Source organism: Archocentrus centrarchus, unplaced genomic scaffold (genome assembly GCF_007364275.1).
Source record: "Archocentrus centrarchus isolate MPI-CPG fArcCen1 unplaced genomic scaffold, fArcCen1 scaffold_24_ctg1, whole genome shotgun sequence".
Lineage (NCBI taxonomy): Eukaryota > Metazoa > Chordata > Actinopteri > Cichliformes > Cichlidae > Archocentrus > Archocentrus centrarchus.
Window position 1 is genome coordinate 6881526 of NW_022060254.1, and position 61174 is coordinate 6942699.

Genomic DNA, 61174 nt, shown 5'->3' on the forward strand with positions numbered 1-61174 from the left:
TATATTAGCCAAACATACTTAAAAACTACCAACCTTCTGATTTTTAGATGCACTGTTCTATCCCAAAGTGAAGCTATATTCTAAAAAATTAAATTCCCCCACAGTTTTGTCTGACCTCTAAAGAACTATGACCTTTAGTGACCTTTGACCTTGGTTGCAGGTGTGTGTGTGCTGCTGCTGCTGTCTGCACTGACTGTTTCTGCAGGTGAGTTGATGGAAGTGAAAACAATCAGAGACTCCAACAAGAACACAAACACATTTACTCTGTCTGTCTGTCCTCCAGTCTCTCTGTCTGTCAGCCCAAACCTTCAGCAGTTCTTCAGAGGATCTTCTTCAGTGTCTCTGAGCTGTGTTGATGATGGACAGACAGTTGATGGATGGACAGTGAAGAGGACCAGAGGAGGACTCATTGAGGACTGTGGAGCAGCTGGAGGTTTTGGGACGGTTCATGAATCCTCGTGTGTTCTGGATCTCTCCGTTCACTCTGGTGGAAATTTCTTCTGTAAAAACCTTTCTGGACAGCAGAGCGATGAAGTCTCCATCAGTGTTTCAGGTACAGACAGATGTTTGCAGCTGTCTCTCTGGTGGAACTCTGTCTCTGAATCACTCTGTTTGTGTCTTTGTTGGTCAGATGGTTCTCTGATCCTGGAGATCCCTGCACTTCCTGTGAGGACAGGAAGTGACATCACCCTGCATTGCAAACCAAGTGATGGTGACACAGTCGCAGCTTATTTCCGTTTTAATGGAAGTAATGTTGGATCTGTACCTAAATCAGAGCACACCATCACTAACATCAAGCAGTCTGATGAAGGTCTCTACTCATGTTCCACTGATACATTGGGATCATCTCCTCGAAGCTTTCTGAGGGTCAGAGGTCAGCACACTGAGATCACCTCCTGTTTAAAGACCAGCACTAATCTGCTGACCTGATAATAAACTGACTGAACCATCTTCATCATCTCTCCTACAGCTCTTCCTCCTCATGTACAGAGCACCACAGCCTGCACCTCTCCTGGTATTTCTGCTCCTCCCTCTTCTCCTCCCTCCTCTCCCACAGCCCTCCCTCCTCCTCGTACTTCCTCCTCCATCATTCCAGTTGTAGCAGGTCTGGTTTCTGTGCTTCTTCTGGTTCTGGTTGGAGTTCTGATCTTCTGCAGGAAACTAAAAGGTATGAAGTCTGTCAGACTCAACAGTTCAGTGTGGATTGTGTGTTCACTCGTACAAACATATAAAGCATACAAAAATCAAACAGTGTCACATGCAGGATCACATTTCTAAAGCCTCCTCTGAAAGGCTCTTGGAAGCAGTTTCAGCAGTGGAGGACAAACAGCTTCAGCAGCTTCAGATGCTGAATCAGTAAAAAGAAACAGCTGTTTCCTTTGTGCCATTTCACATTGGTGCATTTGGTTCCTGGCAGAGTGACAGCGGTGTAAGACAGGAGGAAATGACACAGCCAAGGGAAGAACTCTGTAGTTTGGCTGCTGAACTGAAATGCAGGCTGAGAGCAACTGCTTCTTAATATTTCAGATTTTACTAATTAGCTAGTTTAGATTTTAGAGTTCTTTATTTTAACTTACTCTGTGTGTTTTACAGTGTATTCAAGTATTAACTGGTTAACTCATTCGTCTTTAGCTGAGTTCCAGTGTCACGTTCACTCTGGGGTTAATTTCTATTTCACATGAAGGCTTTTTTATCTACAGTGAAGTTTAAACAAACCTGTGAGGTTTCACTTTAAACATGTACGTTTCTTAAATTAGTTTATAATGTGAAGTGAAACTTTCTGCACTCTCTGTCAACAGAAAGCAGACAGATGATGTGTAGAGGTCACATCCTGCAGTCACAGCATGCTGTGATCATTATACCTTACCAACTGTGCAGATGGTGAGGTGACAGCAAATACTTTTATGCTGTTACTTTGTTTGTTTATTAAGTTTGACCCATTGTTATTTCTGGTCACCTCTAGTGTTCCACTACAGGACATAAGGTTATAGTTCTCCCCCCACCTGTCAAAAATCTTTCAAACATTCCTCTAAGTATTCAGAATCAGAATCAGAAGGTTTTTATTGCCATATGGGTGAACAGGTTCACAGCATTAGGAAATTGCTGCGGTACTTCGTGCTTACAGAAAAAAAAAACAAATAAGTATAAAAACTATAAGACAATATACAAGTATACAAATTGCAAATATACAGAGATATTAGAGCTATAACTATAGCACAATATTACAAAATTACAAAATATACAGTGCAGAGACTAATTAAAAGATAAAAAAATGTAGACTATATTCCACTAATATGTACATCAGTGCAGTCAGACAGGTGCATAGACATAGGGTCATCAGCGTTTGTGGAGGGTGGTGGTAACAGTCTTAGGGTAATTGTTCATGAGTCCAACAGCAGAGGGGAAGAAACTGTTCTTATGGCGGGAGGTTCTGGTCCGTATGGACCGTAGCCTCCTGCCTGAGGGGAGAGGGTCAAAAAGTCTGTGCCCAGGGTGAGAGTGGTCGGCTGTGATCCGACCTGCACGCCCCAGTGTCCTGGAGGAGTACAGGTCCTGGAGAGATGGGAGGTTACAGCCAATCACCTTCTCAGCAGAGTGCACAACGCGCTGTAGTCTCTGTTTGTCCCTAGTGGTGGCTCCAGCGTACCACACAGTGATGGAGGAGGTGAGGATGGACTCAATGATGGCAGTATAGAACTGCACCATGGTCCTTGCTGGCAAGTTGAATTTCTTCAACTGCCGCAGGAAGTACATCCTCTGCTGGGCCTTTTTGATGACAGAGGTGATGGTGGGCTCCCACTTGAGGTCCTGGGTGATGGTAGTTCCCAGGAAGCGAAAAGAGTCCACTGTGGTGATGAGGGTGTCAGTCAGGATGATGGAGGGTAGAGGGGCTGTGTGCTTCCTAAAGTCCACTATAATCTCCACTGTCTTCTGGGTGTTCAGTACCAGGTTATTGTGGCTGCACCAGGACACCAGACGTTTGACCTCCATCCTGTAGGCCGACTCGTCCCCGTCTGAGATGAGTCCAATGAGAGTCATGTCATCTGCAAACTTAATAAGCTTGACAGACTGGTGGTCAGAGGTGCAGCAGTTGGTATACAGGGAGAAGAGCAGAGGAGAGAGGACACAGCCCTGAGGAGTGCCGGTGCTGATGGTCCGGGAGTCCGAGACATTCTTCCCCAGCCTCACGTGCTGCTTCCTGTTCATCAGGAAGTCAATGATCCACCTGCAGACGGGATCTGGCACGTTCATCTGGGACAGCTTGTCTTGGAGGAGATCAGGGATGATGGTGTTGAAGGCAGAGCTGAAGTCCACAAACAGGATCCTGGCGTAGGTTCCCTGGGAGTCCAGATGCTGTAGGATGAAGTGCAGAGTCAGGTTGATGGCGTCGTCCACAGACCTGTTGGCTCTGTAGGCAAACTGCAGGGGGTCCAGAAGGGGGGCTGTGAGGGACTTGAGGTGGGACAGCACCAGACGCTCAAATGACTTCATGACCACAGAAGTCAGTGCCACAGGTCTGTAGTCATTTAGTCCAGTGATCCTTGGCTTCTTGGGGACAGGAACAATGGTAGCGGTTTTAAAGCAGACAGGCACGTGGCAAGCCTCCAGTGAGGAGTTGAAGATGTTCGTGAACAATGGGGCAAGCTCGTTAGCACAGTGTCTCAGTGTGGCAGGTGAGACACCATCTGGACCTGGAGCTTTGCGAGCTTTGACACTCCTGAACTGCTTTAGCACCTGGTCCTCCTGAATACAAAAGACTGTGGGGGTGGGGGAGGAGGGGGACTCTGGGGTGGGAGTCCTTGATGATGTGGGCTTCTCTGAGGTGTGGGGAGTGGGGGAGGTTGGGGGGTGAATATTTGTGTTGGCTGTATTGTAGTTGGGACTGGTGGAGGTGTGAAGGCTGCTGAACTGATCATCAAAATGACAATAGAACTCGTTCAGTCTATTTGCAGTTTGTAGGTCGTCTGTGGAGTGGGGGGTTTTAGGCTTGTAGTTGGTAATCTGCCTAAAGCTTTTCCATACAGAGGCCGCGTCGTTCTCTGAGATCTGCTGCTGTATATTCTCAGAGTGATGTGATCTAGCAGTGGCCACTTCCTTGCTAAACCTGTACTTGGCCTCTTTGTAGCAGTCTTTGTCCCCACTTTTAAAAGCCTCCCTCTTCTCTATCCACAGCTGCTTCAGTTTGGGAGTAAACCAGGGTTTGTCACTGTTATAACTCACCCTGGTGCGTGATGGCACAATGCTGTCCTCGCAGAAGTGGATATACGAGGTTACAGTGTCCGTGTAGTCATCCAGACTGTCACAGGCAGCCCTCATTGAGTCCCAGTCTGTAGTTTTGAAGCATGTGCGGAGCTCCTCCACAGCCTCACGGGTCCACTGCTTTGTTGTCCTCACCACAGGTTTTGAGAGCTTCAGCCTCTGTCTGTACGCGGGGATCAGGTGGATCATGTCGTGGTCAGAGAGGCCGAGTGCAGCGCGGGGCACTGCGTGATAAGCCCCGCTTATCGTGCTGTAGCAGTGGTCTAGTGTCTTCTCCTCTCTGGTCGGACATGTGATATATTGTTTATATTTGGGAAGTTCCTGTCTCAGGCTGGCTTTATTAAAGTCACCAAGTACGATGATAAGAGAGTCCGGGTATGTCCGCTCCATGCACAGAATCTGCTCTGTGAGCGCGCACTGGGCCTCGTGCACGTCCGCGTCCGGCGGGATGTAAACAGCAGCCAGTATGAATGAAGCGAACTCCCGCGGAGAGTAGAACGGTTTACAGTGAATGAAAAGATATTCCAGTGAGGGAGAGCAGTGCTTAGCAATCTCTGTCACATCCGTACACCAGCCACTGTTTATGTAGAAGCAGACTCCTCCACCTGTAGCCTTGCCGGAAAGCGCAGCTTGCCGGTCTGCGCGGAGGAGATGAAATCCCTCCAACTGGAGCGCGCAGTCCGGTATCTCCTCACACAGCCATGACTCCGTGAAGCATAACACACAGGATATGGAAAAGTCTCTATTCATGCTCCTCATCAGTGTCAGTTCGTCCATTTTGTTCCTAAGTGAACGCACGTTGGAGAGGAAAATCCCAGGTAAGGCTGTGCGTAATCCACATCTCCTTAGCCTCACAAGCACGCCAGCGCGCTTCCCTCTCTTTCGGCGTCTCACTTTCTGGGCCAGAGTGTGTAATAAATCCGCCGCAGATGCGACAAAAACAGGAAATAAATCCGGAGGTGTTGTGGACCTAATGTTGAAAAGCTCTTCTCTGGTGTAAGAATACCCAGAAGAGTGTCCAGACACAGAAATAACGCACAAAAACAAACAAAACAGAGCGCACCGAAGTACCAGGGCATCCATTCGCGGCGCCATCTTGGATTTGACCTATATTAGAATTAAGGTTAACCATCATCCTACCAACATTTTTACTGCATATGTATTACAGACTGAGGTCTCTGGGGACTCCAAAAATCATGTTTTTACAAAAAAGAAAAAAATATTAGTATTATTCTTGTAAAATTAATATTATTTTAAAACTTTTGTAAGCTTGTCTTTAATGCAACTTGAAACTTTTGTCCAAAATACAGTGCAACAGTGGTGTTGATGACTTTTACAGAAAGTTAGACAGAAACATATTTTTATCAAATTTTCAAACCATTCCAAACAATAAAACACCATGAAAACACCCAAAACTGTGTTAGCAGATTATGTAGATTAGATTCAAGTCATTGTCACTGTGCGCACAAGGCACACAACAAAATGATCGTTCCAGATCACTCATCCAGAGACGAGCATCTGCGATCATGTAGCCAGAGATCGGCGCTACTGTTAGGCAATGTGTTTTAAGTGTCTTGCCCAAGGACACAACGCAGCGCAGGGACAGGGGCTTGAACCAGCAACCCTCCGGCTGCAAGGCGAACACCTACCCACTGCCATCCCCACTGCTGTTCTGCATAGGCCTGAATACCCTCAGCCATGTCATCAAGAAGACTGGCTACAGATTCTGACTACGGAATGGAGCAAGCATCAGCCACCTTCTCTACATGGATGACATCAAGCTGTGTGCTGAGAATGAACGAGATATCGATTCACTGATGCAAACCACCAGGTTCTATACCAATGATATTGGAATGTCATTTGGACTGGAGAAGTGTAGTCGGATGGTAACAAAGAGAGGAAAAGTAGTCAGAACTACGCTACCAGAAGGTTACCTGATGGTTGCTCCATCTTGTAGTCTCCATAGCCAGTCTTGTCAGTGATCTGGTTGAAGGGATTAAGGCCAGTGCAGAACAGCAGTGAGGAGAGAGCATCTCCTTGGTAAATCCCACACTTGATGTTGACTTGTGCAACTGGCTTGAAGTTGTTCTCCACATTTCCATTGATGCTCTTGATGAAGGCCGTTTTATATATATTCATTGCAGACATTGAGGACAGCTACAAGTACCTTGGAAACATTTCTATTTTTGTCACATTACAACCACAAACATAAATATATTTCACTGGAATTTAATGTGAAAGACCAACACAAAGTGGTATACAGTTGTGAAGTGGAAAGAAAATTATACGTCATCCAAAACATTTTTTGCAAATAAAAAACTGAAAAGTGCGGTGTGCAAAAGTATTGAGCCCCCTTTTCTCTGAGTGCAAGCAATTGCATTCAGAAGTTGCCTGATGACTGCTAATGACTACAAAGAGTCCACCTGTGTGTAATCTAATCTCAGTACAAATACAGCTGCTCCGTGACAGCCTCAGAGGTTGGTTAAGAGAATATTGGCGAGTAAACAGCATCATGAAGTCCAAAGAACACAGCAGCAGGTCAGGAATAAGGTTGTGGAGAAGTTTAAAGCAGGCTTAGGCTATAAAAAGATTTCCCAAGCGTTGAACATCTCACGGCGCACTGTTCAATCCATTATCCGGAAATGGAAAGAGTATGGCACAACTGTGAACCTACCAAGACAAGGCCGTCCACCTAAATTTACAGGCCCAACAAGGAGAGCACTGATCAGAGATGCAGCCAAGAGGCCCATGGTGACTCTGGACCAAATGCAGAGATCCACAGCTCAGGTGGGGGAATCTGTCCACAGGACAACTATTCGTTGTGCACTGCACAAATGTTGTCTTTATGGAAGAGTGGCAAGAAGATGTTAAAAGAAAACCATAAAAAGTCCCGTTTGCAGTTTTCCAGAAGCCATGTTGGAGACACAGCAAACATGTGGAGGGTGATCTCACACGTTGGAACAGTTTACCTATATCACTCATGGGGAGAGTTGCTGCCATTAAAATGATGGTTTTACCAAAAATTAATTATTTATTTTCATTGATCCCTAATAAACCTACTCTTCCTTGGTTTAAGTCACTAGATTCAAACATCTCAAAATTTTTATGGAAAAACAAACCATCAAGAATAAGCTTAAAAACTTTACAAAAGCCAAAGCACAGTGGAGGTCTAGAATTACCAAACTTTTATTACTATTTCTTAAGCAGTAGATTGAAATACACTGCAAAGTGGATCAAATCCAATTCATTAGACAACCCATGGCTGGATCTAGAACAGGCGTTTTGTGGAAAAATAAAAATCTCAGATCTACCTTTCATTAGTTCCAGTATTAAACATCATAACTGCTATAAAGTCCTTAGTATAAATACCTCTCTGACAGCCTGGTGGGAATTTTTAAAAATAACTAAGTCTTCACTCATCCCCTGTAAACTAACACCCATTTGGAACAATCCAGATATTTGTCAGAAAAAGAAAATGCTGAATTTTCCGTTATGGCGTGATAAGGGTATAAATAACTTAGAACATATTATCCAAGATGGAAATCTTATCACGTTCCAAGAACTTATATCAAAATATAGAATTGGCAACAGTAGATTTCTGGAATATCAACAAGTTAAGTCCGTCCTACAGGGAAGATTTAACCTTAATCAATTGAATCTAGAAATGCCTACTTGGGTAACAGAATTTCTTAACCTCTGTACCCCAAAATTGTTATCAAAATTATATAAATTATTAATAAAAACTGATGATTCAGTTTCCCTCCCAATTGCAAAATGGGAGCGTGATCTTTCTGTCAACCTGGATCAAAATTTATGGACAGAAATATGTTTAAATATCTTCAAAATGACTAAAAGACCCCAAATACAACTTGTACAATATAAGATTCTCCATAGAACATACTACACTGGACAAAGGATGTTCCAAATGGGCCTTACACACTCAAACATATGCACCCACTGTACAAGCAATTCAGAGGATAATCATCTACACGCTCTGTGGTCTTGTGTACCAGTTCAGAGATTTTGGCAGAGGATTTGTGAAGATCTATCCACATGGTTTAGCTGTCGTATCCCAACTTCCCCCAGACTATGCATCTTAGGTGATGTCAGTGAATTAATTATGGAGTTAAATATATCACACATAGTTCTTACTGCCTTGTGCATCGCTAAGAAGATGATCCTCATGAACTGGAAGACAAAAAATAAACTATGTATTACTCAGTACAGAAATTTATTAGTAGATCATGTTAGTTTAGAGAGAATGTCTGCTTCTTCTAAAAACAAATTGGAGGAATTTGACTCTCTTTGGTTCCCACTGATCAGCTCCATTACTTAGTGGGGGTGGTGGGCTGCGGGCTCTGCTCCTAATGTGCTTTGTAGGAGGGTGGGTGAGGACTCCGGATGCCTATGTAGCTGGTATGTCTGTGTAGATTCTCAGTCATCCAGGTCATAGCAGTCTCTGGAGCTTGAAAAAGGTGACTGGACTTCTTTTTGTTTCTTGAAGACGTTTCACCTCTCATCCGAAAGGCTTCTTCAGTTCTCAACCAAATGGTGGAGAGACCCAGGTATTTAAACCCCTGTGGGTGTAGTCCCCTGGAGGTGGTTATGACCCTCTATTGATCATGTGCGTGAACACATGTGCCCAGGTGTGAAGGGGGCGTGGGTCATATTTAATCAGTGGTTTCAGTTGAAACCAATTTAGGACTCCGCTCCATTGTTTCCTGTGGCCTATTGAGGTCACTGGAACAAAGGTGTGAATGGGGGTTGAGACGTCTGGGAAGGGAGCTCAGGACAGCACTGTAAGCGGGGGAAAGTTGGTGACGTAATCCACCTCCTCTGTTCAATGATGGTTGTTCACAGTGGACATAGATGGCTTCTTTCACTCCTCTTTCAAACCATCTGTTTTCCCTGTCCAAAATGTGAACATTGGCATCCTCAAAAGAGTGCCCTTTTTCCTTCAGATGCAGATGTACTGCTGAATCTTGTCCTGTCGAGGTGGCTCTTCTATGTTGTGCCATTCGTTTGTGAAGAGGCTGTTTGGTTTCACCAATGTAGAGGTCCGAGCACTCTTCACTGCACTGAACAGCATACACTACATCGCTGATCTTGTGTTTGGCGGGTTTGTCCTTGGGATGAACCAGTTTTTGTCTTAGGGTGTGACTTGGTTTGAAGTATACTGAGATGTCATGCTTGGAGAAAATTCTTCTGAGTTTCTCTGACAAGCCTGACACATATGGGATGACAATGTTGTTCCTCTTGTCCTTCCTATTCTCTGTACACACACAAACTACAGAGAATAGGAAGGAAGCCATCTATGTCCACTGTGAACAACCATCATTGAACAGAGGAGGTGGATCGGTTGGCTGGTCTTCCCTGTATGGCTTGGGGGCTGGGGTCTGGGGCCCCGACACTGGGGCCGCGCCGGCTCCCGGTGGGTCCCCCCTGGCGCGGGGGGGGGCCTCTGCTGTCCCGGCCGCGCCACCGGGTGGGGTGGGTTGGCCTGGCATCAGGATGTCCGGTCTACGCTTTTGGGGCCCTGGGGTGCCTGCATTGCAGGGGGGTGGGGTGGGGGATGGGGCCACGGTGGGGTGGTTGGGGGGGACTGGGCACTGTATTTCCAAGCCCAGGCCAGTATGTCCTGTCGCTTGTTTGTGTCTATTGTTGAGTGAATGGGCATCTAGGGGGAGCGGGCCACCCTCTGCAGTGGGGGCGAGGGCGCCAACCTCGGGTGCTGCAGTGCTCCGGGATGCTGTCACCACGGCCCCGGGCTCACCTCCCCCTGCCCTGTGCTGGGGTGTGGGAGGTCGGGGTGCCTATTGAGCCAGCGGACAGCTGGCTCTCTTCTTCCAGGATTCTTCCTGGTCATATGCCCCCCCCCCTCCCCCTCCCCATACACAAACACACACACACACACACACAGAATACACATCACTCACAGATGTAGGATGGAGAGGCCACGTGGAGAGCTGCACCACCACTTGCCTCTCCGTTTTAATTGCACTTTAGTCATTATAACTCACAACACATACACACTTACAACCTGATACACATAGGACCTTTGGGGCAGGCATGTTACTCAGAGGTTGATGAGGTGGGGCCGCTGAGGTGGCCCCACTCGGATCCTCGTCACTGTTTGTCCCCAAATTTTATTTGCACTTTAGACATGGAGGGTTTTGGGGGGGCAGTGTGGGCAAGCACTGATGACCAACAGTTGGTGCTTGTGGCATAACTGTCCCCTCAATTTTAACTGCACCCTATACACCTCATTCACTCACAAACATTAACACATAGACCTACAAGTTGGGGAGGATTTCTTACACCTCGCCCAGGGTAGGGGTCGGGTGGTTCCTTGGGGACCGGGCTGGTGGCGTCCTGGGGTCGCTGTTGGCCCTGGGGTGGTTTCCACTTGCCCCGCCTTCAGAGGGTGGGTAGCTATGGATGAATGTGTGTCTTTGTGTATTTGTCACCGTCTCCGTGAGTATGGGTGGGTGAGTGAATGTGTATGTATGGCATATCTGTGTGTGGGTAAGTATGTATGAGCATGTATGAGTATCTGTGCATAAATGTGTACACGGATGTGTGGGTGTGTTTGTATGTATGGCTGGACCTGGGTCTGGGCCTTGTGCCTTGCCTCCTGGCCGCTCCTTGCTGGTTGCCTCCTCCCCCCTACCCCCCTGGGATGGGGGTGCCTCAGGGTTCCTGGGTGGGGCTGGATGTTCTGGCGTGGGTGCTGGCCTGCCCCCCTTGGGGGTGCGGTGCAGGGCTGCGTTGGCTTCTTCGGCGTGGGGGGGGGCTCTGTGGAGGGTCGGGCGGTCCTTGGGTGCCGTGGGCCCGGGGGCCCTGCCGCCGGCCAGTGCAGGGGGCTGGCCGCTGGGGGGGGGGCTGGCTTCTCATCGCCTTGGGTTCCCTGGAGCCCTCGCTCCTCGACTGGGGGGGCTCCGTCTGAGACCACCCTCTCCCGTCTGCTGGGGTAGGTGTGCGGTTGTCTTTGGACTGAGTGGCCGGGGGTCTTCCTGGCTCTTGGTGGGCTGCTGGTGGCCTGGGGTTCCGGGGGCTTTCCGTACCTGCCTCTGGCTTCTGATGGGTGGAGCTGCAGCGTTTTGCCCTCATTGGTAAGTACGTTCCATGACACAGACACAAACATGACACAGACACAAACGCCCACTCAATCACAACTCAACAAAATTGTTGGTGTGCGTAACATGCTTTGTTAATTTTGTTTTTCACACACAAATTTATTTTTGCAAGTATTGATAGTATTTTTTTATATGTTAAAGTGATGAACTATCTGATTAATAGACTTGTGCTCTTTCCCCTTTTTTTTTTGCTCCCTTTCTCTCTCCCTTTTTCTTTTCTTTATTTTCCTCTTCTTCAGCCTGTCAGCTCTGGCTGTTAAATTGTATGTGAAAAAATAACTCAGATAAATAAAATAAAGGGTTAAAACATCAACAAGAAGAGCCTATTGAGAACCTATAGAACTCATCTTGAAATAGCAAATATGTTTGGCACAACAACGCATTCAGATCACAGTTCTGCTTGCAAGATCTACCAGACATGACAGGCTTTAAAAAAAAAAAAAAAAAAAAAAAAAAAACATGTGGAACAAGGTGCTTTGGTCAGATGAGTCCAAAATGGAACTTTTTGGCCAAAATGCAAAACGCTATGTGTGGCAGAGAATTAACACTGCACATCACTCTGAACACACCATCCCCACTGTCAAATATGGTGGTGGCAGCATCATGCTCTGGGGCTGCTTCTCTTCAGCAGGGACAGAGAAGTTGGTCAGAGTTGATGGGAAGATGGATGGAGCCAAATACAGGACAATCTTGGAGGAAAACCTGTTGGAGTCTGCAAAAGACTTGAGACTGGGGCGGAGGTTCAGCTTCCAGCAGGACAACGACCCCAAACTTAAAGCCAGGGCTACAATGGAATGGTTTCAAACCAAACACATTCATGTGTTAGAACGGCCCAGTCAAAGTCCAGACCTAAACCCAATCGAGAATTTGTGGCAAGATCTGAAAACTGCTGTTCACAAACACTCTCCATCTAATCTGACTGAGTTTGAGCTGTTTTGCAAAGAAGAATGGGCAAAAATTTCAGTCACTAGATGTGCAAAGCTGGTGGAGACATACCCTAAAAGACTTGCAGCTGTAACTGCAGCAAAAGGTGGTTCCACAAAGTATTGACTCAGGGGGGCTGAATACTTTTGCACACCACACTTTTCAGTTTTTTATTTGTAAAAAATGTTTTGGATGATGTATAATTTTCTTTCCACTTCACAATTGTATACCACTTTGTGTTGGTCTTTCACATTAAATTCCAGTGAAATATATTTATGTTTGTGGTTGTAATGTGACAAAATATAGAAAAGTTCAAGGGGTATGAATACTTACAGTAAAATACTTTTACTGTATATATATATATATATATATATATATATATATATATTAGGGCTGCATAAAAGGATTATTTTAGTAATCGAGTATTCTATCGATTATTCCATCAATTAATCGAGTAATCGGATAAGAAATACTTTTTTTATTAACAGTTTATCTGCATATTTTAACTTCCGTACTGCAGTTTTTCGCCGTGTGAACAAACAGCGGTGGATGGAGCAGCTACAAAGTTCTCTTTTCTTCACCTTAACACTTGCTGATCAGGTGCTTGATGAAGGACCTCCAGCTGTTTCCCAGTTAAGATTTTAATGGTGGTTACTAAAAGAAAAAGCTGCGGTTTTGGACGCTGGAAAAATGTTTCCTTTTGCACTACTTGAGCTCACCGTCTCTTTGCGCAGTTAAAACCGCTGCCTGCTATGAGTGTTTTGAAAAACTAGTGGCTGTGGGAGCCATGGTGCATGTGTGAGTAATGTTGTAATGCTTTGTATTCACAAGCATTCTCAAAAATACGTTTCTACTGCAGGTCTATATTTAGTCACTAATAAGGGATTAAAAAAAAAAAATTTTGATGGAGCCTCCCGGTCTTGGGGGGCGGGCCTTCCGGTACCGAACCATCACTAGTGCTAATGGCCCGCGCTCTAGCAAACCAGTTGTGCTAGCTACAGCTGAAGTAAAGACAAAAATAACAGCTGAAATTGTCAGCGAGCACAACACACACAGACACACAGAGAGCAGTGGAGGCGTGGAAATGCATGTCAGCGACAGTTGCCACCCGTCCGGTAAAGTACGGAACACGGCATGTTACGGAGCCGTATTCCACGGAGTCCCGTAACATACGGGGTTCTGTATTTTACGAGACAGGTGGCAACTCTAGCGATGATCCACTCTGTGTTAAAGGAAATCCATCGCAGCGACGGAGAGCTTTTTAGAATCTGTGTGTGTGTGCGCGTGATTCACACTCCAGTCCAGTAGGTGGCGGTAATGCAGTTCTATGTTGGTTTGCCAGCCACCAATAAACCCACAAAAAGACGACGGAGCACTAATGCTAGTGAGGAGCGCCGCTTACACCGAGACAGCTGAGCGCTGCAGAGTTTAAACGAAGCATCGACACAGTAAATTTGTGTCGATAATTTTTTAGAATCGATTTAATCAAGTTAATCGATGAATCGTTGCAGCCCTAATATATATATATATATATATATATATCACATATACACACACTGCTGCTCAAAAAAATAAATGGAACACTTAAACAACACAATATAACTCCAAGTAAATCAAACTTCTGTGAAATCAAACTGTCCACTTAGGAAGCAACACTGATTGACAATCAATTTCACATGCTGTTGTGCAAATGGAATAGACAACAGGTGGAAATTATTTGCAACTAGCAAGACACTCAATAAAGGAGTGGTTCTGCAGGTGGGGACCACAGACCACTTCTCAGTACCTATGCTTTCTGGCTGATGTTTTGGTCACTTTTGAATGTTGGTGGTGCTTTCACACTCGTGGTAGCATGAGATGGACTCTACAACCCACACAAGTGGCTCAGGTAGTGCAGCTCATCCAGGATGGCACATCAATGCGAGCTGTGGCAAGAAGGTTTGCTGTGTCTGTCAGCGTAGTGTCCAGAGGCTGGAGGTGCTACCAGGAGACAGGCCAGTACACCAGGAGACGTGGAGGAGGCCATAGGAGGGCAACAACCCAGCAGCAGGACCACTACCTCCGCCTTTGTGTATGGAGGAACAGGAGCCCAGAGCCAGAGCCCTGCAAAATGACCTCCAGCAGGCCACAAATGTGCATGTGTCTGCACAAACAGTTAGAAACTGACTCCATGAGGATGCTATGAGGACCTGACATCCACAGATGGGGGTTGTGCTCACAGCCCAACACCGTGCAGGATGCTTGGCATTTGCCAGAGAACACCAGGATTGGCAAATTCGCCACTGGTGCCCTGTGCTCTTCACAGATGAAAGCAGGTTCACACTGAGCACATGTGACAGACGTGACAGAGTCTGGAGACGCCGTGGAGAGCGATCTGCTGCCTGCAACATCCTTCAGCATGACCGGTTTGGCAGTGGGTCAGTAATGGTGTGGGGTGGCATTTCTTCCGAGGGCCGTACAGCCCTCCATGTGCTCGCCAGAAGTAGCATGACTGCCATTAGGTACCGAGATGAGATCCTCAGACCCCTTGTGAGACCATATGCTGGTGCGGTTGGCCCTGGGTTCCTCCTAATGCAGGACAATGCTAGACCTCATGTGGCTGGAGTGTGTCAGCAGTTCCTGCAGGATGAAGGCATTGAAGCTATGGACTGACCCACCCGTTCCCCAGACCTGAACCCGATTGAGCACATCTGGGACATCATGTCTCGCTCCATCCACCAACGTTACGTTGCACCACAGACTGTCCAGGAGCTGGCGGATGCTTTAGTCCACACACAATACTGAGCCTCATTTTGACTTGTTTTAAGGACATTACATCAAAGTTGGATCAGCCTGTAGTGTGTTTTTCCACTTTAATTTTGTGTGTGACTCCAAATCCAGGCCTCCATTGGTTAATACATTTGATTTCCATTGATGATTTTTGTGTGATTTTGTTGTCAGCACATTTAACTTTGTACAGAACAAAGTATTCAATGAGAATATTTCATTAATTCAGATCTAGGATGTGTTATTTGAGTGTTCCCTTTATTTTTTTTGAGCAGTGTATTAATGTGCTTCTTTGTTTCCTCCATTTTTCAGGACGGAGTGACTCCTCTCCTCCTCTAGATGTGACTTATGCTGAAGTCACCACCACACAGAGAGGTAGACTGTAAGAGTGTTTCACCAAAATACCCCCCTACACACAATTTTTTTTTTTTTTTTTTATATTCAATCAACACATAGTTAGATGGAATACACGGAGTTTGAGACCCCTGATTAAAGCAGTGGTGTTTCACACAGACACACACAGTTTAATGCTTTATACTCTGTGTGTTACAGAGCAGTCGACTAATGGGGAAGTTGTGTATTCTTCATTGAGAGCAGGTAACCTTTACATACATGTGTTTGTGTGCGTGTGTGCTTTTTTTATCCTGCTGATACACATGATGTTTGCTCTGATGTGAGAATTCGCACTGCAGTTACAAATTAAGAGAAATTATGATGATGATGATGGCGATGGTGGTGGTGGTGATGATGATGATTATGATGATGGTGCTGCTTTGTTTCATAATCTCACAAAGATTCATGAAAACTCCTCAGAGCTTCATCATGACTTGATACCATCCTCTCTGAATCTAACCAGGAAACAAAGAGCACCAAATTTGATGAGTTAGCAGACAATTCACCCCCCACCATGTTCAGTCTGATTACCTTCACCTGAGGTTTGATTAGAACAAAACTGCACCTGGAGAAGGTTCATCTCTAGTTCTAGTTTATCCACTTCATTCATGTTTCTCATCTGCACTTTCCTTTAAAATACCTTTTTTACCTTTCCCAGCACAGAAAATTTGCTCCAGCCTCTGACGGGGACGGTCGCATTCTATCTCTCTCCCTGCCCTCCCTATCTTTCCTGCTTGCTGCTTGCTGTGAGAGCGTCTCTTGCACACTGTTCGAATAAGAATAAGATTGAGAGCAATATGGATTTGGCAAACTGGGCCTTCAAGACCATTGACTGAATTTTTTCCACTATGAGATCTGGGAAAGGGGAGCCTGCGTGTCCGAGTGGAACAGACCCGGTTGGATACGTCATCGACTCTTGGAGCTCGTGGAGACCTGTGTGCTTCTCGGCCCTCGAGGTGGAAGACGTGGAAGACGCTTACATATTTGGCTATCTGGTAGCGGTATCTTTTCTGTTTGGGCTTGGAGGATACCTGATTTACCGTGAAATCAAGAAAACCTGGACGGCAGTTCGACATCTGCAGAGGCTGCCGACCCAGGTGGATGGGCTGACCAGAATGGTACAGACTCAGACTCAAAGCCTGATGAACCTGAGCCGTAGACTTGGGGAGTAGCAGGTGAGAGGGGTTCGATCTGGAGATAAGGTACGGTTCTGCACAGTGAGGACGGTAACTAACGAATTTGGATTATTGGATTTATTGAATGGTTTCCCAGTGAGACTGAAGGCTGTTGAAAAAACAAGCAGCCTGTTCCAAAACAACACCTGCATTATCAGAATTCGGCTCCCTAGCCGGCCTTGGCTGGCAATCATATCTCTCCAGAACTATGTGTGAAGGCCGCTATCCCCCTCAGCCCTCTCTGTGATTTGTGAAGCTGGATCTGGTGTACCAAGGCTGCTGATGAACTTCCATCACTATCAGCAAACTGTTTGCCTGGGAGCTGGCATCTGGGCTCCACAATGCCCCCACCCTCTCGTCTCCGTCTGCGTCCCCTCCTGACCCTGACCCTACCCACCATACTGCTATCCCGGCTTTATATGTGCAATATGCTTTTTGCTGAGGTGTTTTTTGGAACCTCGTAAGGTGTTCTTTATGAACACAGTATGAGATGATTTTTTTGAACCTAACTATCCCAATGTATCTCTTTCTGTCTCTCTGCTAAAGGTAGCGCCGTTGTGAAACGGTTGCATGACCTCAGACATCTGTCCCCCCCCTGTCTGTGTTATGTTTTTGTTTTGGATGGATGTTCTGTTAACTGCAATTTCCCCATTTGTGGGACTAATAAAGGCATTCTTGATTCTTGATTCTTGAAAAACATTTATGTTAATAATAATGTTAAAAAATGTTCTTTTGGGGTTAATATTTAGAGCAAGGCTTGTGGTCATCACTATCAGTGACTCAGGGGGAGGTGGGGGCCCTTTGTGTATGTGGAAATGAATCTCTTCATATTCAGGTAAATGATCAAAGGATCAAATTCACATTTTGTGTATCTTTCACAAACTGCTGCTGAGGCTCAGATGGAGAAACAGGTGATGATGAAACTCTGAGAGTCCTAATCTGACCAATCAGAGAGTCAGAGCTGAAGCTGCAGGTACTTAATTCATATTTCTGTCTTCAGGTCCTGCTGAGGTCACCTATGGTCAGGTGGTCTTCAACAATAAGAAGGAAGCTGGCAGGAGGACAGGTAACCATGACAACCACTCATGGAAAGTATTCATCACCGAATTCAAAATAATTTCAACAACTTCCTGTTATAGTTCCTCCATGAGCCTGTAGGGGGAGCTAGAGACATGACTGAACTCACAAAGACTAAAACCAGGGGTCTCAAACTCCAGGCCTCGAGGTCCGGTGTCCTGCAGGTTTTAAATGTGTCTCTGCTTCAACTCAAATCTAGAAGTCATTAGCAGGACTCTGGAGAACTTGACTGCATACTGAGGAGGTAATTCAGCCATTTGATTCAGGTGTGTTGGATCAGGGACACATCTAAAACCTGCAGGACACCGGACCTCGAGGCCTGGAGTTTGAGACCCCTGATTAAAACAGTGGTGTTTCACACAGACAGACACAGTCTAATGCTTTATACTCTGTGTGTTACAGAGCAGTCGACTGATGGGGAAGTTGTGTATTCTTCATTGAGAGCAGGTAACATTTACACGTGTGTGTGTGTGTGTGTGTGTGTGTGCGTGTGTGTGTGTGAAGGTCAGAGGTGAACAGCAGGAATCAGTGATGTTTGTCTCTGACAGGAAACTGAGGACACACTCAGCCTGATGGAGGAGCTTCACACCACCACGCTGATCCACGCTCCTCCTAAACTCTGATGGATGTCTTATTGCAGTTGATTGGTCAGTGTTCTGTCCCTCACACTTTCAGCAAGATTTGTTTGTTTTAATCCCAGTTGGTCAACATTTAAAATCTCTTTTCTGACACAAGAGGTCAGCCTTGCTAGATTTGTTGTTTTTCCACTTTTGATTATGAATAATAGCGCCATCTAATGGCTAATGGCCCTAAGCAGCAAGGAGGTTAGGGAAACAGCCACGTCATGCTCAAGCTTTCGAGGAGAAAACCAATCTTAATATTGTGTGTGAGCCTCGGTAATTCATAATGTGTAAGTGTAGAACCACACAATAGTTTGTCTTATGTTAGGCAGCTTTTTGTCTGTTTGATTGTAGTTTTTTATCATTCTGCTTATAGACCTCTTTCCTAGTTTAAGTGAGAATAAGCTAATGCTACTAGCCTTTAGTTCTGTCTTCGTAGTTTAGGCTAAAGGGCATGTGAATGTTTATTTGTGTAATGACTTGTGACAGTAGGTTTATGGAAATGAGTTTGCTTTATGATAAACCACTTATGTACATCCTCAATTATCCTTTTTGTTACAGTTTTACAGTAAAAAATGGGTCTCAGTAAAAAACAGAAGATAACGTCACAGCGTCTCGTCATTGCTGAATCCATTAATGTTTAGCTCACTGTCTACGTTAATTACATAACAGTTAACTGAGGGCAGAAAAGTCAGCAAGTGTGAGCACCTCTATGAAAGCAGAGATGATGTTTCTGTGACAGGCTGCTGGTAACAAAGAGCCTAAAGAGCCCATTTAACACTGCTTCTTTGCTCAGCTGTCTGTGATAGAAAGACACAACACTGGTTCATCACTTGGGTTAGACGCTTCTTTATGTTTCAGTGATTCATAAATCAATGTGGAGTAGCTCAAACCAAAAAAAAACAATCCCTCTGAGAATGGTCAGGATGAAGGACTGAAATGAAAAAGAGTGAACATGCAGCCAATGTCCAAAGAAGGACTTTGAAGGACCTTCAGAAAGTCCGGAAAACTATTGCTGAAGACCACTTTAAAAATTAAAAGAAGGTCCTGGAAGCAAAATATAAAGAAATGAGGGGTGGCTCATGACTTTTGCACAGTACTTTCTGGCTCCATCAACTGGGAACCACTGAGTTCATTTCTGTGGAGGTGGAAATAGAAGAACTCTGTGGTGTTTTTCTCTCTGTCTCTCTCACATATGCAGCTCTGCTGTTCTGCTCTTCATTAGAGGCAACACAAGTTTTATTTATTATTTTTATTGGGAAAAAGTTGAAATGTGCTCATCAGCACCTGACGAAGTACAATAGATCTGTGTCAGTCCGTCAGCATGAACGGCTCATTGAGGCTCCATGTGTGAGTTACATGTAGATATGGGTTCTAAGAACTGGGATGAAGCTGCTGTTATATTTTGCAGTAAGCTTTGCAGAACTATGGTAAAAGGACTGGTTCTTATATGGTACTTTTCTACTCTACTTGCTCTAAGTATTTACTCAGTCACTTCACACTCCCCTGATTAAAAGTAGCACCTAATGACCATGGGGCATGCTGGGGAATATTTTCCTTGTGCTTCCTGACCCTGCTCTCCATCACTAATGAATGATGAGCGTGAATCGGTTTACATCAACATCAGCTGTCAGTGTGGAGTCAGTGTGATGTTGTTGTTGTTGTGTGTTTGAGCCTTTTAGTGTCCATGAAGGTCTCTGATGCCGTAGATCCTCTGAACTGTGACAGAGGTCTCACTCTGGAGGAAACTCTCAGCAATTTCCATCAGGAAGAGGAGTGCAAATTAATCACATGATCAGAGGGGCGTGGCCTCCAGTGGTCCTAACATGCCATTGTAGTAAAACACTCCACATGTTCCACTTTGAATGCTCATCTCCAACAAAGCAAACCTGTGTTCAGTTTATGCTAAATGCTAAAATCATAATAAATACAAACCACTGAGTATACTGTTACTTTCCTGAGCCGTCTCAACTCTGTCACCCTGATCTCCCTCAGAGCTTCAAGTCTCTAATTTTTAATATTTAGTTATATTAATATGATTAATTTATGCATTTGTTGTTGTTTTAATCCATAACTCAGACTGTTGTTTCTAAATGAAGCCAAGACAAAGTGGCAGGTATAAAATGATTAATTTATTCTGTTCCATCAAAATACAACAATTCATTTTAAGCTGTGACTGATTTTGATTGACAGACAATCTTAAAAGAATAAAACATGAAAATCAGCAGCATGCTGATGATGACGAGCTTCAAATACATCAAGAAAGGCGGTAATGCTGCAGCTAACACTGATCCTTCAGTATTTCACTGATGAACAAACATACAAACTACATACAATGACTGTGGTATCAACACTGTTGGAGATCAAAGCATTTATTGATTAGTAATCATTCAAAAATCAGAGCTGTGTCTCTCTGTATTCACACATTCCAGCTGCCAGTTCAGGAACTATCAGGAACTTTCTGAAGTCTGCATGAACCACGTGAAGGTCCTGCTCATCAAACTCTTACTCAGTAACTCTGCCTAAACCTAACCAGGTACTCAGAAGTCATGCTCAGTGGTGACATCTGCAGTGATGTCATCATACTCGTCACCCAATTCCTGACTTTCTCCACCTTGCTGGGTCATCTCCATGGAGATGGCTGATCTGTTTGGGGTCTTCCTGCTGCAGAAGATGGACAGCAGCAGACCAGTAGAGATGCAGTATGGACAGAAGGCCACCAGATGGCAGAATAACCTGAGCACAGACACACAGGGAGGAGGAGGAGGACGAGCACCTGCAGGAGGAGCAAACACAGAGGAGGAGGAGTCAGGAGGAGAACTCTGTGTTCCTGATCTCTTTCAGTGTGTTCTGCAGCTGTTCTGACTGGATGCAGCTGAACATCCTGGTGTTTCTGACATACTGTGTTGGACAGAATGAAGATTTCTCTGACTGAGTCAGTACTATGGTGGCATGACGGATGAACCTGCAGCACTGACCTTTGACCTTCAGCAGGATATCTTTGCGGCTCATATCCTGTCCATGGCTGTGGCCAGTGCAGGTGTAAGTTCCACTGTCAGAGCCTGTAGGGTTCCTCAGAGTGAGGCTGAGGTCTCCAGTCTGCAGAGCGTCAGCTCTCATTGATGTTCGGTTGGTGTAACGCTGGCTTTGGTTTCTAAGATCATCGCCGCTCTGCAGACGCACGTGGACTGTTGAGGGCTTCGAGTCACTGTGGTCCCACACCACTGCTGAATCAGAGAACACTGGAACCTGACAGAGCAGCAGGACAGACTCCTCCCCTTCATACACCTCCACCACTGAGGCATGCTGGGAAACTGAGGGGAGAAACCAGCTCATCAATGAAGAAACTTTATGATACAATAATATGAATTAATGAGAACTGTGTCAGAAACCATGAACCACTGGTGGAGTGGTGGGTCAGGACAGGTGGGGACACGAATGACCTGAGAGAAAAGTCACGTGGAACAAATGTTGAACATTGGATCAATTCTCACAGTGGAACAAGGAAGTTAGCACGTTAGCAGGTACGTTAGCTTAGCGACTAGGGAAATTCTCCACCATCATTAGGGTTGCCACCCGTATTTTCCATCCCGTGCAACCCTAACCCTCACCATCTTCTGTAACTCTGGTTCTTCACACCTTGCTTTGCTATCATCATATTAACTCATGATGTACCAGATGAATGATGTTCCTCCAGCATTGCTCTCTGGTTGTAGTTGCGATTATCTGCTATATTTCTTATCTCAGATCTCTAATCTGATTATATCTCTGATTGGAGTAGGCAGCACTCAGTTGGTCATTTTGTGTTGGGAGAAAGGAGGAGGAGCTGAAACAAGATTGGAGAGCAATGAAGAGCCAACAGTGATGTGAATAACCAGCCAGTGACCAGCTGCTTTACTTCACTTGTAGTTTAAAGTGACCATCCTTTAAACTACAAGCTGCACACGTCCAGTTCTTTATATCCACAGGTAATTTTATCCACTCCCTCGCTCAGTCCAAAGACCTGCATGTTTGGCTAAATGGGAGTCACCAGTTAGCCAAACATGAAGGTTTTTGGACTGAGGGAGGGAGTGGGAGAAACTGGAGAGAACCCACACAGACAAGGAGAACATGAAAACACAGAAAGAACCAGCCAGGGATCAAACCAGGAAACAGTTCAACCACTACACCACCGTGTCACCGCCCTTTCAGACTGAAACAGATCAGCGTTAGCAAACAGAACAAACTCTTCAGGTGTCACATGGTTTTCCACCTTCCATCTTCTCACCTGTCAGAGCAGACAGCAGCAGCACACACACACCTGCAAGAGGAGGACAGAGGTCACTGAAGGTCAGAGGTCACTATCAATGATCCCTCTCACCCAGCACATCACCTGTTTGCACATCCAGGCTAAGAAACAGTTTCTAATCTTGAGCCATTAGAGCACTAAATGACCTCTGACCTGGTCATTTACTCTGTCAGTGTCTCCATAATGAGCAATGCCACCTCCATGGTTACAACTCTGTGCAATACTCATGTTTATAACTCTGTGTAAGGGTGCAGGTTTGGTATTAACATTGGTAGGGGTGTAGGCCAAATCTGAGTCCAGAGCTGGAGTGCAGAGCACAGGGTTCAATCACAATTATCAGTGATTACGTGTCCCTATCTGATTCTATGCTCCTGACTCTGTGCAGAGTGTCAAAGTACTGCTACTGCTGCTAATATCCAACACATCTATATCTGTCTGCTCTGACTCATGTATTGATACTTGTATTCCTTCAGAAGTGTATTTGTTTACTGTGATGTTTATCTTTAACTGTTTAAATGCATTTTAAACATTTGTTATACAAAATGTTTTATTCTTATTCTGATCTATTTTCTATATGCTTTTCTATTTCTATTTGCTGCACAACGAAAGAAGCATTTGTAATTTCATTATATGTCACATATAAAGCTATTCTATTCTATTCTAAGGTCAGAGGTCGTCATGAGGTCACACAGGTGTAGAAACATCAGCTCACCTGCAGCAGTCAGCAGAAACAGGCCTGAAACTGAAGAACAAACTGATCAGAGGTCAAATGGTCACATGACCAAAGAGACACATTATGACTCCACTGATTGGTTCCTGTTCAATCAGATCAATCAAATATGGAGGAATGAGAGGTTTCAGAGAAAGTGATCAGACAGATGTGAATTAACATGAAGGAGACTCACAGCAGAGGCAGATGCTCCACTTCACTCTCAGACTCTTCACTGCAGGTTCCTCACAGCTGTCACCACTAAACCCCACAGAGTCTGCCCTCTGACCTCCTACATTACAGGAACCAACATCAGTAAAGGGGGCTCTCCAAAAAGAGCTAACTGTCAGAATGCTTAGTTTAAGACCCAGACAGAGTTTTAATTCTTTTGAAAGCCTGACTCTTAGTCTTGTCCACCCTAATTGGGAAACTCAAAAACCTGTTTTATTTGTTATTGTCTATCGTCCACCTGGTCCTTACTCAGAGTTTCTGTATTCCCTGAAAGCCCCCTCCTGTCTGATCACTTCTTAGTAACATTTACATTTACTTTAATGGATTACACAGCAGTGGGAAATACGTTTTATTACAGTAGAAGTCTTTGTGAAAGTGCTGTAACTAAGTTTAAGGATCTAATTCCTTCATTGTTATACTCTTCAGTGCCAACACAGTGCAGAGCAGCTGCCTAAACTCTGCTCCCAGTGAGGTCGATTATCTCCTCAGTAGTTTTACATCCTCACTGCGTATAACTTTGGATACTGTGGCTCCTCTGAAAAGGAAAGCTTCAAATCAGAAGTGCCTGACTCTGTGGTATAATTCACAAACACACAGCTTAAAGCAGATAACCCGTAAGCTGGAGAGAGAATGGCGAATAGAGAAAAAATTATTCATAACCATCTCAAAGATTTATCTTCATGTTCGGCTGCTTTCAGCACTGCTGGTATTTGTTTAGACTCTTTTGCTCCAGTTGATCTTTCAGAGTTAACTTCAATAGTTACTTCCTCCAAACCAGCAACATGTTTGTTAGATCCCATTCCTACTAGACTGTTCAAAGAAGTCTTTCCAATTATTGAAGCTTCAATCTTAAAAATGATCAATCTGTCTTCATTAGTTGGCTATGTACCACAGACCTTCAAGGTGGCTGTAATGAAACCGCTACTTAAACTACTTAAAAATGGTTTATTTGAAGAGTTTCAGTCAGGTTTCAGAATTCATCAGAATTCATTCAATTAGTACGATGATAACAACCTTTTTGCCAGCTAGGAGGTGGAGACGGCCCCTCCTGGCCCTTAACTATGGGTCTGATAATTGTTGAGAACTTGCATTTAATGGACTGATAACATTCGAATCGACTGTGTGACCTCAGTGCAGTTTTGATACTGTTGACCATAACATTTTATTACAGAGATTAGAGCATACTATAGGTATTAAAGGTACTGCTGTTAGGGATTATTTTTTACTCATTGAATAAAGGACAAATGTTTAAGGTAAACTCCAGTAAATTAATTAATAAACAGTGGATCAACCAAATAATAAACAATTAAATAATTCATTAGACAGAGCAACTGATCAGAAAGTTCTAGACTAACTTCTCTGTTTCAGTGCATCTTATCTTGAGGTTCGGCCACAGAACGTACAATTAAAACATTACCAACGTCACCATGTTCTGTTATTAATCTGGACAAGATCCCTTTGTATGACAAAACATCAGGAGAGAAGATGCACTGGCTCCACTGCTGATGAGAGGAATCTGGGTCATGAAAAAACAGCTTGAACAAGATTGAATGACGAAGGTCAACTCATAGCACTCAGAGATTGTTTATGTTTAGATAAGAGACTGTCAGTATACAAAAGTTATAGTTAGACAGGAACACGGGCTCAGAGAGAGAGAGCACACACTCTTCTTCTCAGTCCCACACATGCATGTGTAATTTTTTCTGATTCGTTAATATATGAAATGTCTTACTTTTTTAATTAAAGTGATTCAGGTGTTCCTTCATAAACAACCTGTTTACCTGTTACTGCACTGCAGTGGTTTGAATCATATTTATCTCATAGACTCCAATTTGTTCATGTAAATGGGGAGTCTTCTTCACACACTAAGGTTAATTATCGAGTTCTGTGCTAGGACCAATTCTATTTACATTATACATGCTTCCCTTAGGCAGTATTATTAGAAAGCATTGCATCAATTTTCATTGTTATGCAGATGATACTCAGCTTTACCTATCAATGAAGCCAGATGACACACATCAATTAGTTAAACTGCAGGAATGTCTTAAAGACATTAAGGCCTGGATGACCTCTAATTTCCTGCTTCTAAATTCAGATAAAACTGAAATTCTTGTACTCGGCCCCACAAATCTTAGAAACATGGTGTCAAACCAGATACTTACTCTGGATGGCATTACTTTGGCCTCCAGTAACACTGTGAGAAATCTTGGAGTCATTTTTGACCAGGATATGTCCTTCAATGCACATATTAAACAAATATGTAGGACCGCTTTTTTGCATCTGCACAATATTTCTAAAATTAGAAACATCCTTTCTCAGAGTGATGCTGAAAAGCTAATTCATGCATTTATTACTTCTAGGCTGGACTATTGTAATTCATTATTATCAGGCTGTCCTAAAAGCTCCCTGAAAAGCCTTCAGCTGATCCAAAATGCTGCAGCTAGAGTACTGACAGGTAGTAGAAAGAGAGAGCAGATTTCTCCCATATTGGCTTCTCTTCATTGGCTCCCTGTTAAATCTAGAATAGAATTTAAAATCCTTCTCCTCACCTACAAGGTCTTGAATAATCAGGCCCCATCTTATCTCAAAGACCTCATAGTCCCATATCACCCCAACAGAGCACTTCGCTCTCAGACTGCTGGCTTACTTGTGGTTCCTTGGATACTTAAGAGTAGAATGGGAGGCAGAGCCTTCAGCTTTCAGGCCCCTCTTCTGTGGAACCAGCTTCCAGCTTGGATTCAGGAGACAGACACCCTCTCTATTTTTAAGATTAGGCTTAAAACTTTCCTTTTTGATCAAGCTTATAGTTAGGGCTGGATCAGGTGACCCTGAACCCTCCCTTAGTTATGCTGCTATAGGCCTAGTCTGCTGGTGTTTCTTTTCATTCACCTCTTTTCACTCTGTTTATACTCCACTCTGCATTTAATCATTAGTTATTATTAATCTCTGGCTCTCTTCCACAGCATGTTTTTTCTCTCCCCTCAGCCCCAACCGGTCAGAGCAGATGACTGCCCCTCCCTGAGCCTGGTTCTGCTGGAGGTTTCTTCCCATTAAAAGGGAGTTTTTCCTTCCCATTGTTGCTAAGTGCTGCTCATAGGGGGTCTCAGTTTTTTGCTAGGTTTTCTCTGTAATTATTATAGGGTATTATGCTCCTTGATGCAACTGTTTGTTGTGATTTGGAGATATATAAATAAAGATGAACTGAATTGAAAATGTGGTTATTATATGTCTTTTTAATGAATACAACTATACTTTTTCTCTAATGTGACAGATACTATCAATTTCATAGTGAACATTGCTTCTGCAGAAAGTTCGTAATCTTTGCACGTTAATGACTCACTCTGTGACTTTTACGTGACCTTTCTGACGTTCCCAGTCACTTCCATTTTGTTCTAATTCTGCTGAATGTGGAATATTTAGCAGTGAGGAAATTTTAGGATTGGACTTGTTGCACAGGTATCATCCTATGACAGTACCATGCTGGAATTCACTGAGCTCCTGAGAGCGACCCATTCTTTCACTGTGTGTTTCGCTGTGTGTAGAAGCAGTCTGTGTGCCCGTGGCCATGGAAGTGAGTGGAACACATGAAATCAATGATTTCGATGGATGAGTCAGTACTTTTGGCAATATAGTGTATGTATGTATACATTTAAGCATATGTGCCTCATCCCATCCTCTTCAGTGGTAGTTCAGTTTTATGACTCAGCATGGATGACTCTGTGGGAGGGGCCCGAGGTCACTCTGCAACACTAAGCCACACAAAATTATTAATATTATTATTATTATTATACTAACCTTTGCATTAATCCTGGACTGAACAGAAATGAGCACCCTCTCACCCCTCTCATATTTTCTTTATTAACTCTTTCCTGTCTGTCAAGTTTCTTACTTCATGTCAAAATATATTCTTAAATTAACAAACAGAAACAAAATTATAACTTTATGTCCTGTGGTGTAACACTGGAGGTGACCAGAAGAAAAGACATCTGTCTGCTCAGTGGGTCAAACTTACAAAAAAAAGTAACAGCATGATAAGTATTTCTTGTCACCTCACCATCAGCACAGATATATATATAAGGTATAATGATCACAGCATGCTGTGACCACAGCAACATCATCTGTCTGCTTTCTGTTGACAGGGAGCGCAGAAAGTTTCACTTCACATTATAAACTAATTTAAGAAACGTACGTTTAAAGTGAAACCTCACAGGTTTGTTCAAACTTCACTGTAGATAAAAAAAGTCTTCATGTGAAATAGAAATTAACCCCAGAGTGAACATGACACTGGAACTCAGCTAAAGACAAATGAATTAACCAGTTAATACTTAAATACACTGTAAAACACACAGAGTAAGTTAAAATAAAGAACTCTAAAATCTAAACTAATTAGTAAAATCTGAAATATTAAGAAGCGGTTGCTCTCAGCCTGCATTTCAGTTCAGCAGCCAAACTACAGAGTTCTTCCCTTGGCTGTGTCATTTCCTCCTGTCTTACACCGCTGTCACTCTGCCAGGAACCAAATGCACCAATGTGAAATGGCACAAAGGAAACAGCTGTTTCTTTTTACTCATTCAGCATCTGAAGCTGCTGAAGCTGTTTGTCCTCCACTGCTGAAACTGCTTCCAAGAGCCTTTCAGAGGAGGCTTTAGAAATGTGATCCTGCATGTGACACTGTTTGATTCTTGTATGCTTTATATGTTTGTACGAGTGAGCACACAATCCACACTGAACTGTTGAGTCTGACAGACTTCATACCTTTTAGTTTCCTGTAGAAGATCAGAACTCCAACCAGAACCAGAAGAACCACAGAAACCAGACCTGCTACAACTGGAATGATGGAGGAGGAGAAAAGAGGAGGAGGGAACGCTGTGGGAGAAGAGGGAGGAGAAGAGGGAGGAGCAGAGATACCAGGAGAGGTGCAGGCTGTGGTGCTCTGTACATGAGGAGGAAGAGCTGTAGGAGAGATGATGAAGATGGTTCAGTCAGTTTATTATCAGGTCAGCAGATTAGTGCTGGTCTTTAAACAGGAAGTGATCTCAGTGTGCTGACCTCTGACCCTCAGAAAGCTCTGAGGAGATGATCCCAGATTATCAGTGGAACATGAGTAGAGCCCTTCATCAGACTGCTGGATGTTAGTGATGGTGTGCTCTGATTTACGTCCAGATCCAACAACACTTCCATTAAAACGGAAATAAGCTGCGACTGTGTCACCATTCTTTTGTCTGCAATGCAGGGTGATGTCACTTCCTGTCCTCACAGGAAGTGCAGGGATCTCCAGGATCAGAGAACCATCTGACCAACAAAGACACAAACAGAGTGATTCAGAGACAGAGTTCCACCAGAGAGACAGCTGCAAACATCTGTCTGTACCTGAAACACTGATGGAGACTTCATTGCTCTGCTGTCCAGAAAGGTTTACACAGAAGAAATTTCCACCAGAGGAGACAGAGAGATCCAGAACACAGGAGGATTCATGAACCGTCCCAAACCTTCCAGCTGCTCCACAGTCCTCAGTGAGTCCTCCTCTGGTCCTCTTCACTGTCCATCCATCAACTGTCTGTCCATCATCAACACAGCTCAGAGACACTGAAGACGATCCTCTGAAGAACTGCTGATGGTTTGGACTGACAGACAGAGAGACTGGAGGACAGACACACAGAGTAAATGTGTTTGTGTTCTTGTTGGAGTCTCTCTGATTGTTTTCACTTCCATCAACTCACCTGCAGAAACAGTCAGTGCAGACAGCAGCAGCACACACACACCTGCAACAGGAGGGCAGAGGTCACTAAAGGTCACAGTTTATTAGCACTCAGGCAAAACTGTGGGGGAATTACTTTAATTATTGAGAATATAGCTTCACTTGGGGATAGAACAGTTCATCTACTAATCAGAAGGTTGGTAGTTTGATCCCTGGCTGCTCCAGTCTGCATGTCATAGTATATCTGGGCAAGATACTGAACCTGAGCTGAGCCTGAATGTGTGAGAATGTTAGACAAAGTGCTTAGGCATCGAAAAAGTGTGACTGGGTAAATGAGAATTGCAGTAGAGAGAGCTTTGAGTGCTGCGATTCCTCAGCAACCACTGGTTACTAGGAAAAAATGTGCATCCTCCAACTGGTTGCCAAGTAATTGCTAGCATTTACTAGATAAAAATGGTTGCAAAGTGGTATACCACACTCGAACATAAACTTACCTGAGAGGTCGTTCGAATCTGCTAATAACCAAATAAATTGCAAGGAGGTTTTCAGGTGTGTGTTACCACAAAGCCACAATTTTCCCAGGAGTGCACATCCCACCAGACTCACTCCAAGGTCAGACAAAATGCTCCAAAATATCTCCCTCAAAAACCCAGTTAGCATGTTAAAGGTTAAAGCTCATGTTCAGTCTTTTTCTAATTGTACTGTCAAGTAAGTTGTTTTGGAAGGGATTCTGTCTCTGAAAAGAGCATGGCTGCACAGCTTAGGTTTGTAACACTGCATCTGAACCAACCACAAAATTTCTAGAACAATGGGCCTCATTCACTAGTATTTGCACAGAAATGTTCTCACACTGTGTAAACAGCAAAAACAAAAACAAGTGTGTACACAAATTACCATGTGATTCATTTAACTTGCATGCTTTTTTCTTACTGTTTTGTATATGTTAGTTATTCAAAATGAATCTAAATGAACAGACTTGTGCAAGCTGCATAAAGCCACACCCCATTTTCTATACAAAGAGATGTGTTTACTGCCACTACACAAAGTGCTGATGATATTGTAAGAGAGACTCTTACACCACTAATGCAAAAAGAAGTACAAAGTCAGCCTGAAGAAACTAAAACAATGGTGTCTGAGGAGAAACCCAGAAAAGGCGGACCTTTCCAAAGTTTTTTCCACTGGACTGTTTTGGGCTAAAATAATGGAGGTTCTGAATGTCAGTGAGACACTGGTAGCAGTAGGAGTAGGATTAGCAGCATGACAATTGATGCCATTCCTTCATCACTTGTTCATACAAAGTACAAACAAATTCAGGTGCAAAAATACTGACAAATCAAAGATGTCTGTTTGAAACATTCATATGCATGATTTATACAGAGATTTGTCCTCATGCACTGTTTCTGAATGAGGCCCAATGTCCTTTAGACAGAGAAGACCAAAGTGGAGATGCTTGGCCATAATGCACAGCACCGTGTTTGGAGAAAACCAAACTCAGCATATCAGCATAAACACCTCAGAACAGCTCTCAGCATGGTGGTGCACGGCTGAGGATTTGGGCACCTTGCATCAATGAGTCATGAACTCCTCTGTATACCAAAGTATTCTTGAACCAAATGTGAGGCCATCTGTCCCACGCTTGGCCTAAATTTGGTCAATGCAACAGGTCAATGATCCCAAGCACAGCAGCAAATCTCTGACAGAACGGCTGAACAAAAAAAAGAACCAAAGTACTGCAACGGCCCATTCAGAGTCCAGACTTCAACCTGCTGTCGTGGGACCTTAACAGAGCTGTGCATGAATGAATGCTGCAAACCTCAATGAACTAAAGTAATGTTGTAAAGAAGAGACAGAATTCCTCCAAAATAATGTGAGAGGTTCATAAAGTTATACAGGAATCCATCACTGCAACTTATTACTGCTAAATGTGGATCTAAAAGCTACTGAATCATCGGTTTTCACAGGACTGCAGAGTGTCCACTGTTGCATATTACTTTATATATCTAGCTAATCTCTTTCATATATTCAACAAATCAGTGTACATCTGCACCAACCATGGTGTGTAACTCAATGCCTCTCTTATGGTAAAAAGTAAAACTAGGATTGACTCACCAAGGAGCAGAGAAACAGATGCAGCCTTCATGTTGTCTGGATGACGACTAAATGAAGTCTGACCAACAGAGCGAGGGCTTCAGCTACAGCATCTTCACTTCCCTGTTCACATTCAGAGTTGCTGGCTTTGCCCTGCATAAACCTGCTGCTATTATAATGGTATGTTTGCCTTAATGGAGTTCAATGTGGTTTTGAATTTCTGTATGATGTGAGACCGCAGCAGGTTGATTTAGATACGATGGGTACGGTTTCTGCTTTCTCGTTCTGACGTGATGTAGAAATATTAGATAGGACTGCAAAGGTTTGTTTCTCTATTCTGTTTCACTTTATTGTTTATTCCTGCTGTCTCTCAATGTGTCAGGGTAACACTCTCCATATCAGCTCTAAAGATGTTCTAGTTTTGAATTATAGTTGCTATTCTTAGTTTTGACTTTATGTTTTCATCTTTTACTCTTTCATCCATGATTTTAGTCTCTATCTCAGTTTCTCTGGTGTTTATGTGTGCCACTTATGTGTTTCTAATTATTTATTTTGATCATCACTTTTCTTGTGTATGTTCCAGTTAATTTTACTTCTTGTCTCTGTCTGTTTCTTTCCTTTTGAGATTCTCTGTGTCAGGTTTTGGCTGTGGCCAGTGTGGTAGAGGACCCCAATGCATGACGATAACTTAAATCTTTAATCCAAACTACTGGAACGTGGCATAAACATTAACGCAGCATAAACAAGAACATGGCATAAAGCACACAGCAGGGAAAAAACCAAGGATGACGCGACAAGGAACTAAACAACACAGAGACCTTAAATACACTGGGCGATAATGAGGGGAAAGGAAACAGGTGAACAAAATACACAAGGGGAAGAAAACCTAAACGCAAGGCACAATGAACACAAGGTCATCAAAATAAAACAGGAAGTGACTAAACATGACACATATGTAAACTTAACACAGAGGGAACCTAAATACCATGTACAAGGAAACAATGGGAAGATAACTAAACACAGAGAAGGGCCAAGACAGACAGCACATAGGAGCACAGGGAAGACCAGGACTAACATGGAAAACTAAAGGCAAGAAGACAAGACAAGAAGACTTTATTGTCATTATATGTAAACATATAACGAAATTTGTGTTCCAGAACACCCATCCAAGAGAAATACAAACAACAGAAACAAACAGGATGGACAGGTGTCTGAGGTCGTGCAGCCATTTTACTGGCGCTACCTTTAGCAGGAAAACAGAAAGTGATACACTGGGATAGGTAGGTTAAAAAAAAATCATCTCGTACTGTGTCTCATACTGGCAAACTACAATCCTAATACTAAACTATAACCAGAAATAGAAATAGAACAAAACAGAACTTCACAAATAGAACTCAAAACACTGGGCCACCGGTCCAGGATCATGACACTCTGCCTCACCCTCATTGGTTGCACCTTTGCCTTTTTTGCTCTTGTGTATTTATAGTTTTCCTTGTTACATGTCATTTTGTCTGTTTTTCTTGTTCCTTGTTTGAACTTCTGCTCCTCAAATTCCTTATCCTTCTCTGGGTTCTAGTTTTGGTAGTTTATGCCCTGTAGACATTGTTTTATTTTGTAAATATTCGTCAGCTTCAGATTTTGCATCCCTACCTCCTTATTTCAGTTCAGTGTTATTTACATAGCAAAAAAAAAATCACAGCACCAGTTGCCTAGAGGTGCTTTTTATTGTAAGGTAAAGGCCCTACAATAATCCAGTCATGGCCGAAAATGTTGGCATCACTGAAATTTTTGAAGAAAATGAAGTATTTCTCCCAGAAAATTATTGCAGTTACACATCTTTTGTTATGCACATGTTTATTTCCTTTGTGTGTATTAGAACAACACAAAAACAGAAGAAGAAAAAAGCCAAAATTCATATAATTCTATGAAACTCCAAAAATGTGCTGGACAGAATTACTGGCACCCTCAACTTAATATTTGGTTGCACACCCTTTGGAAAAATAGCTGAAATCAACCGCTTCCTATAACTATCAACAAGTTTCTTCCACCTCTCAGCTGGAATTTTGGACCACTCTTCTTTTGCAAACTGCTCCAGGTCTCTGATATTTGAAGGGTGCCTTCTCCCACCATTACTTTTAAGATTCCTCCACAGGTGCTCAATGGGATTTAGATCCGGACTCATTGCTGGCCACTTCAGAACTCTCTAGCACTTTGTTTTCATCCATTTCTTTGTGCTTTTTGAAGAATGTTGGGGGTCATTGTCCTACTGGAAGACCCATGACCTTAGATGCAAACACAGCTTTCTGACACTGGGCCCTACATTACGACCCAAAATCCTTGGGTAATCTTTAGATTTCATGATGCCTTTCACACAGTCAAGGAATCCAGAACCATAGGCAGCAAAACAACCCCAAAACATCTTTGAACCTCCACCATATTTGACTGTACACGTAGGTACTGTGTTGTTTTCTTTATAGGCCTCATTCTGTTTTTGGTGAACAGTAGAATGACGTGCTTTACCAAAAAGCTCTATCTTGGTCTCATCTGTCCACAGGACATTGTCCCAGAAGGATTTTGGCTTGCTCATGTACATTTTGGAAAACTGTAGTCTAGCTTTTGTATGTTTATGGGGTCCTCCTGGGTCTCCTGCCATAGAGTTTCCTTTCATTCAAATGTCGATAGATAGTTGGTGCTGACACTGATGCACCCTGAGCCTGCAGGACAGCTTGATTTTCTTTAGAACTTGATTGGGGCTGTTTATCCACCATCCAGACTATCCTGCATTGCAACATTTCGTCAATTTTTCTCGTCCATCCACATCCAGGGAGGTTAGCTACAGTGCTGTGGGCTGTAAACTTCTTCATAATGTTGTGCACCATGGACAAAGAAACATCAAGATCTCTGGAGATGGACGTGTAACCTTGAGATTGTTGATATTTTTCCACAATTTTGGTTCTCAAGTCCTCAAATAGTTCTCTTCTCCTCTTTCTCCATGTTTAGTGTGGCACACACAGACACACAATGCAAAAACTGAGTCAACTTCTCTCCTTTTTATCTGGTTTCAGGTGTGATTTTTATATTGCCTGCACCTGTAACTTGCCACAGGTGAGTTTAAACGAGCATCAAATGCTTGAAACAAAGGTTTTTACCCACAACTTTGAAATGGTGCCAACAATTTTGTGCAGCCCATTTTTGGAGTTTAGCGTGAAATTATATGAATTTTGTTTTTTCCCCCTATTTTTTAGTGTTTTTTCAACAAAGGAAATGAACATGTGCATAACAAAAAATGTATAATTACAATAATTTTCAACAAGAAATACTTCATTTTCCGGAAAATTTTCAGGGGTGCCAACATTTTCAGCCATGACTGTATAAGGAATACAGAAAAATCACCAACAATCAGAGCGACAGCGGGAAGGAAAAACTCCCTTTTAACAGGAAGAAACCTCCAGCAGAACCAGGCTCAGGGAGGGGCAGTCATCTGCTGAGAGGGGAGAGACAGAGATTAATAATAAATAATGATTAAATGCAGAGTGGAGTATAAACAGAGTAAAAAGAGGTGAATGTAGAAAGACTGCATAATAGGAACCCCAGTCCTAATAAAATATATATTTTCTTTCTTTCTTTCTTTTTTAATATGTGCATTACAGGACAAATCCTGGTCAAAACTGACTCCTAAATTTTTCAGAGTTACTGGAGGCCTTCTCCACGAATCACCACCTGGTCATGGTGGAGGGGTTTGTGTGTCCCAGTGATCCCAGGAGCTATGTTGTCCAGGTGCTTGTGATCCTGGTAGGGTGTCCTCTGGCAAATTGGTGCTGGAATGAGGGGCCAGACAAAGGGCGATTCAGTGGACCCCTATGTAAGCATCACCAAAGGAACAGTTTACCCTACCTGGGAAAAGGTTACCGAGGCCACACCCTGAAGCTAGGCCTGGGAAGGGAGCTTGAGAGCGTCTGATGGCCGGGCACTAGCCTCATCAGGCGCATCCCGAAGAGAAGACATGGGCCCGCCATTGTAGGGGTTGGGTGCAGTGTGTGTCGGGTGGTGTCCAAGGGCAAAGGCCCTGGTGGACCGATCCCTGGCTATTGAGACTGGCTGTTGGGACATGGAATGTCACCTCTCTGGTGGGGAAGGAGCCTGAGCTAGTGCGTGAGGTGGACAGATACCAGCTAGATATAGTTGGACTCACCTCAACGCATGGCCTGGGCTCTGGAACCAGTCTCCTGGATAGGGGCTGGACTCTGTTCCAGTCTGGAGCTGCCCTCAGTAAGAGGTGGCGAGCTGGGGTGGATATTCTTCTTTTCTGATATCATTGTTTCTAACTTTCACAACCCCCGTGTGCTTTTTACCACACTAAACTCTGTCCTAAATGTCCGTGAACCTGTCCTTCTGGAAGCTTGCAGTGAAATTTCTGATCGATTCCTTCACTTCTTCTTAGAGAAGGTTGCAACTATCAGGGCCCTCATTTCACCAACTTCTCATGATCCATCTACCCTAATACCCGGTTCGGCTGTGTTTGATCACTTTGAGCCTGTTTCACTTTCCTTTTTAGAGCAGCTGGTTTCCAGTTTGAAGCATCAGGTTCCTCCTTTAAACTTGTCCCCTTGCAGCTTGTTAAAGAAGTTTTACCTACCCTTGATCCATTCATTCTTACCATTATGAATAGTAGTTTGACCTCTAGTGTAGTGCAAAACTTTTTTTAAGCATGCTGTTGTGCAGCCCTCGCTGGAGAAATCTGGCCTAGATTTGTTGGTTTTTATCAACCTTTAGGCTCATCTCCAAGCAAACATTTTTGTCTGAAAGATTGTCTTTGCCCACCTAAAGACCTTTCCTGGATGAATATGCAATATATGGAAGTGTTCCAGTCTGGGTTTAAAACCCATCATAGCTCTGAGTGCATTCTGTTAAGGGTTTTTAATGATATTCTGTTAGCAACTTACTCTGGTGACTCAGCTGCTTCTGACACTGTGGACCATGAGATCCTCATCTCCAGGCTGGAGCAGTGTGTGGGCATCACAGGTGCAGCTCTCCAGTGGTTTAGATCCTACCTCTCTGATAGAAGCTTCTGTGTCAGCACTGATGACTAAGTGTGCCTAATTTAGGTGTGAAAATGGACCAGACGTTGAGGCATGATACTCAGGTAAACGCAGTGGTGAAATCCTGCATTTTCCAGCTGAGGCAACCATCAAAACTCAAGTCTCTTCTTTCCAAAGGTAATCCCAAAATGGTAATGCATGCTTTTATGATGTCTCTTCTTGATTACTGTAATGCTCTTTTGATTGGAATCAGCCAGGCCTCCATTGTTTGCCAACAGCTGGTGCAAAATGCTGCCACTCAATTTTTATCTGGTGCAAGCAAGGGAGAGCACATCACCCCAATTTTAACTTCTCCTCACTGGCTTTCAGTTCAATTACGAATCCATTTTAAAAATTATTTTATTTGTTTTTAAATCCCTAAATGGTTATGCCCCATTTTCTCTGTCTGAACTGCTCCACCTATATGTTCCATCTCATTCCTTTAGGTCAGCAGACCGGATGCTTTTACTTGTTCCAAAAGCACAAACTCAGAGGTGATACAGATTTTGCAGTTGCAGCTCCAAAATTATGGAATGATTTGCCGTTGTATGTCAGACAGGCTCCTTCACTTGCTGTTTTTAAATCTCGCTTAAAAACACACTTTTACTCCTTGGCCTTCGACCCAGTGTGAGACTTTGTGATTTTAAGATACTTTTTTGTAGTTCTTAATTCTTTCTTTTAACTTTTACACCTCTGTTGTGTTATTATATTGTCCTTATATTGTTATTGTCCTCTGTCTGTGTTTGTCTTTTATTTTATTGTACATCACTTTAGTCAGCCCTGTTGTTGTTTTTAAAGTGCTTTATAAATAAAGCGGTATGGATGGCATGGTATGGCATTCTTGTATCCCCCTGTATGTTACCTTGCTGCGTTGCTGCCTGTATGTTGGAGTTTTCACCAGTAGACGATAGGGTTGTTTCCCTGTGCCTTCGGGCCAGGGAACGAGTTCTGACTGTTGTTTGCACCTATGTGCCGAATGACAGTTCAGAGTACCCACCCTTCTTGGAGTCACTGTGCGGGGTGCTCGAGGGTGCTCCATCCAATGACGCCATCGTCCTGCTGGGAGACTTCAATGCTCACGTGGGCAATGACAGTGAGACCTGGAGGGGTTTGACTCGGAGGAACGGCCTGCCTGATCTAAACCCAAATGGTGTTTTGTTACTGGACTTCTGTATGTGGCAAGCACAACGCGGGGGGTTAAAACTGGTCTGTGAGCTAAAGTTGAAGTTCACAATAAAATAATAACCAACAACACCACCCAAGGAATTTCACCCCAGGAAATATACTCCCAATAAATACCAATCTACTAAATTTGAAAAGACACTCAGGTTCGTTTCACTTAGGACAGAGACACCGCCACTTAGTTTGTTACAGAATATATTAAAAAAACACAGAACTTGCAGTTGCAACAAAAAGAAAACACCACAACATACACTTGAAGCAGGGACTTACCGGTGGTGCGCACGAGTCACACAGGACAGGATCATCGACTCACCCGAGGACACCTACTCTCCTTACCTACATTCACATGCACACCACAAGTGCCACGCCAGGCAGCTCTTGGTTAATCAACCGCCAAAATATGTCACTGACAGGTCAAAAACGTAAAATTGACAATGAAAATCGCCGTTTTAACCCTGCTTGGACTGATAAATGTGTTTATTTTACCCCAAAGACTGAACTCTAAGACTGAACTCATTAAGTCAGCATTACTTTGAATATGCAGAAGAAGCTTTAATTTTACAGTTATTAAGTGTTCACTTGGTGCAATCTCTTTTGTTGAAACATTTAATGCACTGCATCAGTTGGTCTTTCTAGTTCAACAAATGCACTTTTGCAAATACATCTAAAATGTTATAGAAGACTTTACTGTTGCAAAAAGTTGTTATTATTACTTTTTTTTATTAAACATATGTGTGGTGAATAGATGCCTTGTTAAAAATATTCTGGTCAAGGTTTGGACCAAATGTTAAAATTTGCAATGCACTTGAATTATTTTGCTTATCAATAAATGATGCGGTATAAAGCCTTTATTGTGAATTCCTTTATTTATTTTTATGACTTAGTTCAGGTGTTAGCATATTTAGAGTTAAATCTCAAGAAATAATGTAAGTAGGGGTCTTCGGCCCAGTGGCATCTCAAAATTTTCAAATCTGGCCCAGAAGAAAAACTAACTGAATAGACCTGCTCTATGGTGTAGCATGGAGTAGTAATGGCGGCAGACCCAGGACACGCTGGAGAGTCTATATCTCTCGGCTGGCCTGGGAATGCCTTGGGGTTCCCCCTGATGAGCTGGTAGAGGTGGCTGGGGACAGGACGGTCTGGGAGTCATCTGCAAACTTTCTGATGGTGTTGGTCTCATGGGAGGGTTTGCAGTCTTGTGTATAGAGGGAGAAGAGGAAGGGGCTCAACACACAGCGCTGTGGTGCACCGGTGTTTAGGGTGATGCTGGAGGAGACCCGCTCCCCCATATGCATGGTCTGTGGTCTGCTGGTGAGGAAGCCAAGGACCCAGCTGCTTCACTTCCCTGATGCCTTTCCTCAGTTTGGACCCAGCTGTTCTTTAGGCCTCACATCACCTCATGAAATGTGAAATGTGTTCATCAGCAGCTGATAAATCAGTAGATTATTAAAGTGTGTTATTGCTGCTAACAGTAAGATACTCCTCATACTTGCTGAGTGCTTCATCCTTTACTATCTATAAAACATGAAGACCCCCAAAGCCGACAGGAGCACCGGGAGAAGCAGGATAACAGAGAGAACCCAGAGCCAGTTTGGAGAACGTTCTGTGGAGAACAGAAACATGAACATCATCCAAACACGATGACTTCACAGCAGGAGGAAATCTGTCACTCATTCACTTCTGTGTCTGCACCATAAAACCATTTCAGACCCCACTCGGGTCTCTTTATTTAAAGTGATGGCTCTCCATCAGCTGCTGGACCACAGAAAATAAACACATATTATAGTGAGTTTGGTCAAACTAATGACTCTGCAGTCTGTCTCAGAAATGGAGCCCTGCTCTGCAGCAGCCTCCTGTCAGAGCTGTGTGGCTGTAACCTGTCAGATATTAGAGATTAGAAGCAGACTGAAGACACAGAGCCTCCTGAGAACTGCTGTTCTCACATCAGCAACATGTCAACACTGTGAAAATGAAATCTGTCACTGCTGCACTCTCACTGTGAATCACAGACTGTCAGAGTGCGCCCCCTGCTGGGGACATCTTTTATTTTCACAGCTGTCTCATATTTCATCAAAGTGTGTAACAGCTGTAATAACTTTATGGAGAGCCTGAACAGCTGCTCTGTGTTCTGCTGTGCCGTGTTTCTCTCTTGTTCTAGTCCTTCAATCAGCAAAGTGACCTTTGACCTAACTGCTGCTTCTCCTGATCCAGCACTGGCTTCATCAGTGAGCCAATCACAGTGTGCCCAGAGAAGAGGGTCTCTCTCTCTCTCTCTCCTCAGGTATGAAACGACTAAAGCAAACTGAAAGTCAAAGTAATGTTTCTGTCACAGCTTTTCCTGCTGCTCTCGTCTGCAGTGCAATGCATGCTGGTCCGTGATGCTTCGTTAGAGACCAGCTTTTAATATTGCATCATGGGATAGTTTTGAGTCCAGTGTGTAGCCAGAAAGCACCACAATACTGCAAACTGCAAATAAAGTGGACAGTGAGTGATTTCAGACACTTTGCATAAAGTGAACTCTGACCTCTGACCCTGACCTACAGCACTGACCTCTGACCTTCAGTTGCGCATGGATCTTGCTCTGATCTTGACTAGCTCTGCAGGTGGTGCAGGTGTAGGTTCCACTGTCAGGGCCTGTAGGGTTCCTCAGAGTGAGGCTGAGGTCTGGGATGAAGCTGTTGTTATATTTTGCAGTAAGCTTTGCAGAACTATGGTAAAAGGACAGATTCTTATATGGTGCTTTTCTACTCTACTTACTCTAAGTATTTACTCAGTCACTTCACACTCCTCTGATTAAAAGTAGCACCTTTTCTGAAAAGGTTTAATGACAGTGGGGCATGCTGGGGAATATTTTCCTTGTGCTTCCTGACCCTGCTCTCCATCACTCACAGATGATGAGTGTGAATGTGTTTGCATCAACTATGAAACTCTCTGTTTGTCAGAGTTTCACAGGCTGCACAGATTTGTTTAGTGGGTTTGGAAGGCCTAGATCTGCCTTTTGTCCACTGTGACATTACAGCCTGGCTTACAGAGTGGTGGAAGTTGCTCTGCCCACTTCACTGACACAGCTGCCAGCTCAGCTCTTGATTATCAAATTGGAATAAGCTGGAGAAACTTGGAGAAACCTGGGTCACAAGGTGCTTTATACTGCAAGGTAAAGACCCCACAATAATACAGAGAAATCTTTTCAGCAGCTGTAGAACATTTGGAGAAATGTCCAAATCCCACCACCAAAGACATCCAGCCCTCAGCCTCTGAATCAAACAAAAACACAAAAGCTATTCATGTCTCCAAAAGATAAGAAAGGCCACCAAATACACCCTCTCTGTAATTCAGTTATAAAGGGTTAGGTAAAAATTAAAAAATGTCCCACACTAGTCAAGGTGACACTTTTATGCAGTTTGTCACACTACAGAGACCCACAAGGGACAATGGAGAAAACAAAGTTACTTTTGCAGATCCCACAAAAGTTTTCAAGGCCACTGGCTTCCATGTCAAGCCTGATACTGTAGTATCTGTCAGGACGTTGAAAGGATGGGTGAGAGACTGTCAGCAAAAGTCGTCTTTAATTGGTTACACACACAGAAGTCCCGCCCCCTTCTCCTCTCAGCCACTCACCTGCCTAGCTCAGCCTTAACACACAGGTAACAGTAGTGCAGTGGAAACAGTGGGAAATTACAAAATGTCTACACACACTGGAATACCTTAGAAATAACCAGAGTGATGGAGGATACACACACCCATGGGAAAACAAACTTAAAATAAAAGATGTTCTGGTGTCTGTGTGTGTGTGTGTGTGTCTGTATGTATGTATGGCTCAGGGCTGGTAGCACGTTGGCAGTCTGTGGGCTGCTATAGACAGAGAGTACCTGCAGCGTCTGTTATCAGATAGCAGTGTACTGAGCATGTGGTCCGACCGGTCTGTGAGCCAGTGCTTTGGTGCTGTTGTTGGTCTGTCAGTTGCACAGGAGGACGTTAAAACACAAACAGAGCTGAAGTGAAACTCAGCGTTGACACAAGTGTCCACTGCAGCCTCAGACAGTGCTTTCCATGCTGTTTGTGCTCTTTAATGAGCTCTGCTCTGGCACACCTGTCAACCAATCAGCACGGACCGGCGTGCATCCACGTCGAGCATGTGCAGTTGTGGTTTTGTATAAATGCACTGGAGCACATTAGTGGTGTCTAAGCACTCGCCTCAATGAGCTCTCCATAGGCAAATACATAAGCAAATGCACACAGAGCAGTATCATAAATCAGGCTTTAGGTTGAGTGTATGCAGCTGGCACACAAACAAGCACAAGCGTAACACAACAGGAAGCTTTTACTGTCACTGCAGGACTTTCACTTTAATGGATAATTTTGAGTCTCTGAATATATCCTCACTCATACCTGTGAGCTTTTATTCTGAAGGTTCAGATCAAACACTTGAAATCAAAAGTGAAACATTCCTGTTTCTCGTCCACAGCTGGAATGTTAACAGCCGTGTGTGTGTGTGCGTGTGTGTGTGTGCGTGTGTGTGTGTGCGCGTGTGTGTGTGTGTGTGTGTGTGTGTGTAAATGAGCTCCGGGCAGTTTCGGTGTGCAGTATTTTTATTGGGACTCGGTGCTGGTTCTAGTTTCTCTCAGAGGAGGATGAAGAGCTGGCTGCCCTTCCTGCTGCTCGCACACGGTAAGAACTTTGAGCCAAAGTCTTTATGAGCACCCTCTGACCGCACCCTGTACTCTGCACCCTGTGCACCCTGCACCACAGCGTCTACAGACGAAGAAAGAAGGAGCAGTGCATTCACTTAAACACAGAGACCCAAATTTTTAAATAAACTGTCTTTCAGAAAAGAGACTGCTGGCTCTCAGAGAGAGGGTGGTCCCCCCACCCTTACCTCACAGGGACTGCCCCTGAAGCCCCTGCAGCATCGTACTCTTAAACAAGAAGATGGTGGCATTTACTGATGAGAGCTTGAGTGGCTTTTTGAATGCAGTTCTAACATATACCTACTTCTTGATTGTATGTAGGGATCATAATGGGTCTGACTCATCTAATAACCACACATTATCATTAACCAGGTCAAAGTAGTTTATCTTTTTCACAGATATTAGGAACAAGCGTACGGTGGAATATGCTGGTAAGAACTGACTTTTTTGAGAAATCCATCGATATGTTCACAAAGCGATGCATATGTTGTGTATCACTGTGACTGCATGAAAGGAACAAGAATATGATGACAGATATGTTGATGTTAACCTCACAGGCTTTTAAGTACAGAGCACTGAGTTTACGGGGTGTGCCATGAATTTCTTAATAAGATCCACATTGAACCATGTAAAGCAACACAAATATTCTTCAAGAGTAGATAGAGTGATGTGTAGAGTGTGTGACTGTGGTTTGCAGACTGAAGGGCGTTAGTGGAAATATGAATCATCATAAACCGTGTCAGGTTTTTGACAGGTAAACAGGTTGTTTATGAAGGAAGACACCTGAAACACTTTAATTAAAAAGTAAGGCATTTAATGTATTAAAGAATCAGAAAAATCACACATGCATATGCAGGGACTCAGAGTAAGAGTGTGCTCTCTCTCTGAGCCCGTGTTCCTGTCTAACCACAACATTTTTATACTGACAGATTTTTATCTATACATAAACAATCTCTGGGTGCTCCGAGTTGACCTTCGTCACTCAGTCTTGTTCAAGCTGGTTTTCATGTCTCAGATTCCTGTACGTCTCCTCTCCTGATGCTTTAATTATGCGTCCTTGTGGCCGGTCTTCAAGATAAGATGCACTGAGACAGAGAAGTTAGTCTACTACTTTCTGATCTGTTGCTCTCTGTCTAATGTATTATTTAATTGTTTATTATTTGGTTGATCCACTGTTTATTAATTCATTTACTGGAGTTTACCTTTAAACATTTGTCCTTTATTCACTGAGTAAAAAATAATCCCCAACATTTTCTTCAGAGGGATAAAGGGAATCAGTACAGCTGGAACCAGGACTGAGGAAAATCTAAGAGTTATAAATATGCACCTGAGCTGTAAATTAAATTGGTCAAAACGTACAGACCATGATCTATGGATTCAATGACTGATAAGAGCTTAATCAATATTGGTAATTTGGTGCCATTATGTCTGACTTTCCTTACTGATTATTGAAAGTCAGAGGAGTAGATGTGTAACTTGTCAGTACTACGGTGGGATACTGGATTACTGAGTAATCAGCTGCTGAATGCAGAATCAGCCCTGTTTCCTTTCAATGCCAGTTTGCAGCAGCTGCTCAGAGTCTGCTCAGGTTATTCTGAGCACTAAAAAGAAGATCCAAATACCGACTGCTCCAACCACGGAGGACCAGAAGCTAATCTTCCCTCTTCCTGTCTGGCTGTAGCTCAGGAAGCAGAGGAGGCCACCTGCTACTTGGCAGGTTGGGTGGTTTGATTCCTGGCTGGTCCAGTCTGCATGCCAAAGTACCCTTGGGCAAGAAACTGAAGCCAGAGTTGTTCCCTGATGCAGCTGTCGGAGTACGAATGTGTGTGAATGTGAGATAGAAAGCTCCAAAGCTTAGAAAGAAGTGCTTGAATGAATGAGTGTGAATGAGACGTGCTGTATAAGCACTTTGAGTGCTCATCATAGAGTAGAAAAGCACTACATAAGAACCAGTGCAGTTATGATTTCTGTTTGGACAGCCGAGTCCTACAGCTGATGAAGCCAAATCAGCCACATCATCATCAGTGTGACGATGATGAGGGTCTGTTGGAAGCTGGGCCTGCTGTGCTCTCTGTATACAGCACTGTTTTTGGATTTACTGAAGCATCCAAGATGGGCTCGAGCTTTGTGTTGTGTTGATAAAATATTCATACTGTGAAGAGAAAATGTTGCGTATGTTTGCAGAATATATTACAAAATTTGTTAGTATCAAAGAATTACATACTGACCACTTTAGTAATTGATGGTATAAATTTAAAATCATCCCTACAGTGACTCACACTGAGGACAGCAAGACTGACTCACAGCTCTCTTCTCTGTCATGTTCCTCTCCTCAGTTTCCCAGCATGCCTCAGGGGTGGAGGTGTATGAGGGGGAGGAGTTTGCCCTGCTGCCCTGTAAGGTAGCAGTTAATGTTTCCAGTAGTGCCACAGCAGTGGTCTGGGACCGTGATGAGTTCAAGATCCCAACAGTCCACATGCGTCTGCAGAGCGGAGATGATCTCAATGACCAAAACGAGCGTTACAAAGATCGAACATCAATGAGAGCTGACGCTCTGCAGACTGGAGAGCTCAGCCTCACTCTGAGGAACCCTGCAGTCTCTGACAGTGGAACCTACACCTGCATCCCCCGCATGTTTGGACAAGATCAAACCCGTATCACTGTAGAACTGAAGGTCAAAGGTCAGTGCTGTTCGTAAGTCTGTAAGTGTCTGAAATCACACACTGCACTGCTGTCTGGCTGCATGATGAGAAATGCTGCAGCTTTCCCGGTAACTCCTCCGGCTGCACAATGCAGCAGTTACTTGATGACCTCACACATTACAACCATCCTAAAACACATTAACACAGCTGCATGAACCCTGCTGCTGACCGGTCAGTGGAATGGTCATGAAATACACTCATAGGCCATTTCATTAGGTACTAAGTTCTCTGCTGCTCTGCATTTAAGCATCCAGACATGACCAACATGACCTGCTGAAGTTCAAACTGAGCATAATGGGCAGAACAACATGGGATGGTTGTTGGTTCGAGTATCACACAGTCTGTCTGAGGTTGTACAAAAAATTCATCTTCTTTTCAGTAATAACTTGATGATATCATGTTAGTACAGCATGAACAGCACATCTCAGAAGTCTCTGTCTCTCTTATATTAAATATAAATGTTTTCTGCTAATCATAAATATTCCAGAATATGAATTTTTTTCCAATAAAAAAACATGAAGTGTCTAACATGTATTTATTTTAGATGGTCCGCGAGCCGATGGTGATCCATCACATTAAATAAAAATGATCATGATCTGTTTTATTCTGCAGATGAGCTCAGAGTGCAGAGCTGAGAGAAGTGAACGTGTTGTTTTGGTGATGTTCAGGTTCTGTGCTTCTGTTCTCCACAGAGGCTCCTCCAAGATGGCCCATCGTTCTCGTAGCTGTCCTGCTTCCCCTGGCTCTCCTGGCTGTCGGCGTCGGGGTCTTCATGTTTTATAAATATAAAAGGATGAAACACCCAGCAGGTATGATGCAGCAGGTTTGTCCATTTGGCTGGATTTTCATTGCAGCAACTCAAGTTGCAACTAGTGAAAAACAGTCAGAAATGATGAGGAGGGAAAAAGGAGTCCTCCTCCTGGACCACCTGGGGTCTTACTGCAGCTGTTGGTAGTTTCTTGAACACCAAAGCAGTTGGATAGTGGTAGTGCCAACACTATCGTCTTTGGAACAGTAGGTTAGGTCAGTGGTTCTCAAACTTTTCCCATCACTTTGCCCCACTTTGCTGGATTGGAGGTTGGAGTGTGTGTGTGTGTGGAAGGGGGGGGGGGGGGGGGGGGGGGGGGGGCAACGGATCTACGTACACAGCAGACGTGAAGGTGGAGACTTTTGCTACCTGCAACGTTTCCTTGTTCTGCTGTGAGAGTCTGTCAGGACGTTGAGCTGATGTTCAACATTTGTTCAGCATGACTTCTCTCCCAGGTTGAAGCTTGCTCCACAGTTTGGGAAACGATGAGTTAGAGCTTTGAATCCCAGTAAAGATGCCCACACTAGGTCCTTCCATGCTATCCAAGCCTACTTCTGAATATGACCGAGATAGAGATAACTGAAGCCATACCCATTAATCCAGCTTTGGCAGTGGCCTGAGTACACGTGCTGGTGCCCCCCTCAATGGCTGGGTTAGCAGGTTTCATGGAATGATGAAGCTATATTTGAAGTTTCTGGTTCAAATCATTGTCAGTAGCTACAGCTGTCTGTAAAGCCCAGTGGAGGCTCTGTCATTGTTTGGGCTGCCAGTGCAGTAAAATTATACCTGGATACAAACACACAGTGAAATGGACTGGCCTCCTCTGGATCTTAATATTACTGAAGCCGTGTGGGATCATGTAGCCCTGTAGGAAATGGACATAAATAAGTTGATTGAATGTGGTTAAATGCATTTATGTGAATGTTAAAATTTCAAATGTTAAGGTGTTAAGATAATTAATTTGCCATAAATATTCTATTTTATTTGTTTATTTCATTTGTTGTGAAGGAAAGCCAATCTAGTGTTTCATTTTAGTCACCTGTTTCTGTACTGGCTGCTGATTGGAGGTGGTGTGAGTGTGCACGAGGGAGAAGGAAAAAGAGAGACCCGAGAAGAGAGGTGCGCTAGACTTTGACTGAAAAAGTGAAAGTTTTATGGCGAGTTAAACTGGTACTCCGTGTTCGGACATCGGCCAGGTGGACGGAAGGAGGACAGTTTAATTTGGCGCAGCCTACGCCTGTAAGTGTTTGGACTTGAAAGTCGTGGTTTGCTCGCTGGATAATCGAGCGGAAATTAGCCGCGCTGATCGTCTGAAAGCTGCGGTTGGCTAGCCCGGCTAATCGCTACAGGACTCAGCTGACTCTTAACCGCACACAGACAAAAGAGGATCCCAGATAGCGCTCTGAGCTACCTATAGTTCAGAGTTCCTCTGGCTACGCGGGAAACGGCGACCAGACGGGTATTCCCTGTGCTTCTTGCCTGTGTGGGACAACGTGGACTGAACGTTTGCACCGCCATATTGGAAAAAGGTACTGTTGGCTTATTATTTTATTTTGGCTCTAATTGAGTGAAAGGACCGCAAAGTTTCTGGTCTCACCGTACCCGAGCTCCGAATCAGGCCTGCAACGGGTTTGTTTTGTTTAATAACATTATTTGGGACTGTTGTGTGTGGGGATACATGTATATTTGAACCGTTAATTGACCTGAAAGAACTGAAATATTGATTTAAGTGTGTTTTTGGTGGTTTTCTAATTAAAGTGTGGTATTGTTAATTCCAATTGTAGAGTGTGTGATGTTATAGTGGTTAAGTAATTAATGTCGTTGAATACGAACTCAGGGCCCATTCATACCGATCAGTAGTATGTGGGCTACATAAATGGAGGCACCGCTGGGATTGTGTTATATTTGATGTGTATAAAAACAAACAAAGAAAAAAAAATTTATTGAGTTTCTAACTGTATTACATGAGGGAATGTTAATAGAGGATCTTTGACATGGATACCAACCTAGTGACCAGATTGAAGAACTGGTGTAGGGGAGAGACATTAGATGAAAGTCATGCTTTACTGACTGTAGTTCCAGAGCACACAGAGATTGCGCAGATAGAAGATGCACTACAGACTATCAAGTGTTTTGGGCGCGTAAGAGTCAGAGGACGAATGCTAACTAAAAAAAAAAAACTAAGTGACACAGACAATCAAGTGTTAGTGCTTTGTGAGTGTCGACAAAAAGTGACTGACTCAGCAGTCCCAAAAGAAGTTCGCTCTCCCGATGGATTGACAGCATGGCCAATTTGTGTAGTAGCTGAAACTCCTGGGGTTGAGGAAGATTTTGCTGGTAAACTGAAAGCTCTGTTGGAGGCTGAAGGAAAGTCTGCCGAGGATGTGCAAGCTTTATTGGCTGGATCACAGCCAGTGTCTCCTACTGAGTCCATCTTGCGTGCTGTTGGTGACCTGCTGGACAAAACAGTTAAACCGTCCCCAGAGAATGCAGGACACCGACGCCTGAGAATTTTTTCAGGTAACATCCCCACCCCAGCCGGTGAGGAACAATTTGACCACTGGTTAGAGCAAGCATACCTGCTGGTCGAAGAGTGTCCTGGCTCTCCAAAAGAAAAAAGGAGGAGAGTCATAGAGAGTTTAAAGGGGCCAGCGTTAGATGTGATAAAAGCAGTGCGTTTATCTGATCCGGATGTGACCCCTGAAGGATGTTTAGAGGCGTTAGAGAGTGCCTTTGGACTGGCAGAGTCCGGAGATGACTTGTATTTTGCCTTTAGACTGTTGCAGCAACAACCTGGGGAAAAGTTGTCTGATTTTCTCCGCAGGTTAGAGCGTGCTTTGACAAAAGTTGTACAAAGAGGTGGTATCCCAGTTAACAGTATGGACATCGCACGTGTTGAGCAGCTACTTAAAGGTGCAGTAGATGCTGACTTAATGCTAATTAACCTCCGTCTTAGAGAGAGGAGGACCAAACCCCCAACCTTCCTTGAACTACTGCGAGAAATTCGCATAGAGGAAGAATATGAAGCTTCCAGAGTTAAGCTGAACCGCTCAGTGAGCTCGGTTCAAGTTAAGCCACAAGCTGACAACAGGCAATCTGAGATACAGAGCCTGAAAGCAGAACTCAAAGAAGTAAAAGCCATGTTTGCAGCACTTGCTACCCATTCTCCTGCAGAAACAGAGAAGGGTGAAAAGCAGTTGGATAGCAGAGAGCTAGCTTCAGAGAATAATGTGGACCCTGAAGTGGTTGCCCTAAAGAAACAAGTGAAGCAGTTGCAAAAGAAAGTAGGTACACGGCTGTCCTGTCAGGCAGGAGCTTCTCCAACTGTGATGGCGGTGGGGACTCCATCAGCCAGGCAGTCACCTGACTCAGAAGAACGCTTTTGTTACCGCTGTGGGGAAAATGGCCACATAGCGCCAAAGTGTAACAAGCCTGAGAACCAGAGCAAGGTTATTCAGAGACTCCTTGGAGTTCTCAAGAAAACCAGGGGTAAACCCCAACCAGCTACAGGTAAAACCATCCCCGAAGAAGTGGCTGGTACAGTTAGGAAAAGTGCAGTGGACGTGTTGGAGTCCCATGGGCTTCCAGAAGGCCTGATTGGGCCACCATCTTTAGAGCCACTGAAAGTCAATGGGCACCTGTGTAAGGCATTATTAGACAGCGGCTCAAGAGTCAGCATAATCTTTGAGTCTTGGTACCAGAGATACCTATCAGATATCCCTATTCACCCTGTGAGTCGGCTAAACATTTGGGGATTGAGTGATTCAAGCTACCTATATCGTGGCTATGTGGTGGTGGACATAGAGTTTCCAAAGAAAGTAGTGGGAGCACCAACCACTATGTCAGTCCTAGCACTGATATGTCCTGACCCCCCAGGCCCTGACCAGACTCCAGTGATTTTAGGAACCAATGCCAGTGCCAACCTTCCCAAGAGGCTAGCCCAGCTCTGTGAGGGTACCTCAGGTGTGTCTGTTTCACCCTTGATGGTGCACAGTGCTTGCCCTGAAGAAGATGATGATGATGAAGTAGGGTGTGTCAAGTGGCAGGGTCCTGGTTCTCTTGTGCTACCTGCAGGGAGCAGCTGTAAAGCAACCTGTAAAGTTGAGCTAAAACAGCCCTTGCCTCATGAGATCTTGATGGTAGAAGCTTCTTCTACCAACCCTCTTCCCGCTGGTGTATTGTTACAGTCCATGACAATCCCAAGCAATGCTGTGGATGCTAACCAGTTCACAGTTCTTCTGCAAAACGAGTCACTTAAAGACATAAAGATTCCAGTTGGCACCACCTTAGGCTGTCTGTGCACGACTGATGTTGTTACAACCATGTCAGAACAACAGCTGGTGTCTGAGGGATTTGACATCAGTCTTATCAACTTTGGCTCATCTCCTGTTCCAGAGGAGTGGAAAGCCAGGCTCCGTCAGAAATTGTCTGAAAGGGCCGATGTATTCTCTTCTCATGAACTTGATGTGGGGTTAGCCAGAGATGTAGAGCATACAATTCGTCTGTCAGACCCGCGACCATTTCGTGAGCGGTCCAGACGCATTGCTCCAGCTGATATTGATGATGTGCGTCGTCACATACAGAGGTTATTGGCAGCAGGCATAATTAAGGAGTCTAGGAGTCCTTATGCCTCTCCAATTGTCATTGTTCGAAAGAAAAACGGAGAAGTCAGAATGTGCATTGATTACCGCACACTCAACAGCCGCACTGTGCCTGATCAATACACAACCCCCCGGATTGATGAAGTTCTGGATTGTCTATCTGGAAGCAAATGGTTTTCCGTCCTGGACTTAAGGAGTGGCTACTACCAGATAGCCATGAAGGAGGAGGACAAAGAGAAAACCGCTTTCATATGTCCGCTAGGTTTCTATCAGTTTGAGCGGATGCCTCAAGGCATCACTGGAGCTCCTGCGACCTTCCAAAGGTTGATGGAGAGGGTCGTCGGTGACATGAACTTGCTCCAGGTACTAGTTTACCTGGACGACTTAATAGTGTTTGGGAAAACACTAGAGGAGCACGAAGAGAGACTCCTGAAAGTGTTGGACAGACTCAAAGAGGCAGGACTCAAGGTTTCACTTGACAAATGTCAGTTCTGTCAGACGCAAGTCAAGTATGTGGGTCACATAGTGTCAGCAGAAGGTGTCGCAGCCGACCCCGGCAAAGTGGAGGCTGTCGTGAACTGGCCCAGGCCACACAACCTTAAGACCTTGCGATCATTTCTAGGGTTTTGTGGATACTATCGGAGGTTTATCCACAATTACTCAGCTATTGTCCGCCCTTTGACAGACCTCACTAAAGGGTACGCCCCAACTCAGAGGGGAAGGAGACCCAAGACAGGGCAGAATCATGCCTATTTGGATGAGAGGGATCCCTTTGGAGACAGATGGGATCAAGTGTGCCCCGAGGCATTTGAAGCTATTAAAACCTGCCTCACGAATGCACCAGTTCTAGCCTTTGCCGACCCTAGTAAGCCATATGTGCTGCATGTGGATGCTAGCCTGTCAGGTCTTGGTGCAGTCTTGTATCAAGAGCATCCTGAAGGGCTTCGGCCGGTTGCATTTGCCAGCCGTAAACTCAGTTCATCAGAAAAGAATTATCCCATCCATCAGCTTGAATTTCTCTCTCTTAAGTGGGCCGTGGTTGAGAAATTCCACGATTATCTCTATGGAGTCCGCTTTACAGTGTACACTGATAACAACCCGCTAACCTATGTCCTTACGTCAGCAAAACTCAATGCGACAGGACATAGATGGTTGTCAGATTTGTCAGTGTATGACTTTGACATTGTTTACCGACCTGGCAGAAACAACATTGATGCTGATCTGTTGTCCCGGATGGAGCCAGGAGAAAGGAAGACAGAAATGCGAAACATCTCTCAGGAGAGTGTTAAGTCTATTTGCCAGAGAGTTGGTGGCCTTAATTCTCCTGAGGACTCACCAAGATACGCGCAGCAGCTTGGAGCCCATCCAGATTGTGTGCCTGAGGCTTACACCTTTTCTACAAACTTGGAGTTGAACAATCTGAGGCAATTGTCCAAGCCTGAGCTAATGGCAGCACAGGAACAAGATCCTGTAATAAGACCAACCATTGAGGCCATAAAGAGTGGCAGATGGCCAGATGAGATCAAGACAAACCCAGACTTACTTGCCATGAAACGAGAAATGGGAAAGTTGATTATGAAAGACAGACTCCTTCACCGACTGAGTATAAGTCGGGCAGGAGAAAAGACTTACCAACTGGTGCTACCTGCTGAATTCAGAGCTGTGGTGCTGAAATCCATGCATGATGACTTAGGTCATATGGGCGTGGAAAGGACAGTTGATATGCTCCGAAGCAGATTCTTCTGGCCCAAGATGTCTGTCGAGGCAGAACACTACATAAAAAACTGTGGAGAGTGCCTCTTGAGGAAAACTCCATGCCAAAGAGTGGCACCACTGCACCAAATAGTCAGCACAGGGCCGATGGAGTTGGTCTGTATTGATTTCCTGTCCATGGAGCCTGACTCCAAAGGAATAAGTAATGTGCTAGTGATCACAGACCATTTCACAAGATATGCCCAAGCATTTCCAACCAAAAACCAGAAGGCTCTCACAGTCGCCAAGGTTTTGGTGGAGAAGTATTTTGTGCACTACGGTTTGCCAGCCCGGATTCATTCAGATCAGGGACGAGACTTTGAGTCGAGACTCATTAAGGAAATGCTGAAAATCCTTGGCATACGGAAGTCGCGGACTACTCCGTACCATCCTCAGGGTGATCCTCAGCCCGAACGATTTAACAGGACCTTGTTGTCAATGCTAGGGACTCTGAAGCAGGAAAAGAAGCGGCAATGGAGTCAGCATGTTACACATCTTGTGCACGCTTATAACAGCACTAAATGTGATGCTACCGGATATTCGCCGTACTTCTTGATGTTTGGAAGAGAAGCTAGACTTCCAGTGGATGTGTGTTTTGGGACACATCTAAATGAAAGGGCAGAACATCAGCACTCTTCCTATGTCACCAAACTGAAGGAGGATTTGCAGAAGGCTTATGAGCTGGCTGCAGAAGCCTCTGGCAAGTCGCACTTGAGAAACAAGAGGACTTATGACAAGAGACTTGTGGCCCAGACTCTAGAGCCAGGTGACAGAGTGTTGGTGAGAAATCTTGGAATAAAAGGGAAACACAAGCTTGAGAATCGCTGGTGTGACGTTCCCTATGTTGTTGTGACCAGAATGCCAAACTTGCCGGTCTACAAAGTAAAATCCCAGAATGGCAAGGACAGAGTCAGGACATTACATAGGGATAATCTTCTTCCTATAGGAGACTTAGTGCGAATCCCAATGATGGAGTACTCGCAGGATGCATCCAATAAGCGAGCAAAGAGATTAGACAGCCAGAAGCGGCCTGAGAGGGTTAGCACCCATCATTCCATACAAAGTGAAGGGGTGAGTTCAAGTGAGTCATCTGATTTTGAGGGTGGTTTGCCATCTAGACCCTATAGGACTTATTTTGAGAAAATGGTTCAGAGGAGGGATGACACTGTGAGTAGAGGGGAACAGGTGGGAGACTGCATTCCACTGAGTGACAACTACTCTGACCGACCAGATCATTCTCCTGTAGACTCTGACCGTGACACTGACCATGAAGCCAGCACTGAGCCTGACGATGGTTCGAACAGTGATGAAGGTGTAAGACAGTCTAGTAGCCCTGGCTCAAGACTACCTACAAAGAGGACTAGGCCCAAAAGGTCAGTGAAACCAGTAGTAAGGTTGACCTATGATAAACCAGGAAAATCTCGAGATCAACCATTGACTATTGTACACAGAGGTATTGTGATACAGATTGGAAAGGGCTAAAAAGACAGCTAATGTTAAACACTTTACCCATTTCCTGTTACCATGCAGTTCATTAAGTTACTTAAGGTGTTAGTCTGCTGAGGACATCAGACGTGTTGATGGGGGAGGGTGTAGCCCTGTAGGAAATGGACATAAATAAGTTGATTGAATGTGGTTAAATGCATTTATGTGAATGTTAAAATTTCAAATGTTAAGGTGTTAAGATAATTAATTTGCCATAAATATTCTATTTTATTTGTTTATTTCATTTGTTGTGAAGGAAAGCCAATCTAGTGTTTCATTTTAGTCACCTGTTTCTGTACTGGCTGCTGATTGGAGGTGGTGTGAGTGTGCACGAGGGAGAAGGAAAAAGAGAGACCCGAGAAGAGAGGTGCGCTAGACTTTGACTTAAAAAGTGAAAGTTTTATGGCGAGTTAAACTGGTACTCCGTGTTCGGACATCGGCCAGGTGGACGGAAGGAGGACAGTTTAATTTGGCGCAGCCTACGCCTGTAAGTGTTTGGACTTGAAAGTCGTGGTTTGCTCGCTGGATAATCGAGCAGGAAATTAGCCGCGCTGATCGTCTGGAACGCTGCGGTTGGCTAGCCCGGCTAATCGCTACAGGACTCAGCTGACTCTTAACCGCACACAGACAAAAGAGGATCCCAGATAGCGCTCTGAGCTACCTATAGTTCAGAGTTCCTCTGGCTACGCGGGAAACGGCGACCAGACGGGTATTCCCTGTGCTTCTTGCCTGTGTGGGACATCGTGGACTGAACGTTTGCACCGCCATATTGGAAAAAGGTACTGTTGGCTTATTATTTTATTTTGGCTCTAATTGAGTGAAAGGACCGCAAAGTTTCTGGTCTCACCGTACCCGAGCTCCGAATCAGGCCTGCAACGGGTTTGTTTTGTTTAATAACATTATTTGGGACTGTTGTGTGTGGGGATACATGTATATTTGAACCGTTAATTGACCTGAAAGAACTGAAATATTGATTTAAGTGTGTTTTTGGTGGTTTTCTAATTAAAGTGTGGTATTGTTAATTCCAATTGTAGAGTGTGTGATGTTATAGTGGTTAAGTAATTAATGTCGTTGAATACGAACTCAGGGCCCATTCATACCGATCAGTAGTATGTGGGCTACAATCAGACTAAAACAAAAGGCAGAAACATCCAAAGAAGAGCTTTGAATGTGCTTCATGAAGCCTGGAGAACTGTTCCTTAAAGGACTGATAGGAAACCCGGCCTCGGAGTGTTCAGGCTGTGTAGAACATGGTTACTTGGTACACTGTTAGTACATTAATGATATAACTTTACACATCAGTCTGTGCTTTGGTGCAGTGTGGCATCACTTAGAGGTTGTGGCCCTAAAGAGCTTCTTCTTTTGTGTCCTCCACCTCATGCATCAGTACAACAATAACCATAGACCTCCTTCCTTGAGGTCCTGGTAGACTCACGTGTAGCTTCACTAACTTTGATGTGTCTGTCTGCATGTCTTATCTTCTGCTCTGTTCTTCTCTCAGACAGCCAGGTTTTGATGGTGGAGGAGACAGAAGGGGTGAAGTCTGTGGTGCTGCCCTTTAAAACCACAGAAGATCTTCCTCTGGACTGCAGAGTGGAGTGGAAACTCACCGACCCTGAACCCAGGATGGTCCATGTGTATCAGAGTGAACCCTCAAACACACAGGACGAAGTTTTCCAAGGCCGCACAGAGATGAAGGAAGAGCCACTGAGAGACAAAGACCTCAGTCTGAAACTGAAGGACCCCCGCCTTACTGACAATGGAGTCTACACCTGCACCATCAGCAGCAAGGATGGAAGTGTCTTGCTTCAGAAACTAGTGTCCCTCACTGTCAGAGGTTAGTGTAACAGCTCTTTGTTCACAGTCTGGATCCTCCACAAATGGACTGACTGAGCTGGCAATCTGAATCTGTCAGATTCATTTAGCATGAATATGACAAGATCATGAAATATCTGACTAACTGCAACACATTCACTCTCACATTGATGCCTACAGTATGTATGACCCCACATTCTTAGTACAACAAGCAATGAAGGGTCCGTCACATAGAACCAGTCCAGGGTCCAAACAAAGGTATTTGTGTTTGTTCCATGAATCCAGGACAGAGACGTGGCTCCTGCTGCCTCTCTGTGCTTCAGTGAAAACCACAAGCTCGGCATGCTGGTCCTGAAGACTTGGAGAAAACCTCAGGTGGCTACAGTGCTGCCCCACTGTGATGGAACAACTTTTGTATGCAGCTCATGTTCTTCTCTGTTCTCTGTTCCTTTCAGAGAGCCAGATGGAGGTGGTGGAGGTGACAGAATGGGAAGAGTCTGTCCTGCTGCCCTTTAAAACCAAACCTGACCTTCCTCAGGATGTGACAGTGGAGTGGAGACGCTCAGACTCCAAACACATGAAAGTCCATGTGTTTCGGAGCAGCTCAGAGCTTTTAGATGAACAGGACCAGGTTTACAGAGGTCGCACAGAGATGAATGAAGAGCCGCTGAGGACTGGAGACCTCTGTCTGAAACTGAAACAGCCCCGTCTCGCTGACAGTGGTGTCTACACCTGTACCGTCCACAAGTGTGGAAAAGTCCTGAAGCAGAAAGTGGTGGTGCTCAGTGTCAGAGGTCAGTAGACACATCATTGAGGCTGTGGTATGGTCTGTTGTCACCTCGTATTGCCAACACTCTGATATGATGTGTCTGCATTCTTTCTGATGGCCAGCAGGGGGCAACTTTTGTGGGGACAACAAGAAATCTTAAAATATTTTATGCCCCATCTAGAGGTGGCTGAGAGGCAGTGTGAAAAAGACCCATGTCCTCCAGGCCTCGGGAAGCCACAGGAACATTTTGTATGTTTAGCCCTAACAGCCCCCTCTCAGTGAAGCAGCCAGGAAGCCTGCAGGGTGACTGTGAGGACGCAGTCTGAATCCAGACCCCACAGTCACATTTCAAATAGATATTCCCCACTCAGCAGCACCCCTGCTGTGAAGATTCATGAGGCTGATACCCAGTTACTTATATACTAACACAACTGATACACAGTTATGTTGTGGTTAGGTCAGCTGAAGTTCACTAAAATGAATATAGAATAGGTGAATAACATGACTCTAGTACTTGTGTGTGGTGTCTGGCTGCTCCTCCCTGATCCTGGTTCTGTTGGAAGTCTCTTCCTGTTAAGAGAATTTTTCCTTCCCGCTGTTGCCAAGTGCTGCTCAGGGGGATGATCTGATCAATGGGATCAGTGTTGTACAGCACTCTGATATACTTTTGTTGAGAGTTTGCACTATATAGACAAAACTGATTTGAACCTTAAACACCGCACAGAACCTCTGCCTGTCTACACAACTCATGTTGTGCTTTTTATCAGTCTACGAGTTTCAGACAGTTGAGGTGACACGGGGGGTGAAGCGTGTCCTGCTGCCCTTCAGAACCACAGCTAACCTGCTTGAGGATGTCACAGTGGAGTGGAGACGCTCTGACCATGGAGACATGAAGGTCCACGTGTATCAGACCAGCCAAAATCAGCCTGAAAGGCAAGACCAGGACTATCAAGGCCGCACTGAGATGAATGAAGAGCCGCTGACGACCGGAGACCTCAGTCTGAAACTGAGTTATCCTCGCGTCAAAGATAATGGTGTCTACACCTGCACCGTCTGCAGCAAAGATGGAGACATCCTAAGACAGAAAGTAGTGATACTCAGTGTCACAGGTCTGTAAACATATCTGAGGTCAGTAAATGCATCACTTCAGTCTATACAGTTCATGTTGTGTTTTATCAGACTACCAGGTGGAGATGGTGGAAGTAACAAAGGGGAAAAGGTCTGTCCTGCTGCCCTTTAAAACCACAGCTGACCTGCCCACGGATGTCACAGTGGAGTGGAGACGTGCTGATACCAACGACATAGTCCACTTGTATCAGGACGGTCAAAACCAGCTAGAAGAACAGGGCCAGAATTACAGAGGTCGCACTGAGATGAGTGAAGAGCCACTGAGAACCGGAGACCTCAGTCTGACCCTGAAAGACCCTCTGAAAATGCACAGTGGTTTCTACATGTGCACAGTCTCCAAGGGTGAAGACATTCTGAGACAGAAAGCAGTAACACTAACTGTCAGAGGTCAGTAAATGCGTCACAGAGGTCAGTAAATGCGTCACAGAGGTCAGTAAATGTGTCACAGAGGTCAGTAAATGCATCACAGAGGTCAGTAAATGCGTCACAGAGGTCAGTAAATGCGTCACAGAGGTCAGTCTGAAGCAGTCACTGTTGGCTGAATGAGTCAATAAGCAGGTCCCACTGTCAGCACGTGCCTCCACCTGCTGCTCCTTCAGTGGAGGAACGCTGCTCCTTGTTTATCCATGTCAGTGTAACTTTGTGGTGTTTCTGTCTTGAAATAAAGAAGATCTTCCCGTAGTTTTCCATGATTTCACAGAGTAACTGTTACAGTCCTGATTCCAGTTTTTCAAATATTCTCGATAAATCTCACCTGAGTTTGCAGACGCATTAAGAGCCACATGATGTGTGAAGAGAGCCACTCTTCTTTGTCTCCTCTGCAGAACGACATGGTGCCAGCTTCACAGAGCGATTTCAGGGCTTCAGGAAAAAGAGAACATCTGTCCCTGATGGACCTCCAGCCTCTGTGTAAAGTCCTCTTCCTCTTTGTTTGCCATCTGTTGTAAAGTTGCAGTGAAATGTTCAGACCACAGCAGGATCATTTGAAGTGAATATCTAACTCTTCTGACCTCAGCACACATCCTGCAGGTTTAAATCCAAAATGTTGCAGAGCTAGAACCTGCACTTACACCAGAATACTGAAAGCATTGTTCATCTCTCAGTCCGTCTCCTTTACTGATCCGGTTTATTTTATTTATATTGTATATCAAAGTGGAATCATGCAAATCATTATTTGTTCTCTGTGAAACTGGAGCCAGAGATGTGTGTCGACCATCATTTGTTTGTCTCGTCCTGACCGCCTGTCCTCTGTCTTCTCTGGAACAGGGACAAAGAATCTGTTCCTCTGACTGGTGGAGCATTGACAGGTAAGTCATCATCACGCACAGGTGTTCCTCTCAGAGTTGCAGATCTCTGTCATCTCTGACCGACTGATTGTTCTTTCTCTGTTTGGGAACAGGATGACCCCGCTCACCTGATCACTGATCTGTTCATCTTCTCTCGTGTGGAGTACAACAAGGCTCTAAATTAGGTCCACTTTATTTCCCCATTTATTCCTCATGAGGTTCTACTGTTACAAAATGTACAGTAACAGTCAAAGGTTGGACACACTCACCCATTCAGGTATTACTGCCTTTAGAGGTTTGAATGTTGGCTTTCAGTTTTCTTTTGCTTACTTTTGATTTTCTTCATAATTTTATGACTGTAAGTAAAATTCAATCATAGAATTAATTAATGAAAAGCCAAGTTCATGTTAATTATTCTGTGGATAGTAGCTTAGTGTATCCACAGCAGTCGCAGCAGCGTGACGAGGAAAACACTGACTTTGGAGAAGGTTTTATACGCTGTCACATCCAATACGTTTGCATTTTTATACCTTTGATATGCTGTGCTTGTATGATTATAATTTTGCACAGCAGTCAGTGTAGTTTAAACTAATTGTTTATGCTTGAATTAGATATTTAGGATTAGCTCTTGCAGTACTGTTTATTTTAGTTTATTTCTTTTTTTGCTCTGACTGAGTACCTGAAGTATCAATAATGTTGTTGCGTGCTCACTGAGTCATACTCATGTGTTTAACTGTGCACACGTCTCTGCCTCTGTGTGTTCACGTTCTCCTCTGCAGAGCTGTGAGCACCACAGAGTGCTCTCATAGACGCTCACTGAGAAAATGAGTGCACGTGCATGTGCACGAGCCTGATCTCTGTCCCTGTTTACAGTCACATATACAGTTAATGTTACAGGACATGACAGCTGATGGTGAAGCAAAGAAGAAGTGCACACTGACTGCATGTGAAACTGAGAGTGAGCAGAGAAGTGGATTAAAGGAAATGTGCTTTATTTACTGATCTCAGATCAGCATTCTGCTTAAACACACACACAAAAACCCCAAAAATACAAATCAGCCCCTCAGAATTATTTTAAATATGAAATAAGTGTACAGATAGTTTATGTGTGAGCCTTCAGTATGATTTCTGGAAACTGTAAAATAAACCTGAACGTTCCCACAGCAGGTGAGGGAACGACCTGTGAAGCTGAAACTCTACTGAGGGGCTTTTACTGCGGTCAGGTGACTTTTGTCTCCGCCTACAATCTAAAATAAAAAAGATTCTTCACCCTCAAACAGGAAGTAATCATTTTGGTGCATTTATTCAAACAGTTCATTGAGGAAAATGTGTTTGGTATAAAATGAATGTCTGTCAATCAAATCAAATTAATTTGATAAGATTCCACTAAACATTTTACAGTGTATTAATTAACTAAATTAGTTAAAAGTTCGATTAATTAATGAAATGAGTTAAAGTCAGAACCTTATGAGTCTTCAGCGGGCTGGGGTAAAGGGACAGTTCACCGTATTTCTCTCTGGTCTCTGTGGAACAGTTAAAAACTATAAAGAAGTTAAAATGAGTTGAAGAAGTAGATGATGTCATCACTGCAGGAGTACCAGGCTCAAGCTGATTGGCTGCTCGCCCACAGTTATATATTAATTTCACTTCATGATGGAAAAATAAACTCCTGTGTGCAGAGCTGCAGCACCTGATACACAATTCATCAGCAGATACACAAACAGCAGAGATGAGCTGCATTAATGCAACATGTGACAGAAATACCCATTAATTTGTTTTTATGGTTTTTAAAGCTTTTATTATCATCGTAATTCTTATTTTAGTTTTGATTTCTTTGTTTGATTTTATTGAGTTTTTATTGTTTAGAAATGTTTAGTTTGACTTTTTTTTATTCTAACATTGAGGTATCGATCAGGGTATTACAGGGTATGCACACACTGTTAGGTTGTCTGCTTATTGCTATATATATAAAAAAAAAAATTCCAGCTTGCCCCTTAGCTTAGCTGTTCCCAGTATTGCGCTCTTCTGGACAGAGATCTCGGATGTTGTTCCAGGAATCTGCTGGAGCCACTTTCCCAGTTTGGGGTCACTGCCCCAAGTGTTCCGATTACCACGGGGACCACTGTCACCTTCATCTTCCACATCCTTTCCAGCTCCTCTCTGAGCCCTTGGAATTTATCGAGCTTCTCGTCTTCCTTCTTCTTGATGTTCCCGTCACTTGGTATTGCAACGTCTATCACCACGACTTTCTTCCTTTGTTTGTCCACCACTATGATGTCCGGTTGGTTAGCCATCACAAGTTTGCCTGTCTGTATCTGGAAGTCCTACAGGATCTTAGCTCTGTTGTTATCAACCACCCTTGGGGGCATGTCCCATTTTGACCTCGGGACTTCCAGGTCATACTCGGCACAGATGTTCCTGTATACTATGCCGGCCACTTGGTTATGGTGTTGCATGTATGCCCTGCCTGCTAGCATCTTGCACCCTGCTGTTATGTACTGGATTGTTTCAGGAG

The 61174-nt window shown here is 44.1% G+C and overlaps 2 protein-coding genes across 2 annotated transcripts in view; both read left to right on the forward strand.

Annotated features, from left to right (window-relative positions):
- LOC115775662 (uncharacterized) overlaps positions 1–930 on the forward strand; it is a 4034-nt gene extending 3104 nt beyond the window's left edge. Inside the window, exons 2-4 of the mRNA XM_030723134.1 lie at positions 161–205; positions 284–553; positions 632–930. Of these exons, the coding sequence (XP_030578994.1) occupies positions 161–205; positions 284–553; positions 632–930 (614 nt within the window). The remainder of the gene's footprint in view (positions 1–160; positions 206–283; positions 554–631) is intronic.
- Positions 931–42256: 41326 nt separating this feature from the next.
- LOC115775663 (uncharacterized) lies at positions 42257–59842 on the forward strand. The gene is made up of 10 exons (XM_030723135.1): positions 42257–42293; positions 44650–44994; positions 45708–45824; positions 55163–55498; positions 55932–56270; positions 57013–57354; positions 57425–57760; positions 58198–58282; positions 58640–58680; positions 58773–59842. Exons 1-10 carry the CDS (start codon positions 42257–42259, stop codon positions 58775–58777), a joined length of 1983 nt encoding a protein of 660 aa, XP_030578995.1. The 3' UTR covers positions 58778–59842.
- The last annotated feature ends 1332 nt before the right edge of the window (positions 59843–61174 follow it).

Bases quoted from the DNA above. Each gene is read 5' to 3' on its own strand.
- LOC115775663 (XM_030723135.1), top strand. From the start codon at position 42,257: ATGAAGAGCTGGCTGCCCTTCCTGCTGCTCGCACACG. The intron at 44,995-45,707 runs GTCAGTGCTGTT...TGTTCTCCACAG, and splicing joins TGTAGAACTGAAGGTCAAAG to AGGCTCCTCCAAGATGGCCC. The intron at 55,499-55,931 runs GTTAGTGTAACA...TGTTCCTTTCAG, and splicing joins AGTGTCCCTCACTGTCAGAG to AGAGCCAGATGGAGGTGGTG.